Here is a 70,708-nt window from a genome sequence, read left to right on the forward strand (position 1 = left end):
ATTGATTTTCTTGCCGGTAGATTTGTCTAAATCTTCGTTGCTGAGCATATTCCTTTTTGGAATGGGAAATTGATTTAGTAACGTAACTCGGTCTCCAAAAATTAATAAAATACGTCTTGGATCAACCACGTTCCAATTGTAGCCACTACTTCGAGTTATACACCAAAACAAATTGTTCGCTTCGTCTTAAATTTACCAAACTTAACTTACTTCCCAAACTTTTACCAAATTCTCTTTTTGGGGTTTCTCAATGAGCCTGGCTTTTTTTCAGCAACAAAAAACAAAGGGAGAAAAGAACAAAGGACGAAATTGTATTTGGCTTCTAAATGCGATGCCACTGCTTCCACACTAACTTTTGTCTGCACAAAGTCAGGCTAAGTTTGCATCGTCTCGTTGTGTTAAAGCTGGCGACGTATATCCACTTCTTGTTCTCTCTTGTGTTTTTCCTTTTTTATTTGATGTTATTATTATTATTATTATCGTTGGTGTTGTATTCTTTTTCTTTTCTTTTCTTTTCTTTTCCTTCTTCGTTTGGGATAAAGACGAGCTTTTGTTATTTGTCATTAGTATATGCCTCATGAGTTTCAGATACGTATGACTGAACAATCCAAAAGGTAAATGCATCTTACATGCATTTTAATTAGGGCGTTCATGCAAGTGAGTAGGATTTGCCAAACATAGAGTTTGTGAAATTGGTAAAATTATCGTATATATTTCTTAGGAGAACGACACGAATTGAATTACCGATGTCATCACTCGAGACTCCACTCGCATCTTATCATCCTTCAATCATTAGTATATTTTTTTGGCATCCCATTTTATTGCAACGGTTTATGCAAAATCTAGGTAAGAAAAAATGTGCATCGACTAGAGAATAACCGAGATCGAGTCAAATCAAATCATCGGTGCAAAATCATGACCTAACCCGAAACCCCGAAACCGACCTAAAAGGAATCCAAGTCCCAAGAATAATTGAACAAATTTTTCCTTTTTATGGGGATTTTTTTTGTTTTTGCGGTTGACTAAATGGTTTATGTAACTAATGAATGCACAAGAATGGGAAGCTCCTATTTACCTAGATTATCCAAGGTGATTGCAATTGTCTCTTTATGAAGACAACTAGCAACTCCACCATTTTCATTTGTTCTATACATTCTACACCCTATCCTAAATGCAAAAAAAAAAATGAAAATTTGATGGACTACAAAATTACAAGCATATGCGCAGTTCAAATCTATCTCTCGTCACGAACTTCGAGAAAAGAAAATACTCGAAACGCATTATGCAGTCGGTAGTTTCTTATGTTATCCCTAATAATCCTTCTAAACCATCGTAGGATAAATTTATTGTAACTTTTTAATTGTTTATATTTTTTTTTATCTGGGATGAAGGTGTTGGTTGTGTGCTTAAATTAGTGGCTCTCGGCGGAGGGGCGGCGCCCGACTTCATTCCGACGTCAATTAAACTTAATTTTTTTTTGCATGATTTGAAGAAATTGAAGCACACAATAATGGAGATGATTGATTCATGATGAGGACAAGTATTAATTTTTATATGATCGGAAACAGCGAAATGTTTCACCTGTTGAAAAAGCAGCAGAACATCTGAAGTGATTCTTTTTTTATATTGTTGGAATTTGGACGGAATGTTCAATGTCAATTGACGATAGGCTAATATCTTATCAGATGTACCGAATATAAACCATAAAAATAAAGATTGCACGAGTATACATGTACCAAATACTATGAATTGGACACCACTTAAAATTGTCGAAGTGATTGCAAATGAATGGTCATAGGCAACCGCAAATTAACCGCGCAAATTCCATAAACTTGACTGTGGATTAATGGAAAAATAAAACAAAGCACAAAAAATAAAAATAAAAAGAGGGGGGGTGGGGGAAGAAAGAATTGGGTGGACCGAAACGATTGCGGCACGGCCAAGCCAACACGGGAAATGTGTCCGAAAAGGAAGATCTGCTAACCAATCAGAACCTGACACGTGTATCATTGGGGGGGGGGGGGGGCCAAAAGGAGGGCAAGTGGGGCGGCGATGGGGCCCACTTTTTGTCTATACATTTAATTTGTGAATTACTCATATGGCTGGACCATAAAAATGAAATTGAAAGAGAAGCTCAGGCCCATCCCCACCCTAACCCTTTTGATTATCCTTAATGACGAGTTTTCATTGATTTGACACAAATAACATTATTCCGACATCCTATATTGTTATTACTTATCGTTGTTGTAGCCTTATTTACCCTTTTCTGATACGGATGAAATAAGTCAAATCAGTATTCTTCATCATACATGCTCAATTTAGGTTTTGTAGAAATAACTGAAACGAGTCATCGATAACCAAACAAAATTTAGAAGCTCTCCACCTTTGCTCGGCACCTGCACATGTACCTCTCCCTTGATATGCTTTAGTCGAACCTCTCCCTTGATATGAGTTGCCACAAAAGAGAGCTCGTTTGAGTCAATTTGATCCCCTCGATGACCCATGGATCTCCGATACCGGTGACGGTGGGATTCCACACCACGCTCAAACAGTTCCATGCGTGCCTTCTCCACATCCATGGACGCAGCATTATTGAAGACGTGCTCTAGGTCTTACAATGTCTCCTTATCTTTATTGGGCAATGCCTGCGCACAGCAGACACCATATTAGACTGATTAAATACAAACTATAACATGTAGTTGGAGAGGATCTTACCAAATTCCCTTACTTCATTTCTAGCTGTGAGTTTCTCTGTGCTATACCACATTTCAGTAGCAAGATGCCAGGCTATAATCTGGCATCATAAGTAGCCCCGATGACATGTACTAAAAGATTCGTGCAATCGATATCCCTCAGTCTACTCTCGAGAAATAGATTACCTCTAGACTCAAATTTCTTTCTCACCTCCGTCAGATCATTCGCATTATGAGATTCACGTCTCCCCTCTTTAAAGATAAAAATCCATAACTTCCTAATAAAGGGATTCTTGGACACATACTTCATAATCACATTCAGTGATTGTCTCACCAGCTTGATGGAAATAAGAGATGGTCTTCTTAGCCATACGGAATGGGAAACTGCAACTATTAGAAAAATTGATGATGCCCAAGCACTAATTGCGCTTGTACATCTTACTTGGACTGTCCTTTAATCTATCGAGCATGAATATCTTTCTTGGACTCTCCTCGGATAAAAGGTTGCAAGCAGAGATGGATTTCGACCACCTTAGAAATATCAACGGTGTATGTAAGACCACGTATGTAACATTGGCATTTGGATCTACTTCACATATGGCGAATCGAGGCTTCCTCAAATCATAAATGGCGGATTTTAACTTGTTGACAAATGAATCTAGGTTAGCTGGTTCTTTGTCGAACCACATGCACCGCTCAATAATGGCAATAGTCCAATAGGAGGAAATGAGCATGAACAGAGTTATCACATCAAGAGCAATTCCTCTGAAAAAAAAAAGAAAAGAAAAGGGAATAAATAATTTCCACATCAAGTTTGTGGAGCCAATGCTTCTTGAAACAATTGAACAAGACGAAGGCCGTCGCAATGTCAATGAAGGCTATGAAGCGGAAAATATAGCTCCACTTGCAACGTAATACAAATGCTTTTGTATAGAGCACCTCGTAAATAAAATGGAGTTTGACTGTTATCACCCTTAACGCATCCATTATAGAAACTTTGCGGAATTATTAGCGGCACATTTCGCGTTTTCTACATTTGAACATGAGATCTCCGATGAAGACCAAAGCTATATGATGGAGGAGGTAAGCATGCTTCACCACAATGCTTTTGACAAGCTTTGCTTCTTCCTCATCAAAATATCCATCTCCTAGAACATCGAGTTCTTTACCGAACTTGTGAAGGAAACCTTCAATTGGGTTCACCACCTCCTTGAGCATCGAAAGGCTCGAGAAAGTAAGTGACAGTGTCGTCTTCGCATTTTTTATGATCCCGGCAAGAAACACCAGCATCACTAGGATTGGCAACAACTTGTCACTGAGAAATATCTGCACAAAGACATGACCAACCAAAATATTTGTCCTTATCCATAAGTGTATATTCATTTTCTGATTTTGATGTTCGAGCCAAATTGATTTATGAATTATTGGAATAAATATGAAATTATATACATTTGATGACATACAATCCAATTATAATACCTCTTAATAAATCATATAAAACGAGAGGCAAAACTTTATGAATCACTGGAATAAATAGGACATTATATGCATTTGATGATAGAGCAAATCGTGACATTATTTGCATTTGATGATAGAGCAAATCGAGATGGTTTCTTACGCTTAAGGTATCTACTTGTGCGTATTCATTTTCTGATTTTGATGTTCGAGCCAAACTGATTTATCATCGCTGTTTCAGATGTGCGATATCTTTTAGATGCTTTTGTCTTGTTAAAGATATTGATTGTGAATTACGTAGTGCCTATGAACTCATAAATTATCCAAAAACCTCCACACATATATAAAAGGAAAAAAAGAAATGGATCGCATTAAAGAGAAGGTAAAGGGGAATGAAAATTGATCGGCATATTTGAAAACAAGTCATCCAAGCCCACAAATGGATATATGAATGCCCAAATAAAAGCAAGATTGGGAATAAAGTAGGGTTGAACTTAAGCATGATATGGGGAGAACTTTCTTTTTGGGGTTTCTCAATCAGCCTGGCTTTCCTCAGCTACGAAAAAGCAAGGGGGTGGTGGGTGGGGTGTGGGGGGTTGGAAAGCAAACGAAGACGATGGTTTTGGCTTCTGAATTGCATGAAATTCCGCACCAACTTTTGCTTGCATCAGAAATCAGGCTGAGTTTGTCTGGTTGTGTTAACGCAGGCGACATCTGTCCACTTCCTATTCTCTCTCGTGTTATTTTCTATATGGGATGTTACTGTAATATTCTTCTCTTCTGCTTTTGGAATGCGACCGTCCAAAAAGTGAATTAAATTTTCACGAGAACGAAAACAACAGCTTTCAATGAATGAGACGACCTTGGTCGTGTGCAGTTGTGCACCAACAATGAATTGGGTGGGGACCGAAACAGAACAAGAGGGGAGAGTCGAAACCTCGTTCAATGCATTGAGTTTCACCGCCGCAGCAACGATGACGACAGGACCAACATGGGAACTACGTCCAAAAACGGGCGATCTATGAAACTATAAGAGCCTGAGCCTGACACGTGTAGCTTCGGTAGGCAAAGCTTGAAGGGAGAGCAAGTGGGGGGGGTGGGGCGCGGCGAGGCGGACAAGAAGAGTAACTTCACAATGATCCAAAAATCCAGCACATGAATTGATAATTTCTCTCTTGCAATGGGCTATATGGAGGTGATTGAATTTCTTCATGTGGGCCTGGGCTTCGGTGATAAGAGTAGTTGCTTCCCAACTTGCTTGATCTGCAGTACCGATTGTTGCAGCTACCAGATCAAATTGATCTGTCTCAAGTTTCAACTTCAGTTCACGCAGCTTCACTTCGCTGAGGCTTACAAAGTATTTTAGGGTTTCCAGAATCGCCGTTGCTTCAGCTTGAATCGCCAAGGAGACAGTCAACGAGCGGGCACAACCATTGACCAGTGTTCCATGGCAGTCGTGGCACGCAAAAGTTATGGTGCCTTCCCCTATTTCTGGGATGTATGACCCATCAATGTTGATTTTGAGCACACTGGGTGCTCAGGTTTGTTATGATGTCCTTGTATCTTAAAAACCCATGCTTGTCCACAAGTATGATTCATCCCGATTCAAAAAGAACAAAAATATTTCTGGGAACTTATAATCCTTTATGGTAGTAACGTGTACATGAGTTAGCTGGATATTGTATATACATTACTTACATTTGACTTTTAACTTTTTTGTTTTGGGGGGGATCAAATTGCTTTACTCCATCACCCACAAGGGTTTATCTGTTGCAATTGCATCATAAGTGCAACTAGTATTAGCAGAATTCTACCAGCCGCGATCCCCAAAAACAGATTCTCCACATGCGGAATTCTTGCCTAGTTCCGGGTCTATATCCATGCGATCAAAGGGATTGATTTGGGTTGGACTCACATAATCAAAAGCCTTGTCCCGGGTCCAAACAAGAAATTTTCTTCCCTTTGTGCATAATCTCCATCAGATTTTAATGAATCCCACTCCATGAAATTAAGTTCAATGGTGAAAAGCATAACCTGATAATTTGAAAAGCATAATTTACCATGACTGGTTTATAATAGTCAGTATTGATTAAGAACTTACCAGCAATCTAAATATACGCATTTCAAAGATTATCAGCAATTTTTTGGATATTTGCCAATCTTTTGGATGGTCGCTTTAAAGTTATTTGGATGGTATCTACAAGTGCTTGTGTGCAATTACCAATGTGATATGAACATCTACTGATTTTTTTTTAATAATTTCGAAGTCATAATATACGATATTGATGGACAAATTATCAGTATAAATCGAAATCAGTAACACATTATCATGCACAATATATACAAACGTGAAACTTATACTACCTTGATGTCAACTTATGAGCATGTCACCGAAAGGTGAACTATAACATACTAATTTTGTTTGAACATTTATCAACTCATTTTGAAAGGCGTGCATGTCTATTTGGATGTAAATAAAAAAAATTACTTTCTTGTCAAAATTTAAAATATTATTCAAATTTCAAGAAATTATGAAAAATTATGCGTGAGTCTACTTGTTAACATTGAGTTTTATGAATGTTTCAAGAGTTTTGGATTTACAAAAATTTCAAAGTGCGTAAACTACAAGATTTAAATCAAGCAAAAAAGTAAAAGTTATTCCAGACATGCTAGTGATTGATGGAAACTTATCAATATAATTGGGAACTACTTATTAGTTATTAAGGACAATTCATAAATACGAAGCTGACCACCCAAAATAGTCAACCAACTAAAAATCACACCACCAAAACCCTAAATAAGGTACTAAAATGAGTTTGCTAGGAGGGGCATCGTATGGTTTTCATTGAAGGTAAATGAATGGTAATTGCATATATAATGGTTCAACTAGTCCTTGGGTCAACAATAAGATATGTTTTTTGGTATTTTACAGAAGAAAAGGACCCGCTCTAAGATCAATAGAGGCACCGCTTAACAAAATTGAACAACAAATGATACAACGGTTTATAGAAGAAATGATGCAACAAATTTTATAGCTGCTTGAACAAGTGAGTCATGTGTCAATATTCAATAAAGATGTATCACATCTTCTACAGCTCGGATTCATAAAATTGTTTTATATTTCTAGCATTAATTAAAAAAAAAAGAAGAGATAATACCAAAATTTAATCCTTGAACTCTTAGTGAATGTTCAATTTGGTCCATAAACTTTAATTTTGGTCAAATTGATCCTTGTGCTCTTTGAGTCAAATCAGTTTGGTCTTTTATATGGTTATGTAAATGAAGAATTAATCCTTTTATAACGTGGGATGACTAATATGATTAATCAACACCACTTCATTTTCAGCAAATATATATGGTTTTGTCAAATAACATGGATTTTTTTTTTAATTCCTGAACGCAAGCAAACCACCCCATGCATGGGTATTAATTATATAGCATTGTATAAGACTCAAACTATAAAATGGTGAGCACAATTCTAAGATTATTCCAAGCGAGAAACATTGTGATCCAAATGTGGCTCCATCGTATCTTAGCTAAACGTGTGCCCATTCAGTTAATTCGTTGGGTATTATATGATTTTGTTAATTCTTGGTTTGAATGTTTATATGATATTTTGCAGAACTATTGAATTCTTCGACTAGGTTGATCTATCTTGTATTGATATAAATCATTAGATATATCGAAGAGAGTAACCTGATTATCATTTAATTTGAACATTGTTATTTGTGAAGTTTTTTTGTACTTGAAAGGGTGAAGAGAGACAACTAGCTTGATTACGTCTTTTGAACGTAACTCAGACATAATTGTAAGTTTGGCCTATCAAGTTCTCAATTTTAAGTTGATTTAAGAGGATTTTAGTTTCCTGAAATGGAGAATAACCTACTTATCGTTTACAAGCACACTCATATGACTTGTTAGATAGTATCTTTCTCCCCAATAATATCAAATGTCTTGCTTGACGTGGTATCACCAAACATTTCACTAAACTAATCATGGAAACTGAAGTAAAGTTTGAAACTCTAGTTATAAATGGATATGCAAGTAGAATTGAGATAGGACCAATTTAATAATAAAACTACAAATCGACACAAAGCAATAACTACAAATCGACACAAAGCAATAAGTATCATCCATGGAAGAGATACTTTTCTTCTGTCATTTGATGCATGAGATACTGTTAAAAAGCAAGAAGCAATAATCTTTACTGGATTCGATGCTTGACAAATCGTCGATTCTTTTGAATACTAAATCTATATCCTATGTGGGCGGGATTAAATATATGACAAGGTTACCTGATAAAGAGAAAAAAAAAAGGTGAGAAAATAGAAGGGAAAGAATATTTTGCCCTGCATGGACAAAAGGCAAAAGGGTGGTGAGGAAGGAGAAGAAAACAAATATTTTGGCCTTTGTATGGACAAAACTTATTGAGCTCAGGCAATCTTAGCTTACAAATTTTGTATTTCTATTAATTTTGATTTCGTGACAGTTAATCTTGTCTAGTTAAAGAGAAAAGAAAGTGAGGGAACAGCTTCAGATCGAAGAAATCAATAATCGAGAAATAGAAAAAATAATAATAAAGAGAGATTCCTGGTTTGTAGAAAACGTGTTGCTACTTGCTTTGGTGGAAGACAAGCATGCCTTTTTGGAGTGTCCCTCTTATTTTAACTCCAACATGGCTTTGGCTTATATCATCCACATGAAAGGGAAAGTTTTTTTTTACCCATTTCTTTGGCTATAGCAAACTTTTTGGTCGAATTTTGACATTGGTTGAATCGAGATCATAATTGAGTGAAAATACATTGTCATTATCTTGCCAAGTACATAAATTATGGATGGATTAACAATTAATAATCTAGTGGTGTCTTCCACTTTCGTGGCTACAGGACCCATTGTGAACATTTACTTTAATCCACCTTGATCTATCTTGTGCTCCATTTCATTCACGAAATGGTTGGTATACGATTCCTTTACCTTCTTGGCTTTTTGAATAAATAGTGTCTTTCTGACAAACTAGTAAGGAATCATCTCAATGAAATTTGCTGCTATAGATACCAATCTCATAAAATTAATATCGGACGGAGAAAATCTTATAAGTAAAGTTTTATACATGTAGTTATTCACTTGAACTGCCAAAAAAAGAATTGAACGTGTACCATTTCCATATGTAGTATTCACTTTGGATACACATGTTTTTTTTTTCAGTTCAGTTACTTTAAACAGAATTTTCAGCACAGAATTTTCATCCTCGTAACCCTACCTAGTAATAGCGGTTTTATAATTACTTCCATAAAATCTCAAAAAATGACGAGAAGAACAAAGAAAGAAAGCGATATTGAGAAATCTCTGCTTTTAACAGGAACGGAGAATTTACTTCATCCTTTCTTTCATTATTTAGCACGATCTTCGATGAAGGTTTGCAGAAGAAAATGACATTGCTTATTATTTTTGCATGTTTATTTTTTTATCATGGCTCTTGCAATTTAAGAATTTTCAATATTAGACATCTGAAATCTACGAAAAAATACTAGAATGTCCTATACAGAATGTGTCCTATAAGTTGTGCATCAACTACTGTACACAAACGAGATTCACAAATTCCTGCCAATTTTTTTGAAAAAGAGAACGTGACTCACAAATCACGTAATTCCGTGCAAGTGAAGAACATCGCATCAGGACAGTGACGAAAAAGGGTAAAAGAAAGAACAAGAAGTGGGTCAAAGTTAAAGACAAAGAGTCAGGCCAAGGATTGTAATATCGCTTTGTTGGACGGCCAAGTTTTTTCGCAACTTCTTAACACGACGTGAAATGGACACATGATTGTAAGCCTATTCAAATTGAGTACAAACAGATTAATCTTCGATTTTGCTAGTTGATCTTTTCAATCATTGATTATGATACGCTTAGACACGACTCGTCAAATGGGCTAATTTGTTACCCGTGTCAATGTAATCGATCTGTTTAGATACATTCATGCACTCTATTACCGGTTAAAATATAATTTTTATAAGGGTTCATTTCTTGAACATGTTATGTTGTGCAACTCATTTAATAAAAGTGTCAGGTTTGATTCTAAAAGATATTACATGATTAATAAACGAGTCGAATATGTATGAATGCCGCAGATAAGCACATATAGAAAAGTAGATGCATGAGAGTTATGCGGGGAAACCGTGTCGAATATTTAGAAGAGTTCGAAGCAAATGCTGCTCATGCAAAAGAAGTTCACATGCAAATGAAATAAATATGAAAATCGAAACATGATAGAGGAAACAATGAGCGGGCCCGATGCAACCACACATTAACTTCCTCGGGATAAAGGTTTGCTTGCTCAATGAGAAAACTGGCTGCTGACTGTTCTTCTGGTTTTCCTTTTGGTGGTGGGAAGTTTTCATTGCCAATTTCCATCAAAGCCATGGACAAAATCCTCAATTCGAACCTTTGTATCTTTCTTTAGGAAAAACAATGATAAATCAGACAACTTATGATGAGACCAATGCACCTCAATCATTGAGTAATGCGGACCTCACATGGGATCCACGTGATTCGACGTATGAGATTGAAGGCCTGTGTGCACGTGATTTATGCAAGTATAGCTTAAATGTATCTGGCAACCTTTGGCAAAAGAACTCAAAAGAAGAAAAACATACGATTCACTACTCATGTGCAAGTTAAGAGCACTTTGTGGGGTCCTTGTGAAAAAAAAAAGACAGAAAAGAGGAAAAATACCTAAAAAAAAATAGCTTAACTTTCACCCAATGGCCACTTATATAACTTTACTTATGAAATTACCAAATACATATCCAAGTTTTGTCTTTGGAGGTTACATTACATTTTCACATCAATTATCCCGGTGACCCTATCAACGAAATTATCATTTTCTTCAAAAAAATGCCAATCTTTAATCCTAAATCCTCACACCTACCCAAAACACTCGAAACCAATAAAAAATCGGGAAAAGTGCCAAAAAAGTCCTAAACCTTTGCATTAATAGTCATTTAGTCCTAAACCTTTTTGGTGCCATTCAATCTAAATCTTTTGCATTTGTGCCAATTTAGTCCTAAACCTTTTTTTGGTGCTTAATTAAGTCTAAACCTTTTAAATTGGTGTAATTCATCCTAAACCTTTTTGTTTTTGTGCCAATTTAGTCCTTCCGGTCAATTTTGATCGGAATTTGCTGACGTGGACGGCTGCCGGCCGGCGATCGGTCACCGGCGCCGACGTGGCGCTGACGTGGACAAATTAAATAATATTTTAATATTTTTTGAATTTTTATTTTTTTCCTTTTTTTTCTTTTTTTTTCCACTTTTTTTTTTGGTCCCCCCTCCTTCCTCTGGCCGGTCGCCGGTCCGGCGACCGGCCAGAGGCCAGAGGCCGGCGAGCTCGACCTCGCCGGCCACTGGCGAGGGCGGCGGCCTCGCCGGCGAGGGCGAGCCTCGCCATGGTCGGGCGAGGCCCGACCTCGCCGGATCTGGCGAGGTCGAGCCTCGCCCAGCCGCCGGCGAGGCCCGACCTCGCCAGATCCGGCGAGGTCGGGCCTCGCCCGACCATGGCGAGGCTCGAGCCCTCGCCAGAGGCCGCGGCGAGGGCGAGCCTCGCCATGGTCGGGCGAGGCCCGACCATGGCGAGGCTCGCCCTCGCCGAGGCCTCCGGCGAGGGCTCGAGCCTCGCCACTTCGCCCGACCTCGCCCAGCCGCCGGCGAGGCCCGACCTCGCCAGATCCGGCGAGGTCGGGCCTCGCCCGACCATGGCGAGGCTTGAGCCCTCGCCAGAGGCCGCGGCGAGGGCGAGCCTCGCCATGGTCGGGCGAGGCCCGACCTCGCCGGATCTGGCGAGGTCGGGCCTCGCCGGCGGCTGGGCGAGGCTCGACCTCGCCAGATCCGGCGAGGTCGGGCCTCGCCCGACCATGGCGAGGCTCGCCCTCGCCGAGGCCTCCGGCGAGGGCTCGAGCCTCGCCACTTCGCCCGACCTCGCCCAGCCGCCGGCGAGGCTCGGCCTCGCCAGATCCGGCGAGGTCGGGCCTCCCCGACCATGGCGAGGCTCGCCCTCGCCGCAGGCCGCGGCGAGGGCGAGCCTCGCCATGGTCGGGGAGGCCCGACCTCGCCGGATCTGGCGAGGTCGAGCCTCGCCCGACCAAGGCAAGGCTCGCCCTCGCCGGGCGAGGCCGCCGCCCTTGCCAGTGGCCGGCGAGGTCGAGCTCGCCGGCCTCTGGCCTCTGGCCGGTCGCCGGACCGGCGACCGGCCAGAGGAAGGAGGGAGGGAAAAAAAAAAAGTGGAAAAAAAAAGAAAAAAAAGGAAAAAAAATAAAAATTCAAAAAAATATTAAAATATTATTTAATTTGTCCACGTCGGCGCCACGTCGGCGCCGGTGACCGGTCGCCGGCCGGCAGCCGTCCACGTCAGCAAATTCCGGTCAAAATTGACCGGAAGGACTAAATTGGCACAAAAACAAAAGGTTTAGGACTGAATTGGCACCAATTTAAAAGGTTTAGGACTTAATTGGCACCAAAAAAAGGTTTAGGACTAAATTGGCACCAATGCAAAAGGTTTAGGACTGAATTGGCACTAATGCAAAAGGTTTAGGACTTTTTTGGCACTTTTCCCATAAAAAATCAGACCACTCAAATCCTAAGCAAGATGCTAAAATGAGTTTGCAATGAGGAGCAATTTTGTCTTTTAAATGTAGGGTTTTGATTAGAGGTATATGAATGCTATTTGAATAACTAGAGTTGTATGTAGTCATTGTCGACAGTAAGATATGTTTTTGTATTCTCTCCGGGAAAAAAGGACCCGGTCTAAGATCAGTATAAGCATCGCTTTACAAAATTGAACAGCAAATCATACAATTATTTATAGAAGAAATGAAGCAACGAACTTTGATAGCTACTTGAATAAGTGAGCCATGTTTAAATAATCAATAAAGATGTATCTCATCTTCTACAAATCAGTTAGATAAACTAGTTTTATATTTCTAGCATTGATAACAAGAAGAGACAATAGCAAAATTTAGTCCTTGAACTCCTAGTCAATGTTCAATATGGTCTATGAATTTTAATTTTGGTCAAATTGATTCTTGTGCTCTTTGATTCGAATCAATTTGGTTTTTCCTATATGGTTCTGTAAATGAGGAATTAATCATTTATAATATTTGATGACTAATCTGATCAAACAATACCAATCCATTCTTCAACAAATAAGTATGGCTTTGTCGGATTTCCAATTTTTTTGGCTCAATATACTACTTTGAATGCATGCAAACTGCTTTATGCATGTGTTAATTATATAGCGTTGTATAAGACTTCACCTATAAAATGGTAAGCACAATCCTAAGATTATCTTAACTAAAAAAATACTAGGATCCAAATATGACTCCAACGTATCTTAACCAAATGTGAAACTATTTAGCCATCGTCAAGTGTTCTATGATTTGGTTAATTCTCGATTTGACTATTTATTTGGTACTTTGCAGAACTATTGAGTTCTTCAATTAGGTTGATCTATCTTGGATTGATGTAAATCACTGGATATATTGAAGAGAGTAGCCTATATATAACAATAAATTTGACAAACTCTACTCAAAAGGGTAAGTAGAGACATCTAGCATGATTACCTCCTTTGAACGTGACTCATACATAATTACAAATTTGGCCTGTCAGGTTCTTAACTTTAAGTTGGTTTAATAGGATTCCATTTTCTTGATGTGGAGGATAACCTACTTATCCTTTACAAGCACATTCATATGAATTGTTAGATGGTATCTTGTTCATCAATAATATCAAGTGTGTTGTTAGATATGGTATCACCAAACAGTTACTACACTAATCATGGATACTGAAGTTTCATCGTTCAAAACTCAAGTGGTTACAAATGGATCTGCAATTAAAGTTGAGATGGGGCCGATTTGATGATAAAACATCAACCCAACATGAAGCAACAAGCATCATTTAAGCATGACATACTTTTCTTCCGTCATTTAATACATGAGATACCTTGCTTGTGATCATTTGCGGAATGATTGGTTCACGATTTGTTTACCTTTTTCAGTTTTTGAATAGATACTATCTTCTCAAAAACAAGCAAAGAATCATCTCAACATGTGTATATACACATTGTATTGTAACTAAAATTCTTTTGGAGAGGATCGGTAAATTTTAGATTAAGCAAAAAACATGTCCACATGTCTTTTTTTGGGTTCAGATTAAGCAAAGAACCATCTCAACATGTCTTCATACTGCCGAGGCCGCGGACCGGCGGAGGGAAATAAGAAAAAAAAGGAAAAATAAAAAGGAAAGAAAAAAACAAGCAAAAAAAAAAAGGAAAAAAATCTTTTTTAAAAAATACAAAAATTGTCCACGTCAGCACCGGTTGTACCACGTAGGACGGCTGACGTTTACGTGAGCGATTTCTAACTAAAATTGGCCAAAATGAATGCATTGGCAAATCGTCAAAAGATTTAGCACTAAATTAGTCGAATTGAAAAGTTTAAGACTGAACTAGCATCCGCACAATGGATATATGACTTTTGTGGTAATTTTTCGCAACCTTTCACAGATTATACGAGTTATACGTATACCAAATACTCTGATTTGGACACAACCATATATCTAAGTGTTTCCAAGTGAAGACATAGGCAACCACAAATTAACTGCTCTTAAATTCCATTAATTTGACTATGGAGTAATTATAAAAATATATTTAAAAAAAAACAGCTTTCAATGGATGAGACGAGCTTCGTTGTAGCACCAAGAACGAAGAAAAAACAAAGAAGAAAAAAAGGGAAAAGAGAATTGAGTGGATCGAGATAATTAACGATATATGACCGATGGGAGGAGGATCTTACGAAACAATCAGAACATGACACGTGTGGCTTCGGTAGGACAAGGAAGAGCAAGCTGGGCGGCGAGAACGGAGAAGAAGAATGACTTCACAATGTTCAAAATAGACATATGAATGACAATTCTTATTTTTCAACATGTTGTAGTGAATGAGACCACGTAAAACCATATGACCGGACCACAAAATGAAATTGAAGAGAAGGTAGAGCTATCTGTCCCCACCCGACCTTGATTCTCGTTAATGACAACTTCAACGATACGACACGACAACATTATTCCAAACATCCTATATCGATATAGTCTTATTGGTGTCCATGCCTAAAGTCTTATCTACGCCTCGGACAGGAATTCGACAAGCCAGTCTTCATAATACATGCCCAATCCAGGTTTGTAGAGACAGCCGAGATGAACCATCAACAGCCAGACAAAGGCGAGGAGCTCTCCACCGCGGCTCAGCACCTGCACGTGCGCGTCTCCCTTGATATGAGTCGCCGCAAAGGACAGCATCTCCACCCACACTCCGCTCATCACCTCCCACTTCTTTTCCCCGAGCCTCCCCATCTCTTCGGCCAATTTGACCCCCTCGAAAACCGCGGATCTTTGAAACAGACGATCTCGCGCTTTCCCGCCATGCTCAAACAGGTCCATGCATGCCCTCTCTACATCCTTGGATGCAGGATTAATGATGTTTGCCCGTAGTTGGTCCAACGTGTCCGTTAATCTCTCTTGGACAATTCCCGCCACAGCGGACACCACATGAGACTGATTAAGTAAAAGATATAACACGTAGTCGGAGAGGATCTTGCTGAATTCCCTTTCCTCATGTCTAACTGTGATTTTCTCTCTGTTGTACCACATTTCAGTAGCAAGATGCCATACTAAAATACTTGCATCATAAGTGGTCTCGGTGACATATGCTAAAAGATTCCCACGATCGATAGCCTCGAGTCTCCTCTCGAGAAACAGATTACCTCTTGAATCAAATATCTTCATTACCTCTGTGGAATCATTCGCATTTTGGGATTTACGTCTCACCTCTTTAAAGATAAAGATCCATAACTTCTTAATGAAGGGATTCTTGGACAGGTACTTCATATTCACATTCGGTGACCAACAGTGGGTGATTATATACCTAGCTTGATGGAAACAAGAGATGATCTCCTTTGCCATACGGAGTGGGATACTACAGATATTAGAACAACCGGTGATGCCCAAGCACCCATCACACTTGTACATCTTTCTTGGATCGTCCTTTAAATTATCGAGCTTGTACATCTTTCTCGGACTCTCCTTTAATATCTCGGATATAAGGTTGCAAGCAGAGATGGATTCCGACCACCTTCGAAATATTAATGGTGTATCTAAGACCGCGTACGTAACATTGGCGTTTGGGTCTACTTCACATGTGGCAAATCGGGGCTTCCTCAGGTCATAAATGGCAGATACTAAGTTACTAAGACGTGGATGCAGATCACATAAATCTCTGCTGCGCCTCTCGTGCTTGTTAACAACGGTCCACTCGGAGAAAACAAGCTTGAACAGAGCTATCACATCAAGAGCAATCCCTCCGAAAAAAAGGGAATAAGTAATTTCCAAATCGACTTTGGGGAGTCGATGCTTCTTCATGCAATTGAACAGGACGAAGGCCAGGGCAATGCCAATGAAGGCTATGAAGCGGAAAATATAGCTCAACTTGCAATGTATTGCCAAAGCTTTTGTATAGAGAATCTCATAAATGAAATGGAGTTCAACTGACATCACTCTCAACGCATCCATCGCAGAAATTTTGCAGAAATATTTGCGGCACAATTCGCGTATGTCGCGTGTGAACATGAGATCTCCAATGAAGATCGAAGCTACGAGATAGAGGGGGTAAGCATTCTTCACCACAATGCTCTCAGTAAACTTTGCTTCTTCTTCATCAGAATATCTATATGTTAGAGCATCGAGTTGTTTACATAACTCATGAAGGGAACGATCAGTTGGGTCCCCCACCTTCTTGAGCATCGAAATTCTCGAGAAAATAAGTGCCAGTGTTCTCTCTGCATTTTTTATGACCCCAGCAAGAAACACCAGCATCGTTGGGATCACTAGCGACTTGTCGATGGGAAATATCTGCACAAAGACATAAATGACAGCACTGACTTGGAAGATAAAATTGAGCAGGTGCCGTCGCCAAAGTGAACTATCCTCCAAAGAAAAGGCAGTGATGGTGTCCGGACCGCCAAGATGTAACAAGAGAAAGGAGGCCCAAGATGCCTGAAGTGCTCTATCTAGTTCAGCTGCACAAGCGCATGAATTGCCTTGATTGTGAGAGATGAGCCCGATTGCGAATACAGCCACCCAGTCAGCCATCAAATAGGCCAACCACAAGAGTAAAATGATGTGCTCATTGGTTGTTTTCTTTCTAAGGGGTGCAAATAGAAAGAGAAAGAACTGAAGCGAGATGCTTAGTAACACGAAACCTCGGATGTTCCATTTGTTCCACAGATCTGAAATGGAGCTAAATGCCATGCTTTTGCTTATTTTGAATTTTGTCGCTCCTCTCGAATATAATTATGGGTACAACAAAATGAATAGAAGGAAGAGAGAGTAATATATATATATATATATATATATATATATGTTGAGATGGTTCCTTACTTAATTGTCAGAATATAGTAGCTATTCAAAAATCAAAAAAGGTCAAAGAATTGGGACCCAACCATTCCGTGAATGAACGCAAGGAATGTGATATCTTCTCGGAGAAAGAGAGATCACTTATAATTGTTGTTGTTGTTGTTGCTGTTGTTCAGACAAAGAGAAGGTATCATTTTATTTTTGTGTTTATTAAAAAAAATTTGTTGTTGATTTGTTTATTTATTTTTGTGGCGGGCGGAGAAGGGAGAGAAATGGTCGGTTTCCGTGTGCATCAGCATCTAGTATACGTATATTTGTCATGTCTGTCTTCTGCTTCCAACATATTCCCACGGCCGTTCTTTTCATCTCGCGATATGTTTTCTTATTCTCTATATTTTTCTTTTAGAGAATATCCACTTTATGTAAATGATTTCCGATTTGTCAAATTATAATACCTTTTAATAAACCATATAAAACGAGAGCCAAAACTTTATGAATCACCGGAATAAATATGGAATTATTCACATTTGATGATATAGCAGATCAAGACTGTTTTTTAAGCTTATGTTATCCGTCAGTGTATATTCATTTTCTATTTTTTTTTTTTGATGACCCAGGGAACCCCCGCACGGCCGAAAGCCGGGAGGTAAACCCTGGGGGCGACACATGCTAGCCACCACACACGTGCACCAGTTACGTTCATTTTTTATTTTATTTTTTTCTAATTTTGACGTTCGAGCCAAACTGATTTATCTTCGATGTAACCACACGTTGTCTGGACGTGGGATGTCTTTTAGATGCTTTTGTCTAGTTGAAGATATTGATTGTGAATTACGTAGTAACTATGAACTTATAAAATATCCAAAACACCCACGTATTTATAAAAGGAAAAAGGAAGTGGATCACATTAGAGATAACAAAAAAGGGAAAGAAAATGGGAAAATTATCAAAATAGTCTTAAACCTATTGCAATTGTGTCAATTCAATCATAACCCTTTTTTTTGCCAATTCAGTCATAAATCTTTTGCATTTGTGTCAATTTGGTCCATATGGCCAATTTTAGCCGATCGGCACTGACCTGGCAATTTTTTAATTTGCTTATTTTTTTCGATTTTTTTTCCTTTTTTTCTTTTTTTGCTTTCCTTCTTCCCCCCGCCGGCCACAAGTGAGGCTCGCCCTCGCCGTCGCGGGTAAGGTCAACCATGGCGAGCCTCGACCTCGCCCAACGACAACGAAGGCAAGCCTTATCATGGCTATGGGTGAGGTCGGCCATGGCAAGGCTCAACCTCACCAGATCTGGGGGAGGTCCAGCAGGCTCGCCGTAGCTGCTCGACCTCGGCATGGCTGTGGGCGAGGTCGGCCATGGTGAGGCTCGACCTCGCCAAATTTGGGCGAGGTCAAGCTCGCCCAGCCATAAAAAGGCTTGCCCTCGCGGTCACTAAGCGAGGTCGAGGTTCACCATGGCCAACTTCGCCTGCAACGGCAAGGTCGAGGCTCGCCCTCGCGGTGCTAGCGAGGCCTAGCCCCTGGCCGGTCGCAGGGAAAGAAGGAAAGAAAAAAAAAGGAAAGAGAAACGAAAAAATAATAAAAAATATTTTAAAAATGCCTCGTCAGCGTTAGCCGGACGGCCAGCGCCGGCCGTCACCCATCTCGGCGCCAGTCGACTAAAATTAGTCAGATGAACTAAATTAGCTCAAATATAAAAGGTTTAGGACTAAATTGGCAAAAAAAAAAGTTTATGACTGTTTTGGTAATTTTCCCGAAAGAAAATTGTTCGGCATATACAAAAAGATAAAAAAAGAAATCGAATCCATGAGATATTTTCAACATGATAAATGATAATAACAATATGATGATGTATATCCAAGCCCACAAATGTGTACCAAATAATACTAAATTGATGAGGTAAATGTTAGGAACACAAGGTTGCTTGCTGGTGCACATATGATTGCCCAAATAAAAGCAAGATTGGGAGTCAAGTAGGGTTGAACTTATGCATGAAATGGGGACAACTTTCTTTTTGGGGTTTCTCGATGAGTCTGGCTTTCCTCATCTACAAAAAAGCAAAAGGGGGAAAGAATAAAGGGCGAAATTGGTTTTGGCTTCTGAACTGCATGAATCTCCACACCAACTTTTGTTTGCATCAGAAATCAGGCTGAGTTTGCATTTGGGAAAATGACACAAACAGTCCCTTAACTTTGATTCAATGTGCAATTTAGTCCCTGAACTTTTAATTTATTCAATGTAGTCCCTGAACTTTAACCCAATGTTCAATATGGTCCATGAACTTTCAATTTGTTCAATGTGGTCCCTGAACTTTTAGTTCATATTCAATATAGTCCCTGAACTTTATAAAAATATTCAATGTAGTCCTTCCATTAATTCAAGTTCAGGGACTATATTGTATATTTTCATATAGTTCAGAGACTAAATTGAACATTTACTAAAAGTTCAGGAACCAGTTTGAATAAATTGAAAGTTCATGGACCACATTGAACATTGAGTTAAAGTTCAGGGACTATATTGAACAAATTAAAAGTTCATGGATCAAATTGCACATTAAGCCAAAGTTCAGGGACTGTTTGTGTCATTATCCCTTTGCATTTTTGTCCGGTTAAGTTAAGGCAGGCGACATCTGTCCGATTCCTCTTCTCTCGTGTGTTACTTTCTATATGGGATGTTACTGTAATATTATTCTTTTCTTCTTTTGGAATGTGACCATCCAAAAGGTGAATTTAATTATTCACGAGAACGAAGAGAAGGAAGAGAAACAGCTTTCAATGAACGAGACGACCTTTGTTGCGTGCACCGACAATGAATTGGGTGGAACAAGAGGGGAGAGTCGCAACCTTGTTCAATGCATTGAGTTTCATCGCGACAGCAACTTTAACGACAGGACCAACATGGGAAGTAAGTCCAAAAAGGGTGTCCATGAAACAATCAGAACCTGACACGTGTAGCTTTGGGTAGGCAAAGCCTAAAGGGGAGAGCACGTGGGGCGGCGAGACGGAATAGCAGCCTCAAAATGTTCGAAGTTCAACACATAAATTAAAATTTTCTATTTTGCAGAAAAAGTATAGTGATGGGGACCCACTTTCGTCTATACCCTTAATTGTGATTTTACTGGTAATGACAGGACCACAAGAATGAAATTGAAGAGAAGCTTAGGTGCTGCATGAAAACCATTCTGGTTCTGTCCAGAACTGGTTTTTTGTTCTCAGAATCAGTTTTGGATCAGAAACCCGTTTGGTAACGCAATTTCATTTTTCTATTTCCGGGACAAGTTTGCTTCCAAATCGATTGAAACCGTAAATGAGAACCAAAAAAAGTTGGTTTTTCATTTACGGAACAAAAGTGAGAACCATTTCGAGAATTCATTTTCTTCAACACACATATTCATATGGAAGTCACGATCTTTGAGGTGAGAAAAAAAAGTAAAAAATCAAAAATTTCAAAACTTAACAGAATGGTTTAGCATCTGTGGCTACCCACTTTCAGTGAAATTTAAATTTTTTAGGTACCGAAAAAAATAAATAAAAATAAATAAAAATAAAAAATTTCAAAATTTCACAAAATGGCTTAGAAAACCTATGGCCACCCACTTTGAGCAAAATTTAATTTTTTTAGTTGCCAAAAAAAAAATAAAAAATTCTAAAATTTAAAAACTTCACAGAATATGAATACCTGTGGCCACCCAATTTGAGCGAAATTTTATTTTTTTAGGTGCCGAAAAAAATTAAAAAAAAGTAAAAAATAAAAAATTTCAAAACTTCACAAAATGGCTTAGAATACTTGTGGCCATCCACTTTGAGTGAAATTTAAATTTTTTTAGGTGCCGAAAAAAATAAAAAAAATAAAAAATTTCAAAACTTCACAGAATAGCTTAAAATACCTGTGGCCACCCACTTTGAGTGAAATTTAAATTTTTTTATATGCCAAAAAAAATAAAAATAAGCAAAAAAGTAAAAATTTCAAAACTTTACAGAATGACTTAAAATACCTGTGGCCACCCACTTTGAGCGAAATTTTATTTTTTTAGGTGCCGAAAAAAATAAAAAAAAATTTTCAAAATTTCACAAAATGGCTTAGAATACCTGTGGCCATCCACTTTAAGCGAAATTTAAATTTTTTTAGGTGCCGAAAAAAATAAAAAAAATAAAAAACAAAAAACTTAACATAATTGCTTAGAATACCTGTGGCCACCCACTTTGAGTGAAATTTAATTTTTTTAGGTGTCGAAAAAAAAATAAAAATAGGCAAAAAAGAAAAATTTTCAAAATTTCACAGAGTGGCTTAGAATACATGTGGCCATCCACTTTGAGTGAAATTTAATTTTCTTTAGCAACCAAAATAAAATAAAATAAAAAATAAAAAATACCATTTGGGCATCTAAAAAAAATTAAATTTTACTCAAAGTGGGTGACTAGAGGTATTGTAAGTCATTCTGTGAAGTTTTGAAATTTTTGATTTTTTATGTTTTTTTTCACCTAAAAAAATTTAAATTTCACTCAAAGTGGATGGCCACATGTATTTTAAGTCATTCTGTGAAGGTTTGAAATTTTTAATTTTTTGCTTTTTTTTCACCTCCAAAAATTAAAATTTCACTCAAAGTGGGTGGCCATAGGTATTCTAAGCTATTCTGTAAAGTTTTGAAATTTTTGAGTTTTTGAATTTTTTTGGGCACCTTAAAAAATTTAAATTTCACTCAAAGTGGGTGGCCACATGTATTCTAAACTATTCTGTGAAGTTTTGAAATTTTTGATTTTTTTGATTTTTTTTTGCACCTAAAAAAATTTAAATTTCACTAAAAGTGGGTGGCCACAGGTATTCTAAGCAATTCTGTGAAGTTTTGAAATTTTTTATTTCTTGATTTTTTTTGAAAAAATTCAACAAATTTCCTATTTTCCCGAAATCTAAATTTTTTTTTTATTTTCTCGACATTTTGATGATTTTTTCTAGAATTTTTCAATATTTTGGGATTTTCTGAATTTTTTTAAAGATTTTTATGAATTTTTCGGATTTTTTATTATTTTTATTCCATTTCTAAAAAAATGGAATTTTGTTCCTGGAAATAGAATTTTCTGTTGTTTATCAAACGGGTTTTTATTTCAGGAAATAGAAATTTTTTGCTGTTATCAAACGGGTTTCTGTTCTAGAAATAGAAATTTTTTATCATTATCAAACGGGTTTTTTTTCTCAGAAACTCATCCAGGAACCAGAAATAGAAAAATCTATTTCTGGTTCAGGAACTCATTTCGGAACAGAATGGTTATCATTCGCTACCTTAGAGCCATCCCCGCCCTACCCTTGATTCTCCTTAATGACAAGTTTATTGATTTGACACAAATAAACATTATTTCCACACGCTATATTATCACTTATTGTTTTTGTCCATGTCTATAGCCTTATCTACCCTGTTGACATGATCGGTAATCAATACAAAAGTAATGTTGCAAGCTAAACTCGCTTTAAATCGAATAGACATGACCGACCAAAGTATACTAGTGGTTTTAGATTCAATATGATTCATTGATTTATTTAATCTGATGATATTAATTGATATTAATTCTTCCCCCCCCGATTATAACCGTTCACACACATGACCTTAGTTCAATTCCTGCATGTTTTGGTAATTATAGAAAAACAAAGTGTAGATAAGCCGATTGACGTTTGTGTAAGTGGATTTGTCCAAACATTCGTTCTTAACACATTATTTTTAAGAAAGAGATGTTAACTCAGCTAAAATTGACCGAAGTGACTACGTCGAAAAACCATCAAAAGGCTTAGGATGAATTGGCCAAATTAAAAAGTCTAAAACTAAACTCGCCAGTGTGCAATATGCTTAAGATTTTTGGACATTCTTCCACCAAATGGATTATTTGAGTAGTCTTATATTTACCAAATTCAACTTATTTCCCAAAAGTTCTCCGTTAGTTCAAGAGTTGCTCCTATGATTAATTCAATCAAGGTAGAACCATTCAACAATGTGTCATTTTCTGGACATGACCTGTGTTGGGAGCATATATTATCAGCTACCATCAAAGAGATAGATCATGCATCCGAAGAAACAGAAGAAACAAAAGAAAGATCATCTTCTTAATAATCAGAATTGAGAGAGAAAGGAGTCTTCTATCTAAACAAATTTTTGTTTAGTAATTATTGATGCAAAAGAGCTCCGATTATTTTCTTTGTTTACATACAATTTTAAGATCAGTATCACCGTTGACATGACCAAATATACAGCCTCCTTCCAATGACTCGAGCTAAAATTTACCTCTACACATATGAAGTAAAGCTCACGTAATGGGCATCATAGCAAAAACAACGCCCAGGAAGGTTAAATCAACAGGCAAAAAGAATATTACACTATCGACTAAGACTGAAGCTTGTGTAGAAATTAATCCAAAGATCAACGGACCTGACATTTATAAGTCAACCAACCCGCTCTAAAAGACCAGAAGATCGCGGAGCGGCCAACAGTGAGTTTCGGACATCACCTTGTACAGTCTTCAGCAGCATTAGTATCATCTGTCCGACTGCCCAATCTGACAATGTCTTCCACGAGAATCTTCCCATCTAGGATAAGATAGTGATACACATGCCATTATTCACACGATATCAAATAAAAATTTAACCGGCTTCTTGAACTTCATTTCAAAGTGAAAAGACCAAAGTTTAACATTTCAATTGATGTTTGGTCAACCTCTTTCTTCAACACCATTGCCCTATCAATGCCCAATGGAAAACTGCGAGCTAAGCCATAGCAAAAAGGAATCTGACTAGAATTGCATACTCTAAGCATACAATACACACAAGTTTCTTTTAGTAAACTCTAAGGAAACCTTTCACAGATCAATTGTCAAGATGTTACTAAAATAATTTCCAACCGTCTCAAGAGTTGTGCCTTGTTCTTTCTAAAGTTGAAAAAAAAAACATGTCGCAAGAGAAATCTAGATCTAGTAGCTTACCTCTATCTTTAGATAGATTGCTGATTAGTTCTTGTATACCCTCCTTGTCCAGAGTATTTTTCAAATACAAAGCAGCAGCAGCAACTTCCTCAGGTGTCACCTTCCCATCATGATCCCTGCACGAGTGGCACCTTGAACGTGTCAGTGTGTGACATACAGTAGTGAAAACATCTAATGTATCAACTTACACTCTTCAAAACATACCAATAGTGACGTGTATCATACAGTTAATATATTTTCACAGTTTTTCAATATAAAGGCACTATTCTGTTTTCAAAAATTTAATGAGATAGTGAGATGACTTAAAAAGCTGTAACAAAGAGACCCTTATTATTAAACTATTAAATGCAATATCAATGCTGTTCTTTTTTATATGATTAAGCCAGACTCCATTCAAGAGGCACTACTGGGATTCCCACTCCACTTATTGGGAAAAGACTCGGTTATTGTTGTTGTTGTTGGTACCAAAGGGATGCAGACTCTCGACAAAACTCATGCATGAGGCAAATTGTCCATTATATCTAACATACCATGTTCTTATAATCATGGTTTAAGAAAAGTTAGTGTTAAAGAACTAAGAGTCCATCCGTCACATTTACAAGAACACTCTCTACAACCTCAAGCACTCTTCTATTCCTTTCACTCTATACTAAAAGTTAAAAAGTAGGGATCACATGTAGTCATTTCCCTTAAGTTGCTCAATCAGGTAACCCAAGCCTTTGCTCCTCCATAGATGTGATCTCTTTGTACTCTCTTCCCGTGATCTTCTCATATCTAATTAAAAGCTCATTTTCCTTTTGCAGATTTCAATAAAACTTTTCAAAACTAGATCTCTTCAGGGCTTGTTTTAACGCCTGTGAGTTCCTTTCACTGCACAACGGCAGTATATTCTATCATTATCATACAATTAAAATGAAATACCTCAATTTTCAATCTGACTTCAAATTTTGTCAGACTAAAGTTTGCACAAATGTCCTACCATTTGTTGTTTTGGCACTTGGTCAGGTCAAATGAGTACCCATCTTTCTAAGATGAAATTTTGCTCCAATTTTTTTTTAAACTAGATTTGCCTTCTCTCCTTCTATGATATAAGGCCAATTAGAGCACTTGACAATAGTTTAATTTAGAGATGTTAGTATATAAGATCCAAAAACCCATCTAAGGCACAAAATTCCTATATCTTATAAGTTATGGAGCAATTAAAGTGGTGTAAGCATGTTCAGAACATTACAAACCTATCAAGTAGTCGCCAACGGTCACCAATTACAGCATCAACAGTGTCAATTTCCTTCTCTAGATTCTGAAGCATAGCATCAACCTGAAAGTATGACAATGGTTACAAGAAAATCATGTACCACATGACAGGTGTATGGCAATTCCACTCAAGTAGCCATTTTTGGGGGTATTAATTTTTACCCTGTCTATTAGTGCAGATGAAACTGCATCCTGTTCAGCGACTTCATCCATCTGATCATTTTCCTCTCGTGCAGCCTTATACACCCTCATAGCATCTTTCTCACCATCTGTCTCCTCTTTGTCCACAATGCTATTATAGAGCCCTATCTGAACATATGAAGAAATTCATGCAACATTGTAATGATAGACCAGCTGGATCCTCTACTTGACTTTAGAAATATAGCAAGCAAATCCTCAAGGATCTACCTGAGTAATGCATCAAAATCAAAACAACACCACCAAGAAAATTTCTTATTGCTACATCATGAGTGCTCAGATAACTACTGACCACGTATTATAAACCACTGAAAGCAACATGGTAGTCTAATATTCTTGGCGCAGAAATCTCCAAGTAAAAAGTAAGGGGCAGTGCAAAACAGGAGAAATTATGGAACCGACTGATAAGCATCTTAAGAAAACCTAAAAGAAGGTTGAGCATGTGTACAAAAAAACAAAACTACACTCTTCTCAAAGACAAAAATATGGGCAACTTTCATGCAAATTCTGGTGACAAAAGATCTACCCCGCAGTACAGATATATAACACATCATCCTATGAAGTCTGTCAATGTAGCAAAAAGAGTATAAAAGATGCAGTTTTCCCGGAGGTAAAATCAAGCCATACCTCTTTATTGACGAGCTGCAAGAACTCCTCACGCTCCCTACTCACTGACTGCAAGAGTTGACAGAAGACAGAAAACCAATTCTTGTCATGAACTGAGAGGAAGACTGTCTATAACAATTGGTTTAGAACACAAATCACAGCATTTCAGGCTCTGATCCTTACAGATGCTGAAGCTAAAACAGCCAAAGCCTGACTTATTTCACAGAGGTGCTCGTGCTTCTCTAATGTTCTTGCTATAGCTTGTTTCTGTGCTTCCTCTGCTGTTGGCAGATTCATCTCCTCTAAAGCCACATCTACCCTACCAACTCCAGACTCCTTACTCTTAGTTTGCTCTTCTTCTTCTCTCTCTTCCTCCTCCTGCAGAATAGAAGTTATAACATCTAAATTCATGACAAGCTGCAGGACAATAGAAAACTGCGGCAGATAAACTAAGGGTGCATTTGCTTCGGGAAAAATTTCATGACAAAGGAAAATGCTTTCAAGGAAATTTCAGGAAAATGTTTTTCCCTTTTCAAGTTGGGGAATTCATTTTCCTAACTTTAAGCATGCATATTTTCTTTGACCCTAATTGATTTTCCGTTGACCAATCATTTTCAGCAAACCAAACACGTGAAAGTCCAAAAAATTATTTCACGGAAAATTCTTTCACTCAAACAAACACACCCTAAATGAAATACAAAAGGCAAGGCTTAAACTCAGGGCCTTAATTGCAGAATTAAATAAGTGGACCTCTTCCATTCCACTGCTGAAATTTTTATTGATTACCTTACAATTACAAATACATGACGATTGCGTATAGTGAAATATTTATTAAAAGATGGCGGTCTAGTATTAGATTTTTCCTAAGTACAATGATGGAAAAAAATAATGACAATAATACTAATTATCAGCAAGGTGAACTACAGCAAAAAGTTCTTCGAGTTGCTGTATCACAAAGCATAGAAAAACAAAGGAAAAGAGGAAAACCTTTATCAGTTCTTCTTGCATTGCTAGGTACTCCAATTTCCTTCTCCTTTCAGACACAGAATCTTCAGAAGGTAATGAGGTAACACCAACAGTATCCACAACTTCATCTGGAAGAGAAGAAAGTGTGGCTCCAACAACTTCCTCTAGTTTGAGCCGTCCAGATACAACAAAGGCCCTGCATATGGGATCCCACAAATATAGCTGAACATATTGCATCAAAGGTGAAGAGGAATTAAAGGATCAACAAAGCAATCTGATTAAGTAGTGATATTGTTTAAGCACCACTCAACCAATTAGGGGACAAGTTAAAATACAGCCAGAGCAAGCTTTTACCTGGAAAGGATCAAAAGAGAGGATGGTACAGAGTGATTCAGAGACAAGTCCAACCAATCACGAAGCTGCAGAAAGGACAACTCTTAAACCATCGAAAAAACTACACTGCTATTTGACTGAACTTAATCGACGTTACTAGAAACATTATATTTTTTCCAGTAGTCACAGGCAAGGCGCCATCTATGACCCACTCTGATCAGGAAATCGTGATTCTAAAGCTATTCCAGGAAGAAGGAGATTCTAGGAGACGAGGAATAGACACCTCCAAAAAGGCAAAAAAAAGTAACCAATTTTTCTCCACTCATAACCCCGCAGTTAAAAGGATGAGGCGAGATAACAGAAGCACTAACAAAAACTCCATCTTGCATAGAGATGCTTAATATACTAAAATAGCAAGTGACCAATTGAGTGCAGTTGCCCTAACTTCTGACATATCAGACAATTCAATTATGGGTCACCAAACTCAATAAAGGAAACGACTTTCTATATTTCTGTAAAATATTAACTTATGGATGTAGAGAGAGAGAGAGAGAGAGAGAGATAAAACCTATTTTTCATAAAGAATATAGGTTGACGACCACACAAGATAAAACCTATGCATGCATAGGTAAGAGGGGAAGGCCGTCTTCCTCAAGAGAACAATAGATTAAGGGGAGAAAAAGAACCTGTTGGCGCATTTCTTCAACAGAACGTAATCCAAGCATGCCTCTTTCCCTACAATCTTCGCGAAGCTCCTCCTCCGAGAGGGACTCCAACCCCTCAGCTTGAATTAGTTGATCATCTTCTTTAATGCTGGAGTCATACCAGAAGAAATGTGAGGTTCAGCCATAAAAAAAATAATCGCCATTTCTAATTTGCGCACAAAGAGCAGTTCTTATCACCAGACAAAAGAACGGAGCATAAATAATTTGATTTAGGAGACTCACATGGCATAACATTCTCAAAGTAAACGAGAATAAAGTAAGATTGATCTGAATTGTTTCAAGAACATTTAAGTTTATAGATGAAGAAATATGCTGTTCCGGATTCCAATCGGTTTTGACAAACAAAAATCAATTAATGAAGATCAGTAGAGATATTCAAGAAAAAGTCTGAAATGAGAAGGATCCTGTCCAAAGTTGATAAAGCAAGATGTGCAGCAACCATTACACATAGGACTTTGCTTAATTAAATGTGCCATCATGAGTCCTAAATACATTTACTCGATCTATGTCACAGGCTCTGCACTAGTAAAACATTTTGATCAAATCGGTAGCATTTAAACAGAAGAAGTGTTCGAAGCAGTATGTTTGCTAGTGAGCTTGAAGTTTCTGGGCTAAATATAAACCAAAAACGATAGAAAAATAGTTTAGCTGGCCGATGAAGAGGAGAATGGCCCTGCTTCTTTGCTAGGACGCATATTATTCAACCTGACTGAGTATCTGAGCCATTTCTTGTCAAGTTCAAAGAGAAGATAATTATCCATTGTGGGGCTTCAAATAAATTGATTACTTGTTAAAAGAGACCTAGTTAAACAGACTGTTGAAGCTTAAGTTAAAGAAGATACTGAGTGACAGAAAACTGTAGTTTGCCGCATTTCATCAATATTCACGACACAGACTAGCTGTACTATTCAGTTGCCTATTGCATTGGATCATCACTCAAATAAGGAAAAAGTGATCTATGCCATCCAAGTCTCCATCATTTCCACCAATCAAGCCACAATTAAATTCAATTTGAAAAGAAAAAATCTAGCTCCATACAAACGTGAAGCAGTTTACTATTTGTACAAAGCTCAAGGAGGAACTAACAGGGGAGAAGTCCCAATTAATTAACTCTGTCCTCACAATAGCTAGTTTAGTCCCTAATTTGCTGAAGACGTTAAGACTAAAGGAACCCATCGGCAATAGGTTAGAAAAAGAAATTAGTATGACAATTAGAGTATTTGAAAGATTTACATAAAGAAAAGCGTGTAGATTGCACAAGACGCATATAAAAAACATCAGTCAACTAGTTCATTGAGCAACAAAAGCACCATCAAGAGAAATAATGTACGCATAAAGACTATTTCTAGCATTTCCAACAAAACTAGAATATGAGAATGAACTTTTCCACTATAGCAAAATGAAGAATGTATAACTGATTATCCCTACAAGACTCCCAAGAGGATACTCCAAAAGTCTAAAATACCACCACATTAAAACATGGAAGAAATTTAATTTAGGGACAATATTCCTGACCTCCGAAGCCGCTTACGAAGCATGTAGCGTAAATATGCATCTGTTCCAAATGGGCTGATTCCCATATATTTGCACATGTTTACTAGTCTAGGTCTGAAAGAAGTGAGATGAACCGACAGAAAAAAAAAATGGCATCAGAGCTAATCCAAGCAAAGAGTTCAGAAATAAAGGAGCAAGAGATCAACTCTAAGAAAGGCCTACCTACTGATATTATCTAGAGTAAGCTCATCATTGAATAACTTGGCAAAACTCAAAATTTCTTCATTATTCACTTGGGAACCTGTTCTGACCTGAGTATCAACATATAATGGTCAGATATTAAAATCAGAGGCCAATAACATGAACAAAGGCTTGAGAATTTGTAACTCAACCCTACCCGATTGAGAAACTCATCAAGATCTTCCGCAGTTTGCTTTAATTCACCACTTCTTGAGTTTTGAACTTCTTTAGCCATTTCTTTGACTGTGTCTTGCAGAAACTTGGCATATTCAATTCTCGCATTTAACCTCCGTTTTAGTGCTTCCTGCACATGAATGAGTTTCAATGAAAAAATGAAATCTATTTCAAATCAACAATATCCAAACTAAATATGAATGAGTGCACCATAACTGTGTCAAAATCATCATGTCCATAGGCAACCTACTAAAACTCAATAAAGTGTAAGAAACATGGGCAATATATGCAGCAGGCATTCTCTATTTATATGCAAAGACTATTTGACAGCATATTCCCGCAATATAGCAATTTTATACATTATCATTCACATCAATCATCTTAACACGAATTTAGATGAGCAGGGAAACAAGAAGCACAGCGTAAAGCAGCGTATGATATTTTCAAACAGGGAAAACTCCTTTCTAGCAAAGAAAATTGATGGACATAGTAGCAATAGAAGACGCAAGAGGTACATGCATTGGAAGGTTCCACATTATGCAGGAATACCCATTTAGGTTCCCAAACAGAAGTGGAATTTTGAAATTGGGAAAATAAGTCAGCCTTTAACAGGTTCTATTTCACCGACAGAAGTTCATATTATATGAAGCCGACTCCTCGAGGAACCTTAATACCAAAGTTTGAACAGAGAAATACAGATGAATAGAACATGAAAAGGGTCAAAGCATTATGTAGGACGGACTGCTTTATATATACCTGCTCTTTCATCTTGTCTTGAAATGTTGAGGGCAACATATTGGGGAACAACTTGAGAAATACCGGCAGCAAAAATTCCATGAATGGAACGATTATGAACACCGCAAAAGGAACTAGCCTAAAAATATCGGCTGTTGTACGGGTTAGCTGCTGCCTCTCCCTTCTTGATAGACTCTTACCATCTGCAAGTTTTAAAAGCAATCTAGAACTAATCCTCACATCTGCCCACAATAACTTCGTCCCCAACCAGTAATGTTGCAATGTCGACACAAATTCTGCTTTCCAATGCAAAAGTTTCTTGGCCCAATCCTCTCTGCCGGAGAAATCACAAATACAGCAAGAAGATGTGAGTAAGAAATTCTGTCTACGGACCAAACTATTTCAAAAACTAGGAAACAGATGCTAACCTGCTCATGGAAGCCACGGCTCTCAAAGCAGGACCGATCCCCAGGAGACTGGCCCATACCCTTTGCAGGATGGACTGGGCTGCTCTTTGTGACTCTTGCAACTTTTTAGCTTTTGCTTTTGCTTTGGCAGAACTTAGATCAGCAACAGCTTCATCACAATCTTCTGCAGATGCTTCCTTCCTCCTTTTAGCAACTAAATCTTCATTGCCTTCATCGTCACTACCCAGCTCCTGCTGCTTCGCAGCAGCAGTGGAAGCATGGCAAGTGGAGTGCAACATCCACCTCAGACCCAAGGGATGCATGAGTTCTTGTCGTACATTTCCTCGAACATACCCAGCATTTCCACATATCCCCCCAAAATGTCCAAATCCTTGATTGCTAAGCAGTTTCTCTTTTGCAATCAAGAGAGCCGTGCTATTACTTTTTCTGTCTACATCTGCAGATGGAAGTTCAGCAATGTTGCTGTAACCATGCAGATCTCTGTAGAGAGGAGCATGCTCATGCCCAAGACATTGGAGATATTGAACCGAGCGAACTGAGGAATGCAAGTAATCCGAGATGACGCTCTTCCTCCTGACAAGTGCTCTAGATGCCATCCTCACAGGAAGGTCTCCTCAAGAAGAGAAGTACATCCAATTTCTCACCAAGCGCCCAGTATATCTCAAAAGGGTTACTTTTCATAGAACCACGCTGAGAACAACAACCACGGAGGGAACAATTAGAAGGAGGGCCTTGTCAATTCAGGACACCGCAATCAGGAATAACAAGAACCATGGAAGTAGTACACTGTAGTATGACCACATGTAGACACCTCAACTGTATATATATATCTCACACATAGCAAAACCCACAGACCGGAAGAGTGCCGCAGCCCAAAAAGGGAATTCTCAGAACGAACTCGCGTAAAATTTGAAGTCCAGTGCATTTTTTTTTTTTAACACCAAAAAAAACACGATGAATCCGAGAACAAAAACAACAACTTTCGATAGAAACGAAAACCGATGAATCCTCCCCCGACGAACACGTACATATAAACCAAATCAACCTTGTCAAAATCCTTTCCAAAACATGTAAAAAACACAAACACAAAAAAGGAAAAAGAAAAACGATCCGCCGCCGCCGCCGCAGCAGCCGCCCCCCCCCAAGCGAACGAAGACGACCTCGTTGATACGGCACGTCGAAATTAACAGCTCGAGCTTGCCGACCAGCACCACACGCTATCGAGGCGATCGGGCCACGACCAAAACCAAGCGGACGTAACGAAGAACGACGGCCCATCGCGCGAATTCCAAGTACGGGATCAAAGGCGCCGCCATTTCCATCGATCACAAGAGCTAAGCTGTCGAAATAGAGAGAGAGATGTGGAAGGCGATGAAACACACTCACCGGAATCAATTTGGTCGCCAGCGGGAGTGACCGCGAGCGAGAAAGAGAGCGAGCGAGAGCTAGGTCTCTGTCGAAACTTGCGGGAGGAGAAACGGGAGAGACAGAGAGAGAGAGGTTTAAAGGAGGGATTAGGAGAGTTATTATACGGTGCGGCGGACGTCCACGAAAACGGAGCTACGGGAACCGTCCGATGCGGTTAGATCGGTCAAAGACTGAGGAGGGTCAAAGGAGCCCGGGCCGGCGGGTCCCACGGAGATCGTTGACCGCTTTGACGCTCGACGGTACGTCCACGTGTGGGATTCATTTTTCAAGTGCTGTGATTGCGCCACGTGCTGGAAAGGGGAAATTATCCTTTTCACCACGTGGGTCCCAGACGAATTCCCCACGAAAGTTTCAACGGCAGAGATTACGAACGATCCTTAGATCCGGTCCAGGCAAAAAATCTCGTGTGCCCCCGCGCGACGACTCGACGGAGGACCTCGCTTGTTGATGCGGAACGTCTGTGGTTGTTACTGTTTTGATTCTCGAACAACATTTGGCATATGCCGATTGATTGATATTGAGGACACTTGACGATATGAATTGGTAGCGTGGTTCAATTGCAGAGCAAAAGTTTGCGCCCCTTCGAGTGTTGGGTGATGAGAAGAGAGACAGTGCCAACTTGAACAATTTTAGCCATTTAATATGTCTTTGCTTAATATGGCATTATCTCAAAAGATAACATTAGATGCCGATATGGATAATCAATGCCATCTAACGGCAATAGTGCCCAAATTGGTATTTTCCATCTACAATTTTAACAGAGGCCTCACATTCATCCTTATTTCAAATAAAAAAATGTTAGAGTATGCGATTATACAAGGGACCAAAATTCAAGCAGCTTGCAATGTCATTGCGCCTGGACTTAATCAAGGATCTACATTTTATCTAATCGTGTTCGATCCCATAATTGTTGGATGTCTCGGTAACTTTCGCCTCGTGTGATATACTAGTATGGAAACTACTGAACTATCATAAAAATCTTTCACATATTATACATACACATAATAATGGAGCTGAAAATAGAAGAACAAAAACTAAAGCTTATTACATTTTCACCCAGAGGTCTCTTACATAGACATTATTACATATTTCCAACGGGGTAGCCCCACAACTGAACGCGAAAATGACTCGAGCATTGTTTGCTTCCTTATCCAGTAGCATAGAGTGCTTCCTCTCATTTCCTACATATAGTTCAAAGAATATGATTTAACTTTGATTGAAGTATTTTGTGCAATAGAAGCCTGATCTCTCCAGAACAAATGATGGCAGTCATGTCGTGTTCCGATGCAACGATGGTCTCGTGCCAGCTTGCCTTATAATAAATTTTTTCACTTGTTGGTATTCTCAATAAGTTTTTGGGTAAATTCCTGCGACTGATCCTGCCAAACATAGGAGTCGGGCACCGTCGCGGCTTGTTTACCTGTATCTTTCAAAACAAAATACTTGGCTGTCGCCCAGTTGCAACGGTCGCAACTACTTAGTTGCAATCGAATGAGTGGCTGTCATCTGTTGTTATACTCACTACATGTACTTTTATCACGCGTCACATGTTCTTACCTTCTTCATTTCCAGACACATCAATACCGCTGTCGCCCTCTCTACCCATCATGCCATTTAGACAAATAAAATCTTAGTAATTGAAGATAAAAAGGACGCGAAGCATACCAAGGAAGCTTGAACGTATCCTTCCACCAGCCCTGCTTGGAACAATTTGCAACTATCTTGTCCAAACGTACAATAATTTCAGAAAAAGTTGGCCTCATGACAGATTTTGGATCCCAGCATTCCTCTATCAACCTGCACATTTCCAAGATATGCCCATGCAACAGCATGCTTGAGAGTTAGCGACCATCAAGAAATCATCTGTGCTCTAGGGAAGAAAAGGTCATGATTATCAGTCATCACAGATCGATCATCATTCCTTACAACGAAAAGTAGCAGTCATAGTTACAGCCCTTTCACTAAATCAAGAGTAAGCGAGGTCAAAAGGAAAAAGAAAGGCAGTACAATCCGACAGCAAAAATATGTCAGCCTCATTTTGTAATGTACTTACTCTTTCAACTCAGGAGGGTAGTATTTAGCTTTGATCTTGAAAGGCGGTCGTTTTCCTTCCAAACATATCATTTTGGCTGCCTCTTCTGGAGAACTGGGAGAGAAAGGCTGAACCCCTTCAATCATCTATGCCAATGTGAAAGCAGGTGGTTAACATTTCAGTGGTGGTGACCGATATTCATCATCATATAAATCTGAAGCAAATGTCAAGCACCATATGCACACATAATTAACTCACTAAATCAAACAAATATCATGCTTGAGTAACAGAGGTGAAAACAAGTTTGTCTGGCAAACCAACAGTGTCAATTTTGGCAAGAATTGTAACAGGGCTCTTGGACATGTTAAACTGAATCGAAGACACTGAACACATGGATGTGTTTGATTTTATCCTGAATAAAAGTCCATTACCTCATAAAGAATGAGACCAAAGGAAAAGGCATCCACACTTCTATCAAATATTTCATCATTATAAACCTCAGGTGCCACATATAAACCTGCATAGGATGGATACCATGAGTAAAGCTTGATGAAGAGTTGCATCGGAATAATTAATCTGATTGCTTAAAATTAGATGATGCCAATTCTATTGAAAGGAGAACTTGGTATGTAGAATGGTAATATAATCACAAGAGGACTAAATTTCTGCCATCCGCGAAAGGACTGCGTTTTGGGGAAAGATGTTGAAAACTGAGAATTTCCAGGAGTTTATCTATCTTGGATCCTATAAGTGAAATTTGTAGCTTGTTTAGCGAGAAGGATATCTTTCCTATCTAGTGTTCACATGGATGTAAAATGATTTTGTGCTTAGGGACTCCTACCAAAGATATTTCGTTCTTTGGACTAAATTTTGACTATTCATGCAAAAGCTCATTGACAACCAAAATTGTATTGCCATGAGGATGCTAGATATTTCAGCACAAAATTTAGTAGCAGCTACATCAATGAAACAATATTTGTTTTCTGTATCAAGCTGTCAATTCTTTCAATTTATCCAATCAAACTTCTAACAATTATACAGAGACCAAAAAGGAAGGCCTGAATTTGTACTTTGCCATTGTTATTTGAGGTTTATATGTCTGAGCACAGTGAAAAAAGATAGAGATCTAATAAGATTAACTTCCAGAACTTTTGACAACTTACGCGACAGTTCAGCTTGAGTCCCAGGGTGTGCAAGTTTTGCTTGATCAGGGGATACTCTTGCCAAACTTATCAAACCAAATCCAGAAATCTTTAACTGACCCCCACTATCCAGCAAGATATTTCTGGCACCTTATCAATATTTCAGATATTAAAGAGATCTGGAAAAACATAATTGATATCCAGTTTGCAATAGTATATTAAATCAGCTCCAGCATTTAGTTGTCTTACTTAGGCTTTAAGTCACAATGGATGATGGGATCTGGTTTACATTCGTGAAGATAATTCATACCCCTGAGATTACGGGATCAACAAAGAAAAGTTTAGAATATGGCAATCAGATACAATGTACTACAATTAAAGAGAAAATTATAATATTGCCAGAAACCTCAAATGCAGATGCTATTAGCTTTAGTGCATGTACCTTGCAATATCAAGAGCAAACCGTAGAGCTTTAGATGGAGAGAGACGCCCTTTCTTCTGAAGATAGCTTCCAAGATCACCCTGAAACACCAATAACAATATGCATTATAGCCATTAGGCAAGAAAGAGAACCGTCCTGACCAAAATAGCTTTCTTGTACTCTTCAAAAAAATTAAAGGAGGGAATTTATGAAATCCATACAAGTACTACTAGGATAAAAAAAGAGAGCAAAAAAAAAGATTTTGCTGACATTAATAAACAGGCTCCAATTCAAAGTCTCTGATTTTTAAAGGATCAAAACACATGAAGAAAGTTACGGATTAAAGGAATCTACGTCTGAGAACAACCTTTTCCTGCATAGGAGGACATCCATCATTTGAGCGACACAATAGTCTACCATTCCCATGATATAAAAGAGGACTAGTCATAACGGACATTAACCCATGGAATAACTGATTTCCCTGCTCTAGTCGTGAGGATTACCCAAATCTACAAACCTTCTATTTTTTTCAGTTCCAGTGTTTTAGATAAGGACCTCTCCACAGTACCACTTTGAGCGGTCTCCCCAGTCAAGAGAGCCTAAGCAAAAACAAGTTTTGGTTTTCTCTTTGTACTCTTAATAGTATCCCAGATTTAATAACATTACACAACTGTCACCTATCTTAGAACATGGATGCAAGCCGTTCCATTATGAACTTTAGGCAGGAGAAATTTTTTTCTTTCACTCAAGTCCTGACATTCCCTCCCAACTCCTCCAGAACACTAAGGAATTAGAAACACATAAATTAATACAAAGAAGACACGCACAGCCAGCACATGAACAAATGCCCGAACAAACATGAACGCGTGCGCGCGCGCACTTAGAGAGAGAGATACTCACTTTTGGATGGTACTCCAAAACAATCATCAAGGGCATGTTTTGGGTGACAGCTCCAACAAACTGAACCACATTCGGATGTCTCACTTTTTCTAGTAACTCTAACTCGTGCTTGAAAGCATTTCTGCTCATAAAAAAAATATAAAGTTCATTGAAGGCGTTTTCCAGTCACTATGGAATTATATAACATAAGTTTAAGAATGCAATGTGCCTCTAGGCACAGAGAATGATGCTGTAAGTTGTAAAAGTGAATAAACCTCTTGTGAACTATACGGAATTCGGTTACATAAAAAAACGAATCAAGTGAAAAAGGTCCAGCAACGTAGAATCAAGATGTTCTCTATTCTAATATAACGGATTTCCGTGGCTGGGACTAACAATAGTGGCCTTGCGTTCTAAGAGAAGGAAGAGCAGAGATTAGTTTATTAATAAATTTCATTAGATATGACTCCTTTAATTCCTGATAGATGAACAATTTCAATACTAAAGCTTTATGATTTCAAAGCTAGGTCAAGACAATGTCTTCCTGCTCCTATCCAGGTTGTGCCCATTAACATGCAATTCGATGATGCACCAAACAGATGCCCGAAAGACTGCCATGAACTGGGGGAGAAAATGAACCATCTGAATTACCCTTTTAGGCATAATGATCAGATGGCCATAAGCAGATATTAGCTTCGAAAGATATTAATGTGGTAAAACAGTGGAGAAAGGCACAAATAAAGCGACAATGAGGTACTTGCTAGTACATAAGAGGACATTAAAATAGCAAATTCCATTCCAAACAACGTGAACAAATGCATGTCATTTAAGTTTTATGTTATAACAAAGTGCAGACAACAATGTAGGAACTTACATCGTCTCCGCGTCTGAGTAACTGTCCCTATCCAGTATCTTAACAGCCACCTTTGTACCATTCCATTTAGCTACTTGATATGTTCCCTGTTTAAAAGGAAAAACAAAAAACAAGTACATGAATAACCAAAATTTCAACCAACATAAATTCACTTGAGAGATGTCGAGCAGGTTAAGCCTGGTAAAGGTAATACTCAAGTATGCAAAAAGGTCATAGGATTTTCAATAATTTATAGAAGTGAGCACTCAGAACTCAGAACACCATCTCAAATTTATTTTCAATTTGTCCTAACCTAAGATCACTCGGAAGATTACCAATAATCTTAGTCGCATGCATCCACATCATTTTCTAAGCAAGATTAGTATATATAGGTAAATGGACCTGAGCCAGCCAAAATAATAGTGGGAGAAAGTAGACTCATATAATTGCATTGAAAAGCTTCCCAAACCGAGTAAAATACATAAGATTTCTGAAGTTACCTAGGTTACATATCATGGATAGCTCTGGTATCTAAACTAAAACAGGAATGCAGAACATTCCTTTTAAAAATTGTGGAACAATAGTGATAGGGAAATGATAATTTGGGAATGTAGTTTGAATAATACAGGCCTATTTAGTTATACAAAAGTTGATACAGATAAAATAAAATGTCTAATACATAAGCTACAACTAAGTTGCACCTTATGTCGGAATATATTTTTTCAGACAGAAAAATATTAGTACTTAGAATGTATAAAATGAGAGTAACAAGATTATGTAACTTCGACAGAATATGATACAATTTTACATATCTTCGGCAAATATAACTGATATTTTGAATATAATCAAATGCTCATAGGCTTTTAAGAAATGGAGCTGTTTAAGGTTCACCCAAGATAATTTGGGAATGTAGTTTGAATAAGACAGGCCTATTTAGTTATACAAAAGTTGATACAGATAAAATAAAATGTCTAATACATAAGCTACAACTAAGTTGCACCTTATGTTGGAATATATTTTTTCAGACAGAAAAATATTAGTACTTAGAATGTATAAAATGAGAGTAACAAGATTATGTAACTTCGACAGAATATGATTCAATTTTACGTATCTTCGGCAAATATAACTGATATTTTGAATATAATCAAATGCGCATAGGTTTTTGAGGAATGGAGCCTTTTAAAGGTCACCCATCAACTATGGTGAGCAAGAGAAACATGCCTTTGAAACACCGTCGCCCTTCCGAACCTGAAGTTCCAAAGGATTGAGCTCATATTCTGGAACTTCCCGAGGGTTGGCAACAGTCATGGGTGTCCTTCTTGTTTTCTGGAAACACAGGATAAAGCTCTATGTTAGCATTTTCCGTGGTAGAGACCTCCAGTGATCAAATAGGATAATAGATTAATCATACAGGGACTTTGGCTCCACGAGCTTTCAGAATGTTGTATACTTCCAGATTTCCGTAGTATTTTGCATCAGCAGCTGCCTGTTGAGATGAAAACATCCTCAATTAGGACTTAGCTGGAGACAGATTAGTATAAATCCCAACATAAAAGTTCGACTACATTTAAACCAGCATTATGATAGGCAGTATCTTATTCAAAATTAAGCAAAGAAAGAGCATCTCCCAGTTAATGCTTCGTGTTGGCATATTTCTGTACTGTACAGACAAATCTGTGACATAAAGACTTCCCAAACCATTAATTTCCTCAGCCATATTATCCTTATAGAGTACAAAAAATGCACAGACAAAGTTGAAAAAACGTCATCTTGCTTAGAACCATATGCGTTTTACCTCCCCCTTGAAGCAATAATGAGGCACTTTTCAGTCAATCTTTACATCATCCCAATGGCATCTTTCCATTCACCTCAAAATTATATAGTGAAGGTGAAACATCGGACCACTGCTCTGGCCTCTAGTTTCCGTTTTCAAACGATAACACTTAAGAACGTGCAGTTGACTGGCAAAGTGAAAGATGAAGAATAACGGGATGAATTCTCGCTCGAGTAATAACATGAACAGCCAAACTCGGGAACAAAGCAAACGAAAAGCCAACAGGGAACGGGAAACCATCAACCGAATTAACCAAATAAAGACCACCAAACACAAGCCGAGCTACAGTTCGAGAAGGGGGAATTTACCGTACTCCCCCACCGGTCACGGGCATCAATGTTGGCCCTCCTACTCAGCAGAAGCTTGACAACTTCGACGTGCCCCTCGCACGCCGCGATGTGCAGCCCGGTCCTCCCGTCCAAATCGATGCTGTTCACGTCGATCCCTTCGTTCAGCAGGTCCTCCACCCCCCTCACGTCCCCTCGGCACGCCATGAACAGGAGCTGCATGGTCGAGTCCAGGTTCTCCGGCACCGCGAGCGCGTCGTCCTGGTCGGGGCTCCGCCGTATCGGATCGAGCGACGACTGCCTCCCGAAGCTGAACCTCATGTTGTTCCGCCTCGGGTCCAGCGACGACTGCCGCGTGAATTGCCGGCTGAAGGTCCGCTTCATGGAGCCCGTCGAGAACTGGCGCGATATCCCGCGCTTCAGCTGCGCAGCCAAATCCATTCCCTTTATCCCACCTCCTCCTTCCTCCAATCCCAAACTCTACTCCTTCAATTCCAACCCCAGATTTCGCCTCCAAACAAAAAGAAGAAAAAGGTTCCCTCGAATCGATTAACGACCAGGAATCATCGGGAACACCTCGATTCCGCACGAAACGCACCGCCTAGCGAATCGCGCGACGCATGACGAACCGGGCGTGCATCCGGAAGGCGGGAATCCCGGAGGAAGAGCGAAGAGGAGCCCCGGCGACCGGGAAACCCGGCAATGGCGCGCGGGCCGACCGGCACCGCACCGCACCGAACCGAACCGGCGGCAGCGGAGGCGGGCGCGGGGGGACGGAATCGGAATGGGGGAGGAGGAGGAGGGGAGCTCGACGAATCGAGAGCTAGGAGAAGGCTCTCGACATCGAGCGAAAGAGGGAAGGGGAGAGAGGGAAGCGAGAGCAGGGAGAGGAATCCCCTCAGGTCATTTGCCGATTCGCATTCAAAGAATGGAGGAAGAAGAAGAAGCGAGAGCCAGAGACGAGACGAAGATGGTGGGAGAGGGAGGGAGGGAGGGAGGGATCGGAGCGAGAAGCATGGAGATGGAGAGAGAAAGAAGAGAGAGAGAACGGCCGCCACGGAGACGCGCGAGGGAGACGGAGAAGCGGAGAAAGGAGGAGGAGGAGACAGAGAGGAGGAGCGGAGCGAGCGCACGTTGATTCAGGGATGGCCGTTGATTTATATAAATATAAAGCGGAAAGACGCGGCAATTTTTCGTTATTGAAATGATACGTACGGGGCTGGCCCTTTTTCTTTTTTTAATTTTTGTTTATCGTTTTTTCTGATTTGATTTTTGATTTTGGTAAACGCGTGTCGCGATGGCTGATCAGACCATCTAACTTTGCAAAAGATCTTGCGGTTTCTTTTTGATGTACCGCCCCACTCTCGTGGTAGGGTCGTGCAAAAGAAAGAAATCGGGGAATCTCCCGACATCGAACCGAACGGATGATTTTTACGGGGACCGATTTGATTCCCGATTTTAGGTGCGGAACCGCTCACTCGAATTTAAAAAAAAAATTGGAGCATTCATCTTAAAATTGTAGTATCGTTTCGTGTCAAATGATAAGCAAGAGATGGAACCGAATATCCAAATGGAAGCATTAATCATAAAATCACGGTATCATTTTCGTGTTTGATGAGCAAGGCCCTCGCGCGGATTTCTTTATTATTCTCATCTTTTCCCTTGCAAGGAAATATCCACAGAGAAATTAGGCTCACCGTATATTAATTGATGAATGCAATTTTGTAGAGATTCAGGATCAGTTCCATGGATCTCACTAGAGAACCAAACCGCCAGTTTGGTCTGATTCTCGGATGGGTCCATGGAACCATCGGGCGACTCCTAATTCCAATTTTTCGGAATTGGTCCTTAATGGGCGGTTTCTGGACAATACTTAGCCATATCTTGTGGTGTGATATACTATCAATATTTTGAAAATCAAGCTATTTCATATTATATATTTTCAAAGAGTATTTTCGGGACACTAGTTATTGTATGCATGTGATCTGCCACCCCCCCTCCCCGATCGAGGTTTCATAGAGCGACGAATTGATCAAAGGGACGGTCCCGTAGTATTTCATTCGAGGCCTATGGTTCTCGACATTAACTGGTACTACTCGACACCCATGCTCAATCGAGTAAAAGCCACACGACTCGGCCCGAGCTTCAATTTAAACCGTCTCTTAGCGTGTCCCGAACGAATCAACGTGATAGGTTTCAACGGGACCATATGATATGTAGCCGTAATCCGAATTTTACGCGTGAACACGAATCGCCGGCTTCCCGGTTTTTTTTTTTTGTTTTGGTCGGAGATTTCCCGATTATTATCACCTAATATAATTCGAGTTGCCGAACTGGGCCCCCGAAGGAAATGTACGGGTCACGTTGCGTGTCGGTTTTCATTGCTTGCAATTTGGGTCGAACGAATTGATAATTGGTGGGTTGACTCCGAAAGTACGCGCCATTGCCATGAGGTCTTGTGAAATTCAAGTGGCAGGATGCTGTTTTTTTTTTTTTTTTTGTAATGCACATTTAAATAATAATATTATAATGATTATCTCGTCCTATCCGTATGATAATTTATACTCTCCCAACAGCGCGTCGAAATTTACTAGAACACCGAAGAAAGTCGATATAATTTGATAGAGGTGTGCGTACGCTTCTCATTATCAAAAAGGTTACCGATTCGGCATAAACACGTGCCGGTAGTTATTTTCTCGCATGAAAGCTTCCAAGACGCACGGACAAGTTACCAATCATAATGGAAAACCTTACATTTTGGAGGGAAAAAAAATGGTAGTTATGTGAAATAGTCGAGCACTTTTTTTTGTGGAAATTTGCTGTCAACCTTGAGAAATTTACCCACTGGGGATAAGTTGAAAATGACCCTTTTCTAAAACAAACTCACTAACCAAATAACAAAAACATCAAAAGCTAAAATACTGATTTTCATGGCATAAAAAGTTTTCGGCGACGACGAAAAATTTACTTCCCCTCGTCGCTCCCATACTTCTCCAATGAAAAAGTCGCTGACCGCGTGAAAACAGTTACTAATTAAAAGTAGATCGAAATTTACTTCATCAGAATATACGACGACGTCGTCAAATCTTCCACACAGAAAAGTAAGTGTAATTAAATTAACAGGAATATCTATTCTGACGAGAGAAAGCTCGCATTCTCGAATGAAAATGATAACCGTAATAATTACGAGAAGAGAAAAACTCGCTAATCCACGAACATCTCCTCCCTTTATTTTCGCCACGAAATCGCGAGTTCTTATTGACTTGAGCATCGGAAGGCTCTTATCGATAAGGAAGTGGAATCCTCTTCGGATTAAAATAATGGAGGGTCAAGAAAGAGCTCAGCGTGCCCTAGAACCACATGCGCCAAAGATGTGGCCATCGTTTTGCTCAACACGATTCGTGAGGCCAATCATGGGTGGATTTTACTCTACAGCTAGAGCCGTGGGGGACGGCCCGTTGACCTTGACTTTGCTTGATGACAAACCAAAATTTCTCGTACATGACAATGAAGTTTTTGGCCATATTTATATGGAGGGTGAATCTCCCTTGTCCTAATATTTGAGAACAGATATTTGCTTACTTCCTAGCTTATACTTCATTTTATGAGTTGCATGGTTTGGGATTTTATTTTGTTTTTTAATTTCTTAGTAAGTTCAATATGTCGCTAGGATCGGGGTTATTGGGTAGCGCCGTGGCTATCGAGTTCGCGATTTTCCCGAAATTTGATTACCCGTTTGAGCGGATTTGATTATCGCAAAAATGACAAAATAAGATATCGAATGAAAGAACGCAAAACGACCCGCATGCCTTAGGACTAGAGTTCCTACAATACTTTTGGTTCTCTGATCGGTTCGTGACCGGCCAATCGGGGTCGGGATTTCAATCGAAGCTGTTAAGCCCCAATTCGTCAATTCGGGGGGGAAAGAACAATGTCATTTCTGCACTCTTTTGTTGATTAGGATTCTCCGTCTAAGCCATGTCGATCGATTTATAAAATCAAAGTAACGTCAAGAAGAATCACTTGCGCGTTGCGCCTGACTCATTATAACTTGTGGAATGGGCAATTAGAGCCAAGGCGGGTTTTCTTTTTGATGGTTCGATTTGAGCGAGGTTGAAGTTTGCATTCGATATTCGAGCGCCTATGAAAAGGGGGGCCAATCGGACAATCGATGTCGGACAAAAGCCACGTGATCACACGATTCGCGTCCATGTCGGTAAACTCAACACAGCTAGGATGGGTGTGACGTCATGAAGACGTGATATCCTTCCTTCTTTTTGATAATTTATTTCTTTTTTTTGGCCGCTTTACGCGATCTTGCCATGTTGATCGCACGATCTCTCCATTCGAAAGAAATTGCAAAAAAAAAAAAATTCCATTTTTGGTATTACAATTTTAGGGATTTGCTCATACGGGGGCCGACATCGAAAAATAGTATTAAATTTGTGCATCGAGTGCTATTATATATCTATGTCAGTTTCGAATGTGTTCGTCTCGGATCGGCAGCAAATCCAGTTGGACCGAGTCTTTGGAGGCCGAGGAGTCGCGTTCGTGCGTCCAGATAGGGCTTGACTGGATGTTGTCGAAGGGAAACAAAGTGGCAAACGAGGAGGGAAAAACAAGGGATAAAAAAACAGTCACGAAAAATCTCAGATAATATCTATTATCATACGTTTATCTAAAACTTTTTTTTTATAGCATCAAAAGTTGCGAATTATACCCACTACGACATATTCGTCGAGCTTCTATCAGATGATTTTTTTAGCTAAAATAGCGTCGTTTTTATTTGGGTAAAAGTCACCAAACCCCAAACTATCCCCACGGTTACAACCGTTAAAAATCTACCTTGGCGTTGTTTTGATTGAAAAATCATTTGATGAAGCCTTAATAGAAGGTTAATGTATCGCATAAGTACAAGTATGTTATAGTGAGCATAGTTTGAGGTTTTTAATGTTATAAAAAAGTTTTGAGTAAATGTGTCACAGTGAACATAATTTAGGATTTTTGATGGCTTTTTCTAAGCCAGGTGGACGCTATGTCAATATTGCATCCACATCTACTTTTTTTTTTTTAACGAATCTCATTAACAGAACTTTGACGGAGGATTAATGGGTCACGCGGGTACAAATTTACGATTTTTGGTATTATTCGGGGTTTTTCTTGATGGATTTTGCCCTTTATTTGTTATTGCATTTTAGAGTTTGTTTACGCAGGTACCGACATCAAAATAGTATATTATCCATCAATTGCTATCGGGTCGGAAATCCACTGACCGAGTCTTGGAGGCTAAGGGGTCGCCTTCAATCGTCCAGACAAGACTTATCTGGAATTTTTCTATTTTGAACACAGCTTAACTGGAATTTGAAGGGAAAAAAAGTGGCAGTTGAGGAAGGAAAAAAAAATGGATAATAAAAGAAAATAAAAAGAGAGACTTCTATGCTTTATGTATTAAGTTTTTTTATTTTTGTCACTGCCCTTATGTATTAACTTTTTTTTTATCTATCCTATCTTTAACTCTCCTCACTTTCTGATTATTACTCTTCCTTTTGTAGAGCACGGGAATCGTATCCCGCACCTACGATACTATTGTCTCCATCCCCTAAATCCTTTATCTGCATAGCCGCATATCTATTGGCAACCCAGTAGTAAGTTCAATCCATTAGAATTGTGACATGGTGTTGCCATGCAATGAACGTGCATCGGTCGGTTTAAAGATGGGAAAATAAGATTTATGGACTCCAAATTCAAACATCTTTCGAATATTCGAACGATTATATTATATATATATAAGGGTTAATACCACGAAAAATCCTAAATTGGTACGCCTGCGATAAATTTACCTCAAACAAATTTTTTGACCACCCAAAATCCAAAACTGGTACATTTGTGACAAATTTACCCTTCGTTAATTTCCGTTAAATTGAATTAATACCTTAAATAATCACAAACCGGTACACCTGTGATAAACGGAGGATAAAACCCAAAATTGATATATCCATCAACTGTTGTATGTCATTTAATAAAGTAATTTAACAGTAAAATTTAACGAAAATTAATGGGAGGTAAATTTGTCACCGGTAAATTTTTTTCGCCTACCGACGTCTTGGAGGATGACAACATGATGGTGAAGAAAGGGGAAGACGGCGATGTTCCATCCGTACCCTATGGGGAGGTTGGAGGAGATGTAAGGAAATGATTGGTACGAGTTCGGGTCGGAGCATTGGCTGAGGGATGTGGAGGATGGCGGTGAGAAGTGGGGGTTCGTCGGGAGGGACACATTTACGTACTCATGTTCTAGGCATGGCCAAGGATTTCTCTGGAGAGGAAAATAGCGTTCTTGCATATGAAGAGGGTGGTGGCCGGGATGTTGCGATGGTCAGGGTAGTGCCGGCGACGGAGGAAGGGGCGGAGCTGATGTTCGCTTCATACTCGACGAGATGGGAGATCTATTTGGCCTTTCGGCCTTTTACACATGCTAAACTTTTGCATCTCTATTTTTCTTTAATTCTTATCATTTTAAATTTGCTAAATGCTTAATTGGTATAACTAAAAAAATGCGAGTTGATTCGGGTTGGATCTAGGTCTGGTTGGGTATGGGCTATCTAAATTATTTTAAAAAAATTGGGCCGATGTGAGATAGATGGATAAATTTAGTTAAATCCATTTATAACCCGTTCAAAGTCTCAGACTCCCACCTGACCCACCCATTTGTCACCTCTACTTTTGCTAGAGCATTCAAATGGGAGCATGGAAAAGAATGCAAAAAAATTCTTAGTGCCATCTGCAGTGAAACCGCATCTCAGTGCACATACAGAACCAGCTTGGCTCGAGCAGTGAGCAGACACATATCAAAATCACATAATCAATGTTATCAGTGCAAAATTAGAAGACTGCAATAGACAACTAAACAAGAAACAATTGATAAGCACATTGATGTTGTAGTGCTGGGAACAAAAGTAGCCGCATCCATTTCGGAAAAGCAACAGGTGTGAAAGACCCGAAAGATAACCACAATTCTACCTCCTACGCTTAAGAGGTCCAGTCTTGTACCCGGACTTGCAAGGCTTCCCCCATGGCGTCACCGAACACCTCCCATAGCTCCCACTACTTTTGCTACGCCCTTCACCTCCTCCGTGAGGATGATCGACTGGATTCATCGCCACACCCCGAACAACCGGCCTCCGGCCCAGCCATCTGCTCTGTCCAGCTTTCCTGAGCTTCCGACTCCCATGGCTAGGGTTCGACACCTGACCAATCGTAGCTCGGCATCGAGTATCAATCAACTTTTCGGCTCCTGAAGGCAGTCTCACCATGACATATCTTGAAGTGGGCTCTTTCAAGATCTTAGCACAGGTTCCTGCAGCGCGAACTAGTTTCCCGCCTTGCCCTGGGTTCACTTCGATGTTGTGGATCATGGTCCCAATACGCATGGCAGCAAGCGGCATACAACTGCCGATTTGTGAATTGACGTCGAGATGAAGCATTTGATTCATCATCTTCTCGCGGAAGGATTGAATATTTGCATCAGCTGCATAAGTCAAGACATAGCATGAATGATGAGGACCGATTTATTGAGTCTAGAAAAGCCCAAGAGCCGAAACATTTGGAAGCAGAACCTCCTTTTCATGACTTTCCCGTCACCAACATAACTCTCTTTACAGTTACATTACTGGTCCTCAGTGACTATTTACTTTGTTAGAACGTTACAAGCACATGCTATAACATTAGATAAGTATTACAGAACATAAACAAAAAGCACCATGTAGAATATTGCGCTCCAATGGAGAGAATAAGAAACCAGAAGAGACTAAAGACCGAGAGAACCAAGATATGGAGATTGATACTTAAACCTCCCAAACTCGCCTACATCCATGCGCTAGCCCAGACCCAAACTTATGCTTTCACTCCCTTGCCAGGAGGCCTTGTCTCCAAGAGTTCGGCATATCACAATAGAACTTTAGAAATTACTTAACACTTTCCATACCAGACCCATCTGTACCATTGTTAGAAGGATTCAAAGGGACCTCAGAATCTAAAGGTGACTAATCATGCAGAACATCAACCATTCAGACCATTCTATAAATGCTCCACTCCATACATGATGGTCCTCCAAAGCTGAGACCTCGCAAACAAGTCATCACATATGAGACACACAACTTAGATGAACATAAAAAGCTTGTCAGTCAGCAAGATTCTGGCCCTCCCACTGAAAAGGACATCTGACCAGATTTGACTTAACATTTTTCTCTTATGTGCACATTCGACCAGACAGTTTCACATAAGAGTCTCCTCAGTGACTTCAAGTGAGGTTTCTTTCTGCAATTAGAAATTTCCAAAAGGAAAATTGTGGAATTATTTACCTGCTTATGTCATTTGAAGGAATTCGGTCTCACTAAAACTTCCAAGAGAACCATGAGAGGACACAAAGTCCAACAAATGAAACTACAAGAACATACTTCTTCATGAATGTCATGAACTATAGGATAAACAACATGATTAACTTCTACTGTACTTTCCTGCAGAAGATGGAGCCACAAGCTTCAAACCATCATGCCACTCAACAGCCTAAACCTGAAGCCTTAAAATAAATACCAACACTCGCTCCGAACAATATGTGTACCATATGCTATAGTTAATCTCTTGTTCATATGTCATCAATTTTAACTATTAGCACAAAGTAGCATTAATGAAAACTGAAAGCCCTCTCATTATTTCCATATACCCTTGCGCTTGACTATTCCAAAACTCAATCGCCCACCACCCTCTCCATGCCACCTCTGTATTTCATAAAATAACTCCAAGGTTCTGATTGAAGTCACAAGAACTTGTCACCCTTAACCCAGTATTGCAACAAAGAGCATCCAACTAACCATTCGGAGTGGCGAATTCATTTATTTTCTTTTCCACTAATCCCGGCAACTCGAAAAGGTGAACTCTTTAACCTGATTAAAAGTATTCTAAGTACTAATGGTACTATATCAATCCAGGGTCTGTGTTTATGGATGCCAAAAGCAGTTTTAGCTCTATTTGCCCGGCTTTTTGGCTGAGCTACACCACTGATAAGCTTCTTTTGATTGTAAGCTGCACGCAAAATCAAACCTTCAGATACATTATCGATGACATTCTCCAGCTCTCAAGTAAAAAAACACTCGAAAATTCGACAAACCAACTACATTCACGTTTCTCCCACCGTTCGCCGCGCATTGTCATCGGCCAAACGGTTCGAATCAAACTCACAGGGACAAAAGCAGGACGCGCCACCGCATCGTAATCGGTGGTTCGCCAAACCAAAACAACATACGAATGACACATCAAGTCCAAACCAATCACCGCACTCTGTTTCGAAGCTGGGGCTTCGAGAACGAAAGATTTCCCTCCATTTCTTCTCACCGGCGGCGACCTGCGCCGCCCCAATCTGACCAAGAGAAAAGCACGAGAAAGACAGCACTACCTGACGAGAAACTGCGAGGGGTCTGGCTAGTGATGCGCCCATTGACGAGCTTGCTGAGGAAGGTCGAGGAAGCTCTACCTACCCTCCATGCCATCATCTTCTTCGGATCAGCTTCTTCAGTTCTTCTTAGGGTTTTTGGTTCTTGGCTTAGACCATTGATCTCGCTCTGCTGAAGCGTCCAGTTCCGTACTTCACCTGGCGGGTCGGGTCGGGTCGGACCGGATGGTGTCTAATGCAATAGTGAAAAAAAGAAGCTAGCTTGATGTTTTGCATTTTCTAAGCAATTTCTATCCATGCATTTCATTGATGCGATAGTGAAAAAAAGTAGACAGCCTTTTGCTTCAACGATAAAATTTCTGATTTTTTTTTTTGTGAAAAATGGTATTGATACTTAATAATGAAAGCGACACGACTTTATTTTAAAGTTTATGTTTTTTAGATTTGAGGGGTGTTTGGTTCAGCTTTGGGAAAGGGCTTTGAGCCTCGAAAGCCCATTCCCAAAATGCTGGAGTGTTTGGTTCAGCATTTTGCCTAGTATTGGCCAAATGCTAGCATTCCAAATGCTGAAAGCTCAAGGCTGGTCCGGACCAACCTTGGGCTTTTAGCATTCCACGAATGCTACTGTTCATTAATATATATATATATTGGTTTGAAGCTGTTCTTCACCAAGCAGCCGGTGAGGGCGGCTGGCGAGGGTGGCCGGTGAGGTCGGGCGACCACCGGTGAGCAGATTCTTTGCCGCCGCCCGGTCGCCGAGGCCGGCGACCCTCGGCGGGGTCGCACGACCCAGTGGCCGTCGCTGGGTCGCACGTCGCCCTGGGTCGCACGCCGCCCGGGTCGTGCGAGCCCCGCCGAGGGTCGCCTCGTCTCGGCGCGATCACGGCGGCCACAGATCCGGGCTCGCGCTGGTCGCCCGACCTCGGGTGACGGCCGCCGACGCCAGATCTATCTCGCCGGCGGCCGTAGGCCCTCACCGGCGGCCGGCTCCGGCGATGGTAGGTTTTGTATTTTTTTTTAATAAATAAAATAATTCTCAAAGTCCATTTGCAAAAAAAATTTACCAAACACTATATTTTGGTCAAAGTAGATTTACAAAATATTTTTACCAAACACCATTTGCATTTTTCCAATGGGCTTTCACCCAAAGGTATTTGCATTCCCCCAAGTAGCATTTTCAAAGTTGAATCAAACAGGCCCTTGGCGTTGTTTCATGTAGTTAGTGATTTGGTAACTCTAAATCTGAATGTGGTATTGAACTCTTACTCAATTGATAAAAATGGCCACGACAATCTTTTGCGTCCAAATGGTCTTACTCGGTAGTTGATGCCAATAATAATGTTGTGGTGGCTCGTCAATGGGCAACCTTTTTTTTTATAAAAAAATTTGAAAAATTGAATTAATATTTATAAAACGAAAATTAGTTTTCCGTAAGGGATAAGAACCAAAGTTCAATTTGAACTTTTCCTCTTCAATAAAAAAATCAATAGTTCAATTTGAACTTTTCCTCTTCAACCAAAAATCAATTTTACTATTTCTAAAATAGCCACCGGTAGGAGGTGCGTTGCGCTGATCTTCAAGAGCGAAGCCAGTACCATAGGCCCCTTCAATTTTTCGCCAAGTGAAAATTGTTATTTTCTGTTTTATAATGATCATTTTTGTTTTTATTTTATTTACCAAATCAATGTGTCACCTAGGCATAGTTTGGCATATCAGCTACCGCGTGGAATCATTCATACCTCAAAGATTATAATAACTGTTTTGATCTATTAAGCGAGACAAAAATTTTGGGATTTACCTTGTGAAAAATTTGCTAGTCACTTGTATGATTGGACTTACTTTTATACCCAAGATGACTACCACTATGGACATATTATTAGTTTTTAAATAGACTGAACACCTCTTCGTTACAAAACTATTCAAAAAAGTGCACCGAAAGTCCTAAATATCATGTGCGGAACGAAATTAACTTTGAAACCTTTCAAATGATTCAATTAAATCTACAATCATTTTCAAATATTGCAATTAAGTTTTTACAATAAAAGGCACCGAAAATTGGGCAAGTATCACTAAAAAAGAAAGCCTGTAGGGGCATTATTTAGCTTTTCCCAAAATAAAATTTTAGGACGTGATTATACTTTTTTCATTAAATTTTTTAAGACTCGATTTGACCAGTTAAAAGGTTTACGGCTCGCTTGCACTTTTTGGTAATAGTTTCGAATCCGGATGTAACCAATTAAAAGCTGGAATGAAGAACCGTGATAAGTTAAAGGCTCGGACATGCCTACTTCATATAGATTAGTCAACATATTTATCATAAGGGCTAAGGTCGAATCAATACTAGAAAGTCCATATCTAGCACGCACATTGCTAGAGGCTCGAAAATAGTTCAATATTACGTAGTTTAGTATTAGCCACGTCAGCATCGATGAACGGGATTTTCTTTGAATGAAATCCAAAAAAAAAAACAAAGGGAAAAGAGAGAGCTTTTAGCCCGCCGCCGTCTTCAGCCTTCCCTCGCCTCCTCCTCTCCTCTGCTTCCTCACATGGCGGCCGTCTCGTTCCACCCCGCGCCAATCTGCGGCGGAAACGCCTCCTCGAAGCTCGGCGATGGCTTCCCGAAGCTTCTCGCCCTCCCGGCGAAGCTGCTCTCGCCGGCCGCCGGGTCGTCCCGCCGCCGCCGCTCGCGCGGGGAGCTGGCGGTGGCGTCCGCGGGGAGCGTCGACAATCCAATCGCCGCCGCCGCCGACAACGCCCCATTATCCGTCCCCAACCCTCCTCCTGTCGCTCGGCCCAAGTACGTCTCGTCAGGGGGATCGTTACGTAGCGTTTCGTGTGGCGCTTTGGTAGTTGCTGACGCGAGCTTGGATGGTGTCTTTCGATGACATCGTTAGCTGTGTATGGTGGAATATTCGTACGGAGCCTCTTGCATGTATTCGTTTTTTGTGGGTGTAAGATGGAAATGTACGTGCACGAGATGCAGGCTTTCTTGGGCTTTTGGAGACGATCTGGTGGTTTCACGAGGCTATATAGCTCTGTTTGCTGAAATGTTTTCGTGGGTTCACTTTGATTGTGGATTTTAATGTGCGAAAAAGCACGATGTAGATACCCAATGAGCGATTTTTCCTAAAGCTGGCTAGTGCTTGTTGTTATCAGTGGACTATGCTTTACACTTCCACGAGATGAGATGTCTGATTTACGGTTGGCCCAAAAAAGGGCTGTCTGATGCACAATTGCTGCACATCCTTTTTTGTAGAATAAGGGTGATGATGATTTTTAGATGGAGGCGAAAGGATATTCTATGTTAGTCATTGCATGTCTGTTGGGGACTGCTGTTGTGACTAATTTGAATGTTGTTTTTAACTACTCATGTTGCAATGATACCAGGGTGAGGAGGCATACGATTTCCGTGTTTGTTGGTGATGAGAGTGGAATGATAAATCGGATTGCTGGAGTCTTTGCGAGGCGGGGATATAATATTGAGTCCCTCGCTGTTGGTCTGAACAAGGACCGGGCCCTCTTCACCATAGTTGTTTCAGGAACTGAAAGGGTCTTGCAGCAAGTTATGGAGCAGCTTCAGAAGCTCGTGAATGTGTTGAAGGTATGTTAATACTTTTCATTGAAGATACCGACTGATTCTTGTTCAACCATGAGTTATTTTTCCTAAATGTGAGGTTCATCCTCATTCTGCTTGACCTATTTTTCTGGTGTGAGTATGTAAATAAGTGCCCTTATGTATCCTATCAAGGGGAGTTTGTGGTCATTGGATATGATTTGTACGATCCCCTTTGCCTCTCTCTTAAGCAGAACCATCGTATGTTCTCACGTGTCCATAAAACTTGAAGTATGGATATGTCTGTGCCGCTTCTATTTTGGTTCATTGTCTTTCATCCTTTATGCATAGTGTGTAGAATATATGTGGGTTTTCAATTATGCTTCTGCTGTATGCTTGAAAATGAGTTCACTCGATATTTCTTGACGAGCACCAAAACAACCCTGCTTCTGTCTAGTGTCTTCCTCCTTTTATATAGCTGTTAATCAGAGTTAATTACCATGTGCAGGTTGAAGATATATCTAAAGAACCCCAGGTTGAGCGTGAATTAATGCTCATAAAAGTCAGCGCCGAACCCGAACATCGTCCTGAGGTAGTTGATCTTTTGTTGAGTGCCACTACAATGATGTTTACCTTTATTAACAGCTCATTCTAAGTAGCACTTCCTGCTTGGAATGTTCAGATTATGTGGTTGGTGGACATCTTTAGAGCACAGATCGTGGATATTTCAGAGCACTCCTTAACAATTGAGGTGACTTTATATGACTTTCTAGCTCATAGTTTTACATTCTTTGCAGTATATCCGGAAATTTTTTTGTTTGTGATTTAATTAAGTCGGTAATTAGACGTCTGGAATGACCTTGCCCTGGACTCGAAGAACATACCAACTATGAGAATTATAACGTTGGGCAGTATAGATACATGGCAACCTATTCTTCTTCTTCTCAGTTCCTATAAGATTAATAAACCAGAATGCCTGTTTTGTGTGGCCAATTTTAATCAACACAATTATCACCAACACATCAGAAGTGTGCACAATTCAGCTTTAGACCAGGAAAATGTGCAATGCGATGGCAAGCTATTTTGGTTCTGATAGATATCGGTGTTTCTTTCTTTTTTTTGGTTCTGCGGAAAAGACATGTAAGAACTCTTGTTGCCATGTAATAATGATCATTGTGGTATCGATCTTTCTGAAGTTTTTTTTTCTTTTTTAAAAAATTAATCAGAGTTGTGAGGAATAGATTAACAATCTATGTAGTCAAAAAAATGCATAAGGTTCACAATCCATGCTCTTCTGTTTTACAGGATTAACATGATTTTTACATTTGCTATTTAAGTTGGCATGTTTATAATTATTAGCAATGAGTTGGCCATCTACAGGACTTCAAATGACCTCATACTTATAGTGATTTTGTGCAGACTGATGTAATTTGACTATTTACATTATCAGTATGTTAATGGTGTTGACCTTGACAAGGCTGCTCTTGTGGGCTGATGCATGTGACTAGGTAACGGGAGATCCAGGAAAGATGGTGGCGGTGCAAAGAAACTTAAGCAAGTTTGGCATCAGGGAAATTGCAAGAACTGGAAAGGTTGGACACATCTAGATGCCATGTCTAACATCTGTTTTATTTTTTGTAAGCCAACAGAGATAGCTTGTATAACATGCATCCCATATAGCAATAATATTTATTTTTTCTGTAGATTGCTCTTAGAAGGGAAAAAATGGGCGCATCTGCTCCATTTTGGCGATTTTCAGCTGCTTCCTATCCAGATTTGGAAGGAACCATTCCTGCTGATTCTGTAATTGCAGGTGCTAGAGATAGAACAGTTCCTGGTGAAACTGATGCATATGTTGGGGTATGTGCATCTCAAAATATTTCTCTCCTCCTTATTGAAAGGCATGTTGTTTCTCTATAATGTCCATTTTTCTCTTCTTCTTTTGTTTTTTTTTAATAGTTGTGTTTTGTGTGTAATCTTTGTGCTTACCTATGTTTGTTCTTCTAAGATATTTCTGGCCAACGTTTTTTATTCTTAGTCTTCTAGCTATCCTGGAGACCCTATTCTTGCGGATTTTATATGAGAAACTTGTCGTCTGTAATTTTATAGCATCGGTTTGTTGACTTTGCTCATGAATTGAATGGCAGATGTTGATTTAAATGAACATTCTACTGCCACGTACTTAGACTTAAAAAGAGGTGCTTTCAAGCTTTGATGCTAGTGTTAGTATGTTGCTGTCGTAAATCACGTTCATCTTTTATTTTTCTTTTTTTGTCGCAACTGACTTGAACTGTCTTGAATGAGTCAATTTCTTTGTAGTTATCTCTGATGAATGTTTTGTAGTTTTCTTTACTAAAGAAAGGGTGGTTGCTCAATTGATGGTTAACCATAGATGGTGGTGTTTACATATATTTTGTGCTTTTCTTTAGCTGTTAATGTAAGATTTGTCTGGATTTGTTGGCAGTCGATGGAATGCCATACTGTTTGATGATGTTATTTTTCTGGTTGTGAATATGTAATTTTTTGACTTCCTTGAGTATATTAAATGTTTTCACTGTTGTTTTCCAATGAAGGGAGATGTTTATCCAGTGGAGCCAACTGATGGTATCCGTGTCAATCAAGTGCTTGATGCCCATTGGGGCGTTCTCAATGATGAAGACGTAAGAACTCTCTGAATTTTCTTTGCTGCTTATAACCTGACTTTTGTTCTAAAATAAGATTCCTGTTTAAATAGGCTTTTAGTAATGTCGTTGTCTATTTTCCTTGAAATGTAAAAAATGTCGATATCATGTTGAGGGAGATATCCTTATGGGTGGGATTGTCTGAGTGCTTTTTGCATAACTGGCCTATATTTGCTGTAGCAATGGATTAGAATACTTATTTTAATTGTCATCTGTGGAGTGGAGTTGTGACATCTAAAATCCAACTTTCAAGGGTTTTAAATATTATTTGCAATATTAACTACTTTATTTATACCTATATTTACGATTCAAGGGTGATATTAGCTGGAGTATTGACTTAGTGAAAGCAACGAGGGCCAAGAGTTCGAATCTTTTGCCTTTTCTTTCTCTTGTTTGTTGGCAACTATACTGGAGATTAGGTCCATATTGGTGCTTAATAGACTGACTGTAACAGTTTTAAGTTCTGACAACTATGCATGTTACTGTATCCTATGAAAGTAGGGTTGGCCAATCTGGATTTTTGTCATAGAATGGTATGGTTGAAAGCAAACTCACAAAAGTTGGTTACTAATAACACTTTGTATTATTTGATTGATGTGGGGGAAAGAAATAACAGGATCTGTTAGAATTCTGGATATCTTCCAGTCCTGTATTTTGTTTTTAGTGAAAAACATAAGCGGCTGTAAGGACCATTTTCATTGGCGATTTGGCTATCCACTTTTCTGGAGAAGGAAGACAATGTCCAACGAAATCTGGAAAACAGGAAAAGGTCGTTTAGGTTCCAGTTGAGATGCCCAAAAAATGAGGAAGATTGACACTTCATAAAGGATTTTTCATAGTTATGATCCAGCCAATGTAATAAAAAATAATCGAATTTTTAAACTGGTAAAACAATGTTACAAGCTTAAATCTAGCAAAGCTGAAATTGGGAAGATAATAGGTTCGGAATTGTCCCTGAAAATGAAGGTCGGCAAACTTCAGGAAGTACTCACGGTTTTAAAGGAGTTGGGACAGACTCATTAGAAGGTTCAGCAAATGGCAGAGTTCGTTTCATGTGGTATTCTCAGAGTTGGTCATTGAAACAAATTACTCCAATCTTGCATGTAATTGAAAAATTTGTTAGATTTCAGATAAAAACTATAATGTCTATAGATAGTATAGTTTTACATCTAAAACATTGCTGAAGTCAAACTAATTCTTTAAATGTGGTGCACTAAAAATAAATATCAACAACTAGGAAATTATTAGAATGTCTTCTGATTGAAGTATGACAATGCCTCGATTACTTGTTTAATTTTTTAATGTAGTTTAATTTGTTTTTTTATCTGGTATTAGTATCCAAAGAAGGACATCGATAGATATTCTATGTAACTTTAGTATTTCCTCTATGTCCTTGAAAAAACTATAAGTTTGGAAGGAAAACTGTTGAAAAGATGGAGGAAATGATTTTGGTCAATTGTCAAGCTTAAGTTATGTTGTCCTGCCGAAAAGGATTTTGACAAGATTTTCCTCTATCACTAATTAAAACAATTTGAGAAAATGGATCTTAGCTTTCATTTGTATTTACTTAAATGTCCCTTGTATATTTGTTTCACCATTAACTGGCAAAAGCTTGGAAGTTTTATATCCTTAAACTGATTTTTCTATTCCAATTGATTCTGAGAGAGTTAGATCCATAGCTGTCACATTGTTACCTCTTGAAGGGTATAGCGCACCATTGCATATAATTGAAGGGTATGAGGCATGTTCTGAAATTGTGGATGTGTGAGGGGGTTGAATATAACCAATCAAGTTATAAAAGATGCAATCTAATTTAAGGCAGAACTTGTGACTTTTAGAGCTCTTTTTGCGAATCAAGGAATGACAGTGGTGTTCAGTTTTATTTAACATTGTCCGATTTAATCTTTTTATGACCCATTTGAATTGTCAAACATTGGTTTTGGTTGCATGGAACTGCATTATCAATTGGGTAAATCAAGACCGGGTTCTTTTTGTTTCTTTTTTTACCAGATGAGTGGACTTCGGTCACACACTCTATCAATGCTCGTTAATGATGCTCCTGGAGTTCTCAATATCATTACGGGTGTCTTTTCAAGAAGGGGATATAACATTCAGGTAAGTTTGGCTCTGGTATCTTATGCCTAAAACTTTCTCACTCTTCTTTAATCATTTTAAATCTCTTCTTCAACTTGCCAAACATCTTTTTGTGTTATCAGAGTTTAGCTGTGGGACATGCAGAAGTGGAAGGACTCTCTCGCATTACAACTGTGGTTCCTGGTACCGATGAATCAATCAGCAAGTTGGTACAGCAACTTTATAAGCTGGTAGATCTCCATGAGGTGAGAATTCAGCTGTCAGGTGACATTTGTCGATTGCCTGGCTGGGGTAGTCAGGGGTTCAATATCTTGTTTCTTATCTCGGATGCATAGTGTTCCACTCAGTTGCTCTGCAGTGCTATGCAGTTTTGTTGGTCCATATGACTTATGAGATATTATGATGTTGCGGTCACAGAGTTAATTTGTCTGATTTTATAATTAGTTGTGTTGACTTGTCTAATTACCAGTTGGGCTTTCTAGGTTAAGGATATGACTCACATACCGTTTGCTGAACGTGAGTTGATGCTGATAAAGATTGCTGTAAATGCTGCTGCTCGGAGAGATGTCCTTGATATTGCCAGCATTTTCAGGGCAAAGGCCGTTGATGTGTCTGACCACACAATTACTCTTGAGGTGAATTACTTTGGTATCATTACAGTGGCACTTTTTTGGTCCATATGAGTTTATCCCCTCCCTTCGCTCAAATGTCTGGGTTGTTGTGACAAATTTAATTCACAAGTTAGCATACCACCAACTAATATTTCATAACATTGAAATTGATCAAAGGAGGATACTTTAAGGATGTTTTTCTAAATCTTATGCTTATTTGAGTAGCTGTAATTGTACTTTCTTCAGAAAGCATTTGTGTGATCAATCAGGTTCTTCATTGCATATTCGTATCCTTTCTATCGATCTCCTTCTGTAATCGGTACAAAAGTTGTAAAGACACTTCAAAGAAATGGTTTGCAGGTCATTGGTCCAGAGTCTCGGTGTTTTTGTTCGATGGAAACCTACAGATGTACGTTTATATGGACACTTGTCGAGACAGATAATATATGAGACAGATATTTAATATTTATGAGCTAAGCAACTCAACTGCTCAACCACAGAGTCCTCTTTGCATGGTAATAGACAAGTAAGGTCTATAATGAGGTTCAACAAGCACATATACTGAAGTTGATTTACCATTTTCACAATTTGGTTTTTGTGTGAAATGTTTGAAGTAAAATAAACCAAAGGAAAACAGGGAAGACAAAATGAAGGAATCCGCATGTTTTCCTTGTTAATCTGAAGAATCTGGTCATCCGTTTTGTCTGGATGCTCATATAACAAAAATTGATCGAACATATGAAAATTCGAGAAAGCATGTGTGGATTTTATCTTAAAGTTCTTTTAAAGGATCAGTTTTGTCCACAGCTTTGCAGCAGATAGGGTCAGGACCAATGAATCTTTTGGGTTCGGGAGTTTTCTTTTAAGACTATGCATCTTAAGATTAGACAAAAGAAAAGGACTTACTAGAGCTTGTGAATCTAGATCCTTAGAGGTTGATGTGAATCTCATCTGCTAAGTACTTCATTGATCATTGGTGGATGATAGTAAAGGATGTTTCATAACTTTGTTTTGCGCTTGTATTGCATTTACTTCACCTGCAGTCTTCTGTTCATCCAGCAGTTTATGTGTTTACCCATTGAAGCTGATTATTTGATTGATTTTGGTCCCAGCTTACAGGAGATCTGGATAAGATGGTTGCGCTGCAGAGGCTGTTGGAACCATATGGCATTTGTGAGGTTCGTCTTTACACACACAGTTTTTATTAGATTTCATATTTTCATTCTCAAGTTGACGATTGCTATTTCTGTATATTGAACAACCTAAACACTCATTGACCAAAAAAAATAAAAACAACCTAAACACTCTAGACTAGAACCTTGTCTTCACTCGCCAGTGTATTGCTGCTCCAAGTCTCCATCGGTCAAAGGTCGTTTACCTCAGATGACTTCTGAATTTTTCTGTAAACCCTGGGTTTCAGAGACACCCAACCTGGTGTTCCCACCCATACCGGAGTTCTGCTCACAATTTCTTCATTTGCTTTAGCGACTTCTTTGTGGCATTTGACTGCTCCATATTTTCGTTTGTGCTAGGTCTTGGCTGTCATGGTAAGGGATAAGTTGTGATAGATAGAAAATTTCTCCACTTTGTCATGGAAGGAGAAGGTGAATGTAGCTATAAAATGCAAAGGAAAGAACACGGTTTTTGACCCTTCAGAGGAAAGCATGGATTTTAATGTGGTCTTGAGACTGTTTGGTGAAGGAGGGCGATTGAGGTAGAAACTTTTTGCCTGAGATAAAGAGTTGACTTTTTGGCAAATCCGACAATTAGTGGTGGGATTCAGGAGGAGGAGGAGGCAGAGTTAAGGAGGGTAATCACTACCTTCTATGAGTCGAGAGACCCGAGTTAGATGGCATATTTAATCTAATCATTTTATCCCCCCTGTAGATATGGGATTATGCTTTCCCTCAGATTCTTTGATCAAGTAAAATTATGCCGCTTTCAATTTGTTTGCAAACTCAACCATGTTTAACCAGTAACCATAACTAATTATCTTATCGAATTGCTAACACCTTTCCACTGTTGCAGGTAGCTCGAACTGGGAGAATAGCATTAGTACGTGAGTCGGGCGTTGATTCTAAGCACCTGCGTGGATACTCTTTTCCACTGTGAGTTATGAAGCTAGTCATGCTAATGGGAAGTGCGATGCGAACAATGGTTATCTGCCAATTTCCAGGGATCCTAGAGTAGTTACGTTATATCAATGCAGAAGAAGTAACTTACAATGAGCAATGTAGAATTTCCATGTGTTGTCCTACGTACCGCACGTGTGGATGGAGTTTTGCATCTTTAGTGAGGGAACAGAAATTTGCATACTAGAAGTCTGGAAGTTCTTGTAAATGGGTTGTTTGTCTTTCATGACTCTAGGTTCGTTACCTGTAATTGTAGATTAGGATCGAGATCGAGAGAGAGAGATTTCCTATCGATTATCCTGAAAGAAAGAGAACCTTCCTCACAAGACGAGGTAGTGCAAAGACAAACAGAGAATAGAGAACCTATGCCGATTTAATTTTAGGTATGTAGGAGACATTTTTACGGCCTCACAATCACCCTGAAAGAAAGAGACAACCTCTGAGTCTCACACAGAACGGCAGTGCAAAGACAAACAGATAACAGATCCTTTCTGAAACACAAGCGAAAGAGACTATGCCAATTAAAAAGGTACGACAAGTGACTTAATCGCGGGAAACCAAGACCACCTGTTTCCTGACATTGCGACCGGAAAACAGCCTGACCAGAGCTGCCGGACCGTTTTGGAGCCCTTGGGCTATGTCTTCGACATAGATAATCCTTCCTTCTTTGTGCTGAGGCAAAACCATCTCCAGGAACTTTGGATAAAGATGATAATAATCAAATCAAGCACATTGAAACCTTCCGTTCTAATCCGCTTCATGGTAATATGCAACAAGTTGGATATGCCTTTGGGCTGCTTGAGGTTGTACTGCGAGATCATTCCACATAGGGCACTTCGACCATGAAGCTTCATATTGAGTAGCACCGCATCCAACATCTTCCGCCCGACATTATCAAAATTGATGTCGATCCCCTCAGGGAAGTATCTAAAGATTCAAGATGGAAAAGTCTACTCAAGTCGGTTTCACGATAGTGCACGTATATTAACAGTGGTTAATTCGCTCGATAATCACTAGCATGTGCCTAACTAACCTTTTCAGTGCTGCATCTGGATCTGGTTCGTCCTTGTAGTTGAAAGCATTGTCTAATTCAAGTTTGTTCTTCAGCAAGTCAACCTATTTTGCAGAAGTAAAAAAGAAATGAAGAGACTAGCTAACAAAGATTGTTATACATTCTTTTTAGTGAAATGATGAGGATATACGTCCAACACACGATCACGCTCTTGAAAAGTATCCTCAAATTTGAGAAAGCCCACCATGCTTTTCAGATTAATTTATGACAGGATTGCTGTTGAAGTCTCAAGGTTCATGTTGACATAAATGTTTGTCTAGTACCGAAAAAATATGAATATTGCAGATGCTAAACGTGTTTGGCAAACCAAATTAGCATCACGTCGGAGGTAAATGTTGCCTGAACAACTATCATCCGAAGAAATTCGAGATGTTAGATGAATGTGGGATGATTACCTTTTCTTTGCTACCGGCGCTGCCAACAACATAGCAACCAAATACTTTGGCAAACTGGCCAACAAGCCGACCAACTGCACCTGATGCCGCTGAAATGAAAACAGTCTCTCCTTTCTTGGGAGAGCATACCTCGAAAAACCCCGCGTAAGCTGTCATGCCTGCAAAGTTAAAGTATGTAGATGAAGTATAAAAAATTCTGCTGAAGCTAAAGAGTAGATTAGATATGGTTGCGGCAAACTCTCACAGGACAACCATACTCATCAGGAAAGAAAGCGACTTCTCATGGAAAGTCACTAATTGCATTGGGAAGTTCCCGACTCACACTCCTTGCATAATTCAATCAACTAACAGAGCTGCAGAACTTGCAAAAGAAAAAAAAACTGTTGAAAGTGTGCACCAACAAGAAGACTTTCAGCAAAAAAACAGAGTTCATTAACATTGAAAGAGCAAAAGACTTCAGATGATCAGAGACCGCACCCAAAAGACTGGTGCAGTAAGAGAGAGGAACATCGCCATGTTCGATCTTAAAGCAAGTCTCTGGTGCAGGAAGTATACTGTAATCCTCCCATCCGGTCATGCCCCAAACCAAATCGCCTTTCTTGAAAACCGGATGCCCAGATTCCAAAGCTCTTGCCACTCCCAATCCCGTAATAGGCTGCATAGATGTGTTGACATATGCGCAAACACATTTAGCGAAGACAAATTTTGAAGTGATTCATTAGAACCATAAACACTATGCTTAAGGATCCAGCATAAGCTCTGGTTGTTGCAGAGTCATGTTCATTCTTGCTTCATTTCAGTTAATTCTGTATTTCTTTGTTCTATACCCCACGCAAGGTGCTTTCATCAGTCATCATGCCAACACAAATGAATGGAAGCGATAAAAGCAAGCCCCGTCACTCATTAAATGTGATTCTCTACCATCAGGCCGCACAAATGCAAAACATGCAAAATTCTCTACCATACAAGCATAAAGTCGGTTCTTATGACGCACTAAATCCTCCATCACATTTTCAGGAACTATTCTTGATACATTGAGAACCATAGGTACCCTTTCAAAGGTGCCTCGAATTGGCTCCGAAGTTAGAGATTAGAAGAACTTAACCGTAAACAAGAATAAGATATAAAGACGAACAATCCTTTGGCATAATCACTGTTTTGACAAAAATGCAACACACAACCAGTCCTGAAATACTGTTTAGCCAACCTGAGATCAACAATCCAAGAACAGTAGCAAGCAAGAGCATGCAAAGTCAAATGCCTCGGAGACTAATGTAAAATGCCACGATTCACACTAGGTAACAAACATTAAACAATCCCAGAGCAAGTTCATCAACAAAAAATTTCATCTTATTGTCATTCCTGTTTCTATTTCCAAAAAAGTAAAAGCCAAAAAGAAAAAAAAAAAAAAGAAATGAGGTGGACTAACTGAACCAGGTTGGAAGGTGGCGAGATAGCTTTGAGCGGAGGCTGGGAGCTTCAGCATGCGACCCCTCATGTAAGGATGGCAGGACAGGTAGAGATTCTTCACCAACACTCCGTTGGAGCCTTCAGCGATGGCTCTCGGCAGTTCGATGGTTGATTCAGTCACCTCCATGTCTGACTCTTTAGGGAAGACGCCATTCGCGACGAGTCCCTGAATATGACTTGCTTGTTCCTCACTGCCTCCCCATTCTGAATCCCCATCCTTTCTATTTTTTTCTTTTCTTCTCTCTCCACCCAAGAAGCTAAAAGTGAATAGGTGTGGGTGGGTATGTCTCCGTATGTAGAGATTGAGTGATGTTTCTGAACTGCGAGTGGATGGAAACCTCTTACAGAGCACACACAACTGAAAGAACTCCACTTTCAGACTCGGTATCCGCCTATAAACAAACCTGTGCATAATAGAAGAGACAAGTCTCACAACAAGACACGAACAAAACAACAATCACTAGGAAAATCAAGAAGCTGACAATTCATAAATGAAACAAACAACCAAGTGCAGCAACTCATGCATTAGATCAATATGGAAAAGCATGCACTCATGCTCCGTATGACCGTCTCACCCGGCTGAGAAACTTCATATTTGAAGGTAAAAGTTGGTTGGCATGCATGTCCACGCTGGGGAATGATTGCCATTGATTTGGACTGATCTTTGCCAGGTCCAATTCCTCCGAGGACTAAGATGACTTTCGTTGGAGATACCTTTTAAGGACAACGACACGGGTCGGTGGGTGTTGACCAGGTGCTTTTTAGTGCATTGACATCGATGCCGCTTTCGTGGATTCCCTTGTTATGCCATTTGGCCCTTGTCTCCACGCTCTACAGCTGATTTGCAACCTTTCGCCTGCCTTTATCTCCACCTCTATTCCTTTTTTCTCACCTAGATCCTCTCTTCCCAACAAAGTGGAAGAATGGTCCTAAGCAAGACTTTAAAAGGCTTCATCCCGGGCTCGCTCAAACCTTGATGTCCTTAGAATGTGAAACAGTTAGAGGGTATTCCCACTCTTTCCACAAGACAAAGATAGGAAGGGGATTGAGGGGAAGCAAAGTGTGTGGGTCTCGGCACATTAAAATAAGGTGTACATCCATGGAGCTTGCTGCCTCTTGTTGAAGTGTACAGGCTAGGAGGCCTTGCAGGAGCGCAAGCTCCCTTGGAGGTCTCACCATACGTGGCATGTAAGGGCCCGTTTGGTAACGTGCCAAATAGTGAAAATTTCTGTTCTTTTGTTCCCAGAAATAGTTTGGGAACAGAAATGCGTTTGGTAAATTTTTTGTTCCTTGGCACATTTTTGCAAAAATTTGTGCCGAGAAACAGTTTTGGAAGAGAAACAAGAAGTAAAAAAAAGTTGCTTCTTGTTTCTCGGCACAATTTTGAGAATCAGCTTTTTTTCTTTTCTTAATTTTGTGTTCTTCTTCCTTGAAATTTGGGCCGGCCGCCGCGATCGGCCGCCGGCGGCCGGCGGCCCGGCCACGGCCCGGGGCCGGCGAGGCGTCACGGCCCTCGCCGGCGAGGCGTCACGGCCCTCGCCGGCGAGGCGAGGGTCGGACCCTCGCCGCTGGGCGAGGCGGCCTCGCCCAGATCGAGCGAGGCCGAGCCTCGCCGTCGGTCGCGACGGGGAGGTCGGCCTCTCCCAGAGACGGCGAGGCTCGGCCTCGCCCGGATCTGGCGAGGCCGAGCCTCGCGCGTCGCGACCCACGGCGCAGCCGACCTCGCCGTGGGTCGCGATGGCGAGGCTCGGCCTCGCCCAGCTCGGGCGAGGCCTCGCCGTGGGTCGCGACGGCGAGGCTCGGCCTCGCCCGGATGCGGGCGAGGCCGAGCCTCGCCGTCTCGGGCGAGGCCGCCTCGCCCGGGCGGCGAGGGTCCGGCCCTCGCCCTGCCGGCGAGGGCGACCCTCGCCTCCGGCAGCGGCGGCGAGGCCGTGGCGCCTCGCCGGCCACTGGGCTGTGGCCGGTCGCCGGCGACCGGCCATGGCCAAAGAAAAAAATGAATAAAAAGAAAAAAAAAATAAACAATTCAAAAATATTATTAAAATATTATTTGGGAACAGAAATTTTGTGTAGTTACCAAACGCATTTCTGTTCTTTTCTACTCTAGGAATAGAAATTTTGGACAGTTTATCAAACGCCTTTAAATACTCAGAAATTGTTTCCGGGCACAGAATAAAAAAAAATCATTTCTGTTCAGAAATAGTGCCGGGGCACAGAATGGTATTCATGCGCACCCTAAATGATTCTCTAAATTAATTAATGAGCTTGAAAAAGATATGGCAATTGGTAGAGGTAAGACCTAAGTGGGTTCATAAAGAGTTTATGAAGTTTGTACTCATTGGTAGAATCTACTCGAAGAACAAATCTTAAAATTTGAGCCTAATCGGGTCGATTTGTTTGAGCTCTTACGAAATTTGGCTAGTGGAGCCAGCCCAAAATTTACTTTTAAAAGGTCGAGTTTAGTTTGGTTCAACTGTATGAGTAAGGTTTATGATATGTAATGTCATTGGGCGGTAATGATGATTGATACTTTCTTTATTAATTAATAGCTAGTAAAAGATCATGAAAGTTAACTAAATCAAATTTAAATAGGTTAGTCAAAGTAAGCTCATTAGTTTAGCTGACATGATTCACTCAATTAAATTGTTCACACATGCACAGGTGATGTCACATTGCATGAGGAAGGATCTGAATGACACCCACTTATTGTCAATCCCCTCGAATGGGTTGACACAATCTTGACTCTAATTCAATGAACATTTACCATGAATTCGAGGAAAATATTTCCATCATCAATGAAAATATTTAGATATAAGTTATGGTCTATAATGAAAATATCTTTTAATGATTCGCTTTTTTAAGAGTTAAAAACGATTTTAATTAGGAAAATATTTTATAAATTGCTCTTTTATGGGAAAAAAATGGATGCAACATCACGTACATGCATCGCGAAACGGTTAAAACTATCAAAATATCTCTCTTATTTGTTTACTTACCTGTAATGTAATGGCTGTGACACACTAAGCGAGGAAAGGGGGAAGTTTGTGTTAATTATGATTCAAAGTTAATTTGAATTGGATTTGAAATTCTACACATAATTTAATTGTATAGAAACCCTGACCGAAGGTCCAAATTGGACTGTTGCCAACAGGATCGTCGGTGATGGGAGAGACTTCTTTTTCTCACTAAAGATGAAGTCTATGTTGATGCCAAAGAAGTGTTCATAGCTTTTCCCGTAAAAATATTCTGTTGTCGAATTTGGTCTAGTGTGCATAGGAAGTGTGCTTTATGTACGTGAAAGAGAAGTCATCCAAGAGAGTAGCTGTGATTGAGCGATGGTAACCTAATCTTGGCCAATTATAGGAAAATCATCTCATGGATCTCTCCCCGTGAAAAAGACACACCACCAAACCACGATAATCCATTACTTTCAAGTTTTATTCCTGCGATTTATTTTTTACTCAAATTGTTTCGTTTGTTCACGTTTCCCAGGTAGTTGTCACAATTTGGTATCTCAAACTAGTTTTTTTTTTTTTTTCGGACGGAAAACTAGTTTTATTTAAAAGAGATGACATGGTACAAGAAAGACACATTTTCATGGACATCTTAGGCAGGGATAGCATAAAATTTTATGCCTTATGTAGAGAACATATGTGCACGGAAAAGTACAGTAAGCGACTCATTCGCCGGAACTACAACCATCTCTTCTCCAACGCTGCTACCGGAAAACAACCCAACCAGATGATCCCTTGACATAAAGACAAACAGAAAACAACCTCTTTCGAAAACACGAGAAAAAAAGAGACTAGGCGGACGACAAAGTACAGAAAGCTGACTCATTCGCGAGAAACCACTACCACTTGTTTCCCGACATTGCGACCTGAGAACAGCCTGACGAGAGCTGCCGGACCGTTCTTGAGCCCTTCAATGATGTCTTCTACGTACACAATCTTTCCCTCTTTGATCTGAGGCAATACCGTCTCCAGGAACTTCGGGTAGAGATGATAGTAATCGAACACCAAGAAACCTACCATTCGAACTGGCTTCAGTATAATGCTCAACAAGTTGTGTATGCCTTCGGGCTGCTCGAGGTTGTACTGTGAGATCATTCCACATGCCGCGATTCGGCCATGAAGTTTCATGTTGAGCAGCACCGCATCAAGCATCTTTCCGCCGACATTTTCGAAGTAGATATCGATCCCCTCAGGGAAGCATCTTAACATTTATGGCACAAAAAGTCAACTCGAGTCAGCTTCGGAAACAGGTACAAATTTTATATCCTGGACAGCAGTCGCTCAATCATCATCATTACAATCATGGCTCACCTTTTCAGTGCTGCATCCAAATCCAGTTCCTCCTTGTAGTTGAAAGCATCATCGAATCTAAACTTGTTCTTCAGCAAATCAACCTTCTTCGCAAAAACAACGACTCTTTGAAGGAAACACTAACAAATGAAGGAAACACTAGACAAATGTAAGATGATTACCTTCTCTTTGCTACCGGCGCTGCCAACAACATAACAACCAAACAACTTTGCAAACTGGCCAACAAGCTGACCAACAGCTCCTGATGCAGCCGATATGAAAACAGTCTCTCCTTTCTTAGGGGAGCATATCTCGAAAAACCCCACATAAGCTGTCAGGCCCGCCATGCCTGCAAAGTTCAGGTTTGTAGAAATTAGACGAGCATCCAAATTTTGCCGAAGCTAAAGAGTAGGATCGATATGGCCACGGCAAACTCTCACTAGACAACCATACTCATCCACAAGAGAAGCTAGCCCGTGGGAAATGTATTGACTTCACATGGAAAGTCACTAACTACATCGAGATATTGCCGACTTACACACTCATTGCCTAATTCGATCAACGAACACTGCTACAGAACATGCAAAAAGGACAACTGTTAATAGTGCGCAACAACAAGAAGACTTTCAGGGAAAAACAGAGTTGATTAACATTGAAAGAGCAAAAGACTTCAGACGATCAAAGAACGTACCCAAAAGACCGGTGTAGTAAGCGAGAGGAACATCAGTGTGCTCGATCTTAAAGCAAGTCTCTGGCTCATGAAGTAGACTGTACTCCTCCCATCCGGTCATGCCCCAAATCAAATCGCCTTTCGCGAAGTTCGGATGCCCAGATTCCAAAACTCTTGCCACTCCCAATCCCGTAATAGGCTGCATAGATTTGTTGATGCGCGCATACAAATTTAGCGAACACAAATTGCGAAGCGATTCGTTAGAATCACACAGTAAGATTAAGGATCCAATGTACACTCTGCTTATTACAGTCATTATCATTCTTGTTACATTTCAATCAAGTCTATATCTCTTTGTTCTATACCCCATGCAAGCTACTTTCATCTTCTTGTCATTCTTGTTTCTGTTTCCAAAATATATTCCTTCGTGGAGATCTTTTAAATGATTTGTGGATGTGTTCCCGGCAGTAAAACCCAGTGGGGTAGTTAGTCCGTTGGTAAGCATCGCTAGAGATCAATTTGAAAAAAGAAAGTAGTCTTTTGCAATGAACTTATTAAGAAGATCTAAGTCTTTCTCTAATTCTTTATCACAAATGTTCTCAGATCAAGGACCAGTAAATAGAGAAGAAATTAGCATAGAAGATTTTAATAAATCTATAGAGAATTGGATCATTCCAAAAATCAAGCTTAATCAAATTTATGAGCATTCAAAGTTTAAAATCTTCGGACACAATGATTATATCATTGTTACTGAAGAAAGAGATGTACCACTTTCTAATTCTTTTGCTTCAATACAACTTTTAAATAAAGATTCTATAAAGAAACATTCCCGGAAATGGAATTATATGCATATAGGTTTAGTACAGGTTGGTGCTAAACCTCTTACTAAAGAAGACTTAAATACCTCTTTACTTCTTGTTTTAAGAGATGCGAGACTTTTAAAATATGACGAATCCATTCTCAGAGCTGTAGAAATAAGTCTATGTAGTGGATCAATTCATTTTGATAGTCATCCTGGTCTTACCGTTTCTCTTAAGACAAAAATATTTTAAAATCTGTGACTCTTCAAATAAAAACTCAATTATTCTATAGCTGAAGGATCCATTCCTATAGCCCTTATTTACAGGATTTATTACAAAGTAATGAATTCTGCTTTTGGAAGTAAGGCTTTTAAATTAAATTCCAATAGAGAAACTCTTCTTTTACAAACAGATATTTCTAAAACTAATATTACCATTCCCAAAACCATTCCTTGGAATCAAATAACCCTTCATGATCAATGGGAATTAAAAAATCGAATTTCCCAACAAATTATTCAAAACTCTGATCCCACTGATGTTATTCAGCATCCTGAAGGAAGAGTGACTATACAATTTTCCAGAACATCTGTTGATATCCCTAGGAGATCTTGTGACGTCAGATCAATTCCTTCTTGGCATTCCACTTCTTCTCGAAGATTTATAGACACTGTTCCTAACATTCCTTTGAATAATCCTAAGGAAGCATTTGCAAGTGCTCCCCCTCTTCCAAATAGCAGTGGTATAGATAATAGGTCGGGAATCTCCAGACCAGTTTATCAATATACTCCTAACTTCCCTGATCCAACTTTATCTGAAATGGAAGATCCTGAAATGAATATTTTAAAATCAGTTTTTGAACCAGATAAAATAATTTTAAAT

At 39.6% G+C, this 70,708-nt stretch overlaps 6 protein-coding genes and 2 pseudogenes across 6 annotated transcripts; 1 reads left to right on the top strand and 7 right to left on the bottom strand.

Moving 5' to 3' along the window:
* Positions 1-2,612: 2,612 nt before the first annotated feature.
* Positions 2,613-3,983, bottom strand: LOC130139491 (uncharacterized; annotated as a pseudogene).
* Positions 3,984-15,313: 11,330 nt separating this feature from the next.
* On the bottom strand, positions 15,314-17,420 carry LOC115689747 (uncharacterized). Its single transcript, XM_030615903.2, has one exon. It carries the CDS (start codon positions 17,336-17,338, stop codon positions 15,314-15,316), a length of 2,025 nt encoding a protein of 674 aa, XP_030471763.2. The 5' UTR covers positions 17,339-17,420.
* Positions 17,421-23,729: 6,309 nt separating this feature from the next.
* Positions 23,730-33,224, bottom strand: LOC130139454 (uncharacterized). The gene is made up of 15 exons (XM_056316422.1): positions 33,110-33,224; positions 31,724-32,413; positions 31,317-31,629; positions 30,544-30,690; positions 30,369-30,457; positions 30,168-30,260; positions 28,614-28,740; positions 27,949-28,013; positions 27,616-27,790; positions 26,812-27,006; positions 26,650-26,697; positions 25,987-26,133; positions 25,806-25,888; positions 24,571-24,686; positions 23,730-24,178 (listed from the first exon to the last, which is right to left on the bottom strand). Exons 2-15 carry the CDS (start codon positions 32,317-32,319, stop codon positions 24,096-24,098), a joined length of 2,277 nt encoding a protein of 758 aa, XP_056172397.1. The 5' UTR covers positions 32,320-32,413; positions 33,110-33,224; the 3' UTR covers positions 23,730-24,095.
* Positions 33,225-34,095: 871 nt separating this feature from the next.
* LOC115689726 (integrin-linked protein kinase 1-like) lies at positions 34,096-41,126 on the bottom strand. The gene is made up of 12 exons (XM_030615869.2): positions 40,621-41,126; positions 39,890-39,964; positions 39,700-39,804; positions 38,500-38,585; positions 37,647-37,767; positions 36,768-36,847; positions 36,575-36,637; positions 36,347-36,468; positions 35,615-35,700; positions 35,205-35,329; positions 34,817-34,948; positions 34,096-34,332 (listed from the first exon to the last, which is right to left on the bottom strand). The coding sequence occupies exons 1-12, from the start codon at positions 41,038-41,040 to the stop codon at positions 34,326-34,328; spliced, it is 1,422 nt and encodes a 473-aa protein (XP_030471729.1). The 5' UTR covers positions 41,041-41,126; the 3' UTR covers positions 34,096-34,325.
* A 6,371-nt stretch (positions 41,127-47,497) lies between these two features.
* LOC130139487 (60S ribosomal protein L2, mitochondrial-like) lies at positions 47,498-50,277 on the bottom strand. The gene is made up of 2 exons (XM_056316610.1): positions 50,051-50,277; positions 47,498-48,127 (listed from the first exon to the last, which is right to left on the bottom strand). Exons 1-2 carry the CDS (start codon positions 50,145-50,147, stop codon positions 47,616-47,618), a joined length of 609 nt encoding a protein of 202 aa, XP_056172585.1. The 5' UTR covers positions 50,148-50,277; the 3' UTR covers positions 47,498-47,615.
* Positions 50,278-52,538: 2,261 nt separating this feature from the next.
* LOC115689756 (acetolactate synthase small subunit 1, chloroplastic) lies at positions 52,539-61,344 on the top strand. Its single transcript, XM_030615912.2, has 12 exons — positions 52,539-52,844; positions 53,435-53,648; positions 54,109-54,192; positions 54,283-54,351; positions 55,109-55,192; positions 55,305-55,460; positions 56,174-56,260; positions 58,292-58,396; positions 58,498-58,620; positions 58,858-59,010; positions 60,099-60,164; positions 61,015-61,344. The coding sequence occupies exons 1-12, from the start codon at positions 52,594-52,596 to the stop codon at positions 61,096-61,098; spliced, it is 1,476 nt and encodes a 491-aa protein (XP_030471772.1). The 5' UTR covers positions 52,539-52,593; the 3' UTR covers positions 61,099-61,344.
* Positions 61,345-61,661: 317 nt separating this feature from the next.
* Positions 61,662-64,378, bottom strand: LOC115689757 (2-alkenal reductase (NADP(+)-dependent)-like; annotated as a pseudogene).
* A 3,427-nt stretch (positions 64,379-67,805) lies between these two features.
* Positions 67,806-69,234, bottom strand: LOC130139488 (2-alkenal reductase (NADP(+)-dependent)-like). The gene is made up of 4 exons (XM_056316611.1): positions 69,051-69,234; positions 68,542-68,708; positions 68,381-68,463; positions 67,806-68,270 (listed from the first exon to the last, which is right to left on the bottom strand). The coding sequence occupies exons 1-4, from the start codon at positions 69,232-69,234 to the stop codon at positions 67,892-67,894; spliced, it is 813 nt and encodes a 270-aa protein (XP_056172586.1). The 3' UTR covers positions 67,806-67,891.
* Between the last annotated feature and the right edge of the window lie 1,474 nt (positions 69,235-70,708).

The sequence above is a fragment of the Syzygium oleosum genome, unplaced genomic scaffold (genome assembly GCF_021117445.2).
Source record: "Syzygium oleosum isolate NSW1041296 unplaced genomic scaffold, Sole_v2.1 Sole_v2.12, whole genome shotgun sequence".
Classification (NCBI taxonomy): domain Eukaryota; kingdom Viridiplantae; phylum Streptophyta; class Magnoliopsida; order Myrtales; family Myrtaceae; genus Syzygium; species Syzygium oleosum.

Excerpts from the sequence above, each read along its gene's own strand:
- LOC115689726 (XM_030615869.2), bottom strand. The coding sequence starts at position 41,040 with ATGGATTTGGCTGCGCAGCTGAAGCGCGGGATATCGCGCCAGTTCTCG. Across the intron at positions 38,586-39,699 it reads AGGGCGACGGTGTTTCAAAG|GGAACATATCAAGTAGCTAA; the intron begins GCATGTTTCTCT and ends CCTTTTAAACAG. Across the intron at positions 36,848-37,646 it reads TTTTGGAGTACCATCCAAAA|GGTGATCTTGGAAGCTATCT; the intron begins GTGAGTATCTCT and ends TTGGTGTTTCAG.
- LOC130139454 (XM_056316422.1), bottom strand. The coding sequence starts at position 32,319 with ATGGCATCTAGAGCACTTGTCAGGAGGAAGAGCGTCATCTCGGATTAC. Across the intron at positions 30,261-30,368 it reads ACTCTAGATAATATCAGTAG|ACCTAGACTAGTAAACATGT; the intron begins GTAGGCCTTTCT and ends CACTTCTTTCAG. Across the intron at positions 28,741-30,167 it reads CTTCGTAAGCGGCTTCGGAG|CATTAAAGAAGATGATCAAC; the intron begins GTCAGGAATATT and ends GTATGACTCCAG.
- LOC115689747 (XM_030615903.2), bottom strand. The coding sequence starts at position 17,338 with ATGGCTGACTGGGTGGCTGTATTCGCAATCGGGCTCATCTCTCACAAT.
- LOC130139488 (XM_056316611.1), bottom strand. The coding sequence starts at position 69,234 with ATGCAGCCTATTACGGGATTGGGAGTGGCAAGAGTTTTGGAATCTGGG. Across the intron at positions 68,709-69,050 it reads TTACTACACCGGTCTTTTGG|GCATGGCGGGCCTGACAGCT; the intron begins GTACGTTCTTTG and ends TGAACTTTGCAG. Across the intron at positions 68,271-68,380 it reads TTGGATGCAGCACTGAAAAG|ATGCTTCCCTGAGGGGATCG; the intron begins GTGAGCCATGAT and ends ATAAATGTTAAG.
- LOC115689756 (XM_030615912.2), top strand. The coding sequence starts at position 52,594 with ATGGCGGCCGTCTCGTTCCACCCCGCGCCAATCTGCGGCGGAAACGCC. Across the intron at positions 55,193-55,304 it reads AAATTGCAAGAACTGGAAAG|ATTGCTCTTAGAAGGGAAAA; the intron begins GTTGGACACATC and ends TTTTTTCTGTAG. Across the intron at positions 56,261-58,291 it reads GCGTTCTCAATGATGAAGAC|ATGAGTGGACTTCGGTCACA; the intron begins GTAAGAACTCTC and ends TTTTTTTACCAG.
- LOC130139487 (XM_056316610.1), bottom strand. The coding sequence starts at position 50,147 with ATGATGGCATGGAGGGTAGGTAGAGCTTCCTCGACCTTCCTCAGCAAG. Across the intron at positions 48,128-50,050 it reads CCCTCGCAGTTTCTCGTCAG|CTGATGCAAATATTCAATCC; the intron begins GTAGTGCTGTCT and ends TGACTTATGCAG.